This window comes from Octopus sinensis, linkage group LG1 (genome assembly GCF_006345805.1).
Source record: "Octopus sinensis linkage group LG1, ASM634580v1, whole genome shotgun sequence".
In the NCBI taxonomy this organism is placed as follows: Eukaryota; Metazoa; Mollusca; class Cephalopoda; order Octopoda; family Octopodidae; genus Octopus; species Octopus sinensis.
In genome coordinates this window covers 102,488,046-102,560,134 of record NC_042997.1, presented here as the reverse complement: position 1 = coordinate 102,560,134, position 72,089 = coordinate 102,488,046, and the positions used below count along the sequence as shown (strand labels likewise).

At 35.5% G+C, this 72,089-nt stretch overlaps 2 protein-coding genes across 4 annotated transcripts in view; both read right to left on the bottom strand.

Annotated features, from left to right (window-relative positions):
• LOC115216368 (dnaJ homolog subfamily C member 10) overlaps positions 1-16,863 on the bottom strand; it is a 48,557-nt gene extending 31,694 nt beyond the window's left edge. Inside the window, exon 1 of the mRNA XM_029785638.2 lies at positions 16,555-16,863. The gene's annotated coding sequence lies outside the window, so the exon portion shown is untranslated. The remainder of the gene's footprint in view (positions 1-16,554) is intronic.
• A 5,351-nt stretch (positions 16,864-22,214) lies between these two features.
• Positions 22,215-63,282, bottom strand: LOC115219283 (centrosomal protein of 89 kDa-like). Of its 3 annotated transcripts, none has more exons than XM_036503423.1 (18): positions 62,884-63,282; positions 54,821-55,038; positions 47,229-47,382; positions 46,757-46,828; positions 45,839-45,938; positions 44,610-44,737; positions 41,850-41,900; positions 41,123-41,206; positions 37,072-37,181; positions 36,305-36,420; positions 34,105-34,285; positions 32,095-32,158; positions 30,549-30,652; positions 29,691-29,778; positions 27,344-27,433; positions 25,778-25,803; positions 24,890-25,012; positions 22,215-22,525 (listed from the first exon to the last, which is right to left on the bottom strand). In XM_036503423.1, exons 1-18 carry the CDS (start codon positions 63,118-63,120, stop codon positions 22,366-22,368), a joined length of 2,106 nt encoding a protein of 701 aa, XP_036359316.1. In that variant the 5' UTR covers positions 63,121-63,282; the 3' UTR covers positions 22,215-22,365. The 3 variants fall into 3 exon arrangements, with proteins under 3 accessions (XP_036359316.1, XP_036359318.1, XP_029645308.1); XM_036503425.1 differs by lacking the exon at positions 62,884-63,282 and adding an exon at positions 59,760-59,966; XM_029789448.2 differs by lacking the exons at positions 54,821-55,038; positions 62,884-63,282 and adding an exon at positions 47,876-48,012.
• Between the last annotated feature and the right edge of the window lie 8,807 nt (positions 63,283-72,089).

Here is a 72,089-nt window from a genome sequence, read left to right as displayed (position 1 = left end):
GCTTTGTGAGTGGATTTGGTAGACGGAAACTGAAAGAAGCCCGTCGTATATAATGTATATGTATATATGTGTGTGTGTGTGTTTATGCGTCTGTGTTTGTCCCCCCAACATCGTTTGACAACCGATGCTGGGGTGTTTACGTCCCTGTAACTTAGCGGTTCAGCAAATGAGACCGATAGAATAAGTACTAGGCTTACGAAGAATAAGTTCTGGGGTCGATTTGCTCGACTAAAGGCGGTGCTCCAGCATGGCCGCAGTCAAATAACTGAAACAAGAAAAAGAGTAAAAGAGAAATTGCCAAACAAACACTTTTATTATTGTGCTACTTTAACCTAATGATTGCCAAGAAATCTCTTTAGATAAGAAACTCTTTTGTTTCTTTACTGACAGTAACTGATGAAATTTACTTGCAAAAAAAAAAATGTTCCTGTCTACTAAGTATGTGAAAACAAACTGAAAGAAAGAAAAAAAAAGATTGCATCTAACACCTATTTAACCTTTTTTCTTTTATATCTCCATTGAAATACACTGCCTTTGTTTTAATTAATTTTGAAATTAATTAAGAATTTTATAAAGTAAGCTTGTCATTATTAAAGTGGTATTTAGAATATTAACATGAAATTTTGACAGGCTTCGACTTAGATCACTTTAAAATTTATATCACAGAACCAGAGATAGTTTCAGGTGCGTTGGAATAAAAAGAAAAGTTGAACTTCAGAGCATTAGATAAACCAATGACAGAGCCTCTACTGTCACTTGGCCTAATGGAAAAAAAAAACTTCCATCAAATCATCCCCTACTCTCTTAAAAAAGAGAGTCACGTCTGATAACAGTTGTCACATCACTAATGCTTTTGATCATAGGTGTCGACAATCAGGACTGATTTATGACTAAACAACAACAAACAGGAAATTAAAGAAATATTTCACCATTCAAAAAGTGTTAGTGCTTGTACAGGAAATGTTAGGAACACCCCCAACCCCTGCTGTCAAAATTGAAAAGTAAAGGACAGCAACAAGTATGTCAGTTGTAATGAATTAATTGGTGAACTAAAATTATACAATATTGATTGTGTTTATATATATATATATATATATATAGGTGCAGGAGTAGCTGTGAGGTAAGTAGCTTGCTTACCAACCACATGGTTCCGGGTTCATTCCCACTGCGTGGCACCTTGGGCAAGTGTCTTCTACTATAGCCTTGGGCCAACCAAAGCGATTTTAGTGGATTTGGTAGATGGAAACTGAAAGAAGCCCGTCATATATATATATATGTATGTGTATATATATATATATATATATATATATATATATATATATATATAGTATGTGTGTGTGTGTATATGTTTGTTTGTCTGTATTTGTCCCCCCAACATCGATTGACAACCGATGGTGGTGTGTTTACGGCCCCGTAACTTTGCGGTTCAACAAAAGAGACCGATAAAATAAGTACTAGGCTTCCAAAGAACAAGTCCTGGGGTCGATTTGCTCGACTAAAAGGCGGTGCTCCAGCATGGCCACAGTCAAATGACTGAAACAAATAAAAGAGAGTATATATATATATATTTGTAAAAAATGAAGTTCGAAAATGCTGCTATATTAGACAAATTTTTTATTTTTATATATACATTATTTATTTAACATGTTTCGGTTCTTGAAATGATGAACCTTATCAAAAAAAATTATATATAAAAAAGATAGTTCATGCTATCAAATATAAAAAATTCATATATAATATACAATAGAGTCAGACATCAAAAGTTCATATATAGTGAAGTGAGTTCATGCTATATGTTTAAAGAGTATGATGCAATGGTTCATAGTGGTGATGTGCAGTCAATATAAAAAATTGATGTTCTTGAAAGAGCGAGGGATTCATTTTAGATTTTACCTTGAGCAACTGTGATGACTTTTGGTCGGTGTCCGCTGGACAGTTCTGGCGAACCTTGTGAATTGTTTGGGTTTTATATCACCTGTTAGGTGGCCAGTACAGCGGAACGTGACGTCATCAACGTTTTGTTAGGTGGCTAGTCAAGCAGAACGGGACGTCATCAATATTCTGACCAATCCCGACCTATAGCTGTATTAGATCTGCCCCTTGTCTGTATCCTGTTAGGTGGCCAGTCCAGCGTAACAGGACGTCATCACTGTTTTGACCAATCCGAATCGGGTCTGAGCCTTAGCTGTATCGTATGTGGCCAGTCCATCAGGATTAGATCTGTTCGAAGAGATCTATTTATAAATTTTTTTCCCTTTTCCCTAAGACATATTTCCGTCAGTGTGAGTGACTGTTTATGGTAGCGGCCGTGGTGGAATTTTGCTTCTCCTTTTCGGAGGACCAATCTTTTGTTTTAATATTCCTGGCCCAGGGTGTTTAAACTTGGTCTAAATTTTTTGATGAAATACAGTTCTTTATTTTGGCGTTGCGTGAAGGTTGCGTTGTCACTGAATTTATAAAGCGGGTAAGTTGTAAATTTCGGATTTACATTTCCAGCACATCTATCTATGTGTCCGCTGACCGGTATTTTCCAGTATTCAGGGTTTCTAATTTGTGATTTATGCACCGCCATCCTGTTACGTAAGCTATTTTTGTATGGCCTATATACTGCCTATTGCAGCCTGCGCATGTTATGACGTAAATTAAGTTTTTGATGCGCAGGTGAAGTTTGCTCTAATGGTGAACTGGTGGCCTTGTTCTAGTATAAATTCTGAACCTTCTATCAAGATGACACAGATTCCGCAGTTGGGCCTTCCACATTTTCTAACTGCTGGTTTTGTGGTTGATGTTGAGTGCAGTTTAGCTTGGGTTAAAATCCTTTTCAAGGATTTTGGTTGCCGTTTACTTTTAACGATGGTGTGTGTTTCGAGGATCCGGTTCATCTTTGGGTCTCCCTTTAGTAGGGCTGTGCTTTGTAGTATGGTGCTGAAGGCCTCATTGTTGAGTGGGTTGTTTGTAGAGATGTAGGGAAGGGTTTTTAATTGTTCTTTCTTTTTTGGTTTTGTTTGTCTCAGGTCTTCTATACTTAATTTGAGTGCCCTTTGGATTGCACTGTCTATTAGGGGCTGTGGATAGTTTCTGTTTGTGAGTGTGGTTCTAAGTTCCTGGAGACGTGTGTGTCGGGTGTTTGTGTCTGATATTATGGTGCAGATCCTTCTAGCTAAACAAAAAGGGACATTTATTTTAGTGTGTCATGGGTGGCATGAATCAAAGGGTAGGTATTGTTTGGAGTCTGTCGGTTTATAGTAGATATCTGTCTCTATTTTTTTGCCGGTTTTCTTAATGAGGATGTCTAAAAATGGTAATTCGTTTTCGTTGTGATCCATCATAAATTGTATATTATCATTTATTCCATTTAATAGTATTTTACATTCCTCAAGTTTCTCTATACCTTTGTCCCAGATGATGAAACAGTCATCGAGGTATCTTTTCCAGTTGTTATGGATATAGGTGGCGAAGGTGTTTCCAAATTTCTCGAGTGTTATCTGGTAGAGTATTTTCTCGAGGTATCCCATCACTAGGTTGGCAAAAGATGGTGCAGTACGCGTGCCCATCACTGTTCCCGATCTTTGTCTGTAGAAATTATTGTCAAAAATAAAGTAATTGTTCTCTAAAATAAATCTAAGTCCTTCTATTATAAGGTCTTTGTTTATGTAGTTGGGAGTTCAAAGGGGTAGTTATTCAGCCAGAAGGTGATCGCTTCTATTCCTAGGTTGTGAGGGATGTTAGAATAAAGATTAACTACGTCGAATGATACTAGAAGGGTTTTCTCATTGACTGTTTTAGGGAGGTGGTTGAGCATATCTATATCGTCTCTTACGTAGCTTTTGATGTGTTTTAGGAAAGGTTTAAGAAGTGTGTCTAAGAAATTGCTGAGGCGGTGAGTCTCACATGCTGGCCCTGCTATTATCGGTCTAAGTTTAAGATCATTTGGTGAAGGGATTTTGATGAGTATATCAGTGGATGTTTTGCACATTTCTCTAATTATTTGGCTTTTGTGTACTTTAGGGATACCATAGAACAAACTCGATTTGCATTTGAAGTTAGTGATGTATTCATACTCCTTGTCCGTGAGTCCTTCTCGGTATGTGTTGATTAATGTCCTAAGGTTATGCATTATTTTTTGCTGATTATACTGTTGGGCCCTTTCATAATACGTTTCATCTCTTAATAGGGATAGCACTAAATTTTTATAATCGTTTGTATTCATTATTACTATCGCGTTGCCCTTATCTGCCTCCTTAATTGTTATTGCTTTGTCTTCTCTTAGTTTGATGAGGTCGTTCCATTCTCTTTTGTTGAAGTTAGGGCTGTATATTATATATATATATAGATAGATAGATAGATAGATAAGTATGCTAACCACTAGTTGAAATTGATACTCTTATTATTTAATTTCATATATCTGTGTTCTCTAGCCAGTTGATTCACTGCTGAATATCATTCATTTGAAGTTATTTTCTGGTTTAATGCGCTAGTACAAGGGCATGAGAATCGAAGTTTAAATACATGATATTGGAACTCTATTCATTCGTAAAATTATTGAATTGTTCATGTTAGGAATTGAATTAAGTGCTATGTTTATTTCTTTTCTAAGTTTATTTTTTTTCTAAGTAGAGAACACAGATTTAGTGGTAAGATGGGCTTGACGTCTATTTTTAGCATACAAGGGCTCCATATAGTTATCTCTCATATTGTTTATATATATAGTTCTATATATACAATATATTTACATTGGATGGATAGATGTCCTCACCTTGTTTGTTGTTATCACATTTCGGCTGATGTACTCTCCAGAATTTCGAAGCCAACCATTTACTGGGGTATTCTGTTCTCATTCCTAAGGTATTTTTTGCTAATGTTATTATTATTATTTATTGGGGTTAGTAGCCCGCGCTCTTAATCACTACACTATATACCCGTGGGCAATTATAGAGTGAATTTTAGGGTTTATAAACCTATTATTGTTGTATCTTTCCTTAATACCAGTTCCCATATTCTACTCATATCTGCACTAGGTCTGCTTAGGAGATTATTGTGTCCTAGCATATGTGCTGCCTCTTTTAGCTTCTGTATTTTCCACTGGTGTTCTCTGTCTATTATTTTAACTTCATCTCACAGGGGGAGGAGGTCTCTATTTTTCCATACATGATCAGCTATACCCAATTTATCAATATCTTCTCGTGTCATAGCTTTGCGATGTTCATCTACCCTTATTTTGAGGGGGCAGCATGTTTCGCCATTGTATAACCTACCACAACTGCATGGGATGGAGTACACACAGTCCTTGGTCATATTCTCTTCTATTGGTGGTTTTACTCAAAGGAGATATTTGCAAAGTGTTGTATCACTCTTGAATACCGTCCTGATGTCATATGGACTGCATATCTTTTGTATCTTTTCAGAGAAGCCTTTCACATAGGGTAGGCAGACTGTGGTCAGTTTATGGGTTTCATCCTCTCTCCTCTTTCTAATTGGAGTGGACATCATATTTTGGGGGTACTTATTGCTCAACAGATTTTTAACTGGCTTCTGTGCCGGTGGCACGTGAAAAAAACATTCGAGTGAGGTCATTGTCAGTGCTGCTGGACTGGCTCCTGTGCAGGTGGCACATAAAAAATACCATTTGAGCGTGGCTGTTACCAGTACCACCTGACTAGCCCTTGTACCGGTGGCACGTAAAAGCACCCATTAGACTCTTGGAGTGGTTGGCATTAGGAAAGGCATCCAGCTGTAGAAACTCTGCCAGATCAGATTAGAGCCTGGTGCAGCCATCTGGTTCACCAGGCCTCAGTCAAATCGTCCAACCCATGCTAGCATGCAAAGTAGACATTAAACGATGATGATGATGATGTAGCAATGTAGCATTGAAAGAGTGTTAATAAAAGAAAAAAGGGGGTGCTAGTTGAAAAAAGTTTGAGAAGCACTGAGCTCTTCCTTTTAGCATTGTTTAAAAATATATATCTCTAAAGGAAAATATTCTCAATAATTCCTTCACAAACACTTCTTTCTACACATAACAAACATTTACATCAAAGAGTCTTCTTCAGTGCTGCCCTGAGAATCTGGTTTGTCTCATACATTATTAACAGGTAATACTGCTTCAAAACATGTTATAAGCATTGTAATGATTCCCTAAGCGTGTGCTTTTTCAGTTTGTTTTTCTAAGTAAAGCAGTGATAAAACAAGTCATACATTTAACATGTGACATTTGTAGTTTGTTTTAGAAAAGGAAAATACAAAATCTTGACTGGAAGTTTGTTTTATAACTGACTATAAAGTAGAAAATATTAGAAATGACTATTTTAATTACTGGGCCATATTCCTTCTCTGAGACACAAATTACGTTTTTTATTTTCCAACTTATGATCATCTGCCTACTTGGGTCAGGCACAATGACAGACATGTCACATATGTTAATTATAGGATTTGTGCAGCAATGATCTATTATTTTGTTCTACACTGAAGCTAATAATAGCTGGAGTTGCTGCTCTTTGTAGAAAAAATATGGCCTTTAGGATTTACACCTTCACCCTTTGGCATTTAAACAGGCCATATCCAACCTAAATGCTCTATATGTTTTATGTTCAAATTGCCCAGATCTGGCCTTTCACACTTATCCTACAATGCCATTCCAAATATAAACAATCACATCATTCAAATCTCAAAGCTACAAGATAATATACAATTGATTCAAAACAATGTGAATAAATAAGCATTACATTTGACAGAAAAATCTAAATGTCAAGGGGTTAAAGAGCAAGTAGCAGAAAGATTTCTTGAGGGTTCTCAAACCCATACTTCCATACATTGAGGACACCTCAGATTTTCCACAATATCATTCAATCAAATCAACCTCAACACATGACTGGTACTTCATTTTATCTTGTGATAGCAAATCTCAATTCAGACAAGATATTTACTTATTTAATTCCTAGCATTATGAACCAATAAGAAATAATAAGGAGAAAAAAATGAAAATGAAAAAAGTATGAGACAGACTTCACCTCACAGGAATGGATTGAAAAGGGGCAGATGAATTACTAATAAAATTAAGATAATTTTGTGAGGTATACTTGCCATCTCAATATGGCTAACCACTAAGGGTGGGTGTTACTGTAGCTTGTAGCCCCAGGAGAACATCGTCTCCAGCTGGCTTTAGGCACACTTTCTGTGCCCTTATGGTATTTGCAAAGGGAGGTCATCCCTCCCTCGTCAACCTAAGTGATACGCACGGACTGCATTTTCTAGGAATTGACCTGTCCGCATACGACAATCACCAGTTTTCGATGAAGGGATGTCCCAATGCAAATACTTTTATCGTTTTTCCAGTAACTTTTCGTCACTGATCACCTTGTTCAGAGATTTATTATTAAGATAATTTTAAATTTGTCTTACACCAAAATGAAGAAAGAGGGGTGACATGATGCAAATTCTATTTTATTTTCTCATTTTTAAAGGTGAGAGGAGGGGAGTGCAAAATAAATATCATTAATGTTGTAGCAGAGGAACTGGTATTTGTCAGTCTGAGAACCACTGATCTAAATTATATCTAAAGTAGTATTCCAACTTTTGTTTTGTTTTTTTCTCCCTTCGTAAGTGAACCAACTATTTCTCTAATGGTCTAAAATATCTTCTTTATCAGTTGTAAATTGTCAATCTACTTTTTTGTTCTACTGCAAAGAAAAATATATTGTCAAGGTCAAGAAAATCATTAAGTACCTGACCTATTTAATACATCCATGGGAATACAATTGATTTCCTGTATATCAAAAAAAGTTAAAACACAAAATGAAGATATACAGCAATAACAAATGAATATAAGGAATCACTTCCTTATATGCTTAAATTCTATGGTGGCTTTTGGGATCATTCAGTATCTTGTTCTGATGAAACATTAAGTAACAATGAAAACCAGTTAGTGTGATGTAATGAGGCAGCAATGCTGCCTGCATAAATCCCTTCATGGGATCTATTTTCAAAGTGAAACTAAAAACATATGAATACCATCACCATTTATTTAATGTCCATGTTCCATGCAGGCATAAGTTGGGCAGTTTCACAAGGATCCGATGAGTTAAGGATCACATTGTATTCCAGTGTCTACTTTGGCATGGTTTCTATGGCTGGATGCCCTTCCTAATGCCAATCACTTTACAATATGTACAGGATACTGTTTTTTCATGCCACTAGTACTGTTAAGGTCACAATGTAGCTCACAAGTCAATTCCAGGAAAGAAGACTATTGCCTCTGTATATTAGATGAGGGTTAAGGTTTGAGGAAAGAGGTTGGAATAGAGCAGGTTCTTGTTGAAGAGGAGCCCTATATATTTATATATTGAATGAATATATTCTGTACATTTATTTATCAGTATTGATAAATGACTTGTGCCTAGGTATATGTTTGTTCACATTTTAACATAAGGTATATGTTTGTTTACATTTAATTCTGCTACTATAGTTCAGCATTTTATGAGAAAGAATTAAATTTATCTCAAATATTAAATAACAATGAAACTGATTGGGTCCATCCACATTTGAAGCTGTCAAAAAAGGCCTTCATGCACCCTAATACTACTACAAGACAAATTCAAACAGATATGACTTCACATAGTTATTTATCTATAACCCATGATACATTGATACTCCGCTAATTATAAAAACTTAAAATAGTTATGGTGGAAATTGAATGCAAATCCACAAACAGATGTTAGGAGGTTAATGCAACCTTCATGGCAGAGCTTTACAATGTTTGCACATGAGAAAAATACTTTATAAAGAAAATTTCTCATCGCATATTAATTAAGTCTTGCAAGCAATTAAATAGCCTATCAAGTCTCACCTGTAATGCTTCTAATTTTATGCAAAATTGTTACATCTTAAATACACTTTACAGCCAAATATTCATAGAAATTTATAAGATTTGATTTAATTTTTGCAATGCGCTAAGAGAATACTGGAAACATAGGAAATGTCTTAAAAATGACATTTACAGAACAGATATTGCAAATAATTTCATTAAATGTATAATCGCTGAAATGAAGTAGTTTAAATAAATAAATTTTCAAGAGATATGGTATTAATTCACCATAGAAATATAAGATTTGTTTCAGGTACATAAAATGAAAACCCAATTAGAAATTGAAACCAAATAAGACATCTCTTCAGGCAGGGGATACTCAAACTTGCCGGGAGTACAACAAAGAGGAAAAGTATACACATTAATAAAACTGTTTTTCAGATAAGAATTATTCACTAATTCTTCAAACTAACTTTATTCTACGAAGTAGACCAAGAACTTTATTACCTTACATATGAAGATTTAACCCTTAATAAATTAAAACCAAGAACTGCTGCTTCATTTCAATAGCAATGGGAATATTTATGTGAATCTAGATTCAGCTATCTTTTGTCAATCAAGACAAAATCTAGAAATTACCCCAATTCTATAGGCAGACCTGCAGATTGCAATCAGTAAAAAAGTTCCAGGATTTAATAAAGAAGTCATTGTGATTGATTAGTGTTTACAGTTTTTTTTTGTTTTGTTTAATTTTTTTTAATTGCTCAGTTAACATTTGCATTTTATGCACTCAATCAAAAGTATATCTTTTGAGTTTTTGTTCACCTACAGTACTGTATGTGGTTCAATTTTTTTTAAATAATTCGTTAAGTATTAGAAAATTTAGTTTATCATATCTAAATGTGGTATTGCTTTTGTACAAGGTGCAAAATTAATTCAAATATTTCCTAAAGGTGTTAGGTGTAGAAAAGGTTGGGAACCATGATCTTAGGGATATACATTTATAGAAATAGAATAACCTGTCTCATCAAGCTACTAGCTTGACATACAGTGAATTAAGAAACTTGAACTAGTTCTGAAAATGCAGTTTTAGTTACAGAAGTTAATTGTTTTAGTTATCAAGAAACCAACTTTAAATCCATCAGGTGTCAACTTTGAATTACTTCTCCCATAGGTCAATAAATTAAGTCCTAGCCAATATCCTGAGTCAACACAATCAATTATAATTCTCTCTTGGAATAATTTCTTAATTGGTTTTGTGTCAAATAGGAAATTACAGAAACCTTATTTTGTGATAAAAATAATCAAAATACATGCCTGGAGAGAACATTTCTTCTTCTGGCAGTACTTTACAACGATATAAGAACCCCAGTTTTTCAAATCAGCCTTTCAAAAAACTGCTAGTAAGGACACATAAAAAATACACACATGCAAAGAAAAAAAGAAACAAAACAATATATCTGGGACAGAATTTTTTTGTCTTGCTTGCTGGTAAATCATAAACAAAATGACCCTGTAAGCAGTACTTCTCTTGAAAAACCTTTTACAATCACTTCCAACTCCATTAGTCTCACTTCCACATTTAAATGATCACTAAGTGCAAAAATCACCCCAAGCCTTCCATTTTGTCATGTTTACTACATGACAAGATGGAAGGCCACCCAATTTTTGCTTGTTTGGTTTCTGGGTTTTTTTTTTTATTTTGTACACTAAAAATACATGTTGTCATTTCTAACAATCCACACTTTTATGTAGATGTTACCACCCTTCACTACTCTTTAATTTTCAATACACTGGCAACATTCATCTTATGCCAGATATACACTGAATCTACAGTGACCATGAAAACATACTTCAATGGGGCATCATTACAAATAGTTTCTTTCAAAATTGTGATTACATAGTCACAAGTACTATGCTTCAAAACCTCTGATAATCTCACATACACAAACATACATATGTGGTGGGTGGTCCATATCATTCGTCCTGGATCTGTCAGTAACCAGCTAAAGTCAAATAGTGACTGCTACAACACCCAGACAGAAACAGACTCATTTTGCAGATTGAATTATAGACATTAAAGCCTAAGGAACCAGCCCCAGTAGGAAAGGGTTTCTGAAAATGTTGTGCTTTCAGTTGACTGTCAGTATAATTACTGACAATCAACTAAAAGCACAACACTTTTAAAATATGGCTTCATGACTGATTGACATGTTGAATGAAAAGAACAATAATCCTTGAAAAAGGCATATACATCCATTCCCTATTTTTCTATTTTTAATTATATTGTTTACATAAACATACTTATTTATGAAATGTCATAACTTAGTACTGGCTCTGAATTCTACAGAAAATCTAGAGGTAAACTTAAAATATGTATATGCCATTTTGTAATCTGACAAGGATGACAACTAGCAACATTTTGAAGTCACTGTCACAATATTTTCCTTGTGTAAAAATTAACCCATGCTCTATCTTTAGGTATTGAATGGTTTTTCAGTTTATTTGTCTTTTGTGTATTTAAAAACATATATCAGTGCTGTATGCCATGAAAAAAGCAGCCAATACACACTGTAAAGTGGTTGGCATTAGGAAGGGCAATCAACCATAGAAACCATATCAAAGCAGACATTAGAGCATGATACAGTCACTGGACTCATAGGATCCTGTCAAACCATCCAACCCATGCCAGCATGTAACACAGGTATTAAATGGTATGTGCTTATATATATATATTATATATATATATATATATATGATAGATCGGTAGCCACTACACATTTTTTTTTCTCTCCTTGTTTCTTTCTGTGGAAGAGCGCAGGTTCGAAACATTAAAGACTTTTTCAATTCCCGAGCGTTATACTAATACATTTGTTTGTTGTCTACACCACCTGTCTTCGTCTTTTGTTTTTTTCCGTGAATTCTCCCCCTACATATATATATATATATATATATATATATATATATATATATATCATTATTTAATGTTTCTTTTTCATGTTGGCATGGGTTTGATGGTTTGACAGGAGTTGGAAAGCTAGAAGACTGCACCAGGCTTCACTGCTGTTTTGGCATGGTTTTTATGGCTGGATGCCCTTCCTAATGCCAACCACCTTACAGAGTGGACTGAGTGCTTTTTACATGGTATCAGCACTGGTGAGGTCTGTTGTGGCATGGTTTTTACAGCTGGATGCCTTTCCCAATGACAACCTCTTTACAGTGTGGACTGGATGCTTTTTTAGAGAAATTAAGAGAGAACCAAAACATCATCCCAAAGATTACATTTCTTCAGTAAAGCAGATATTCCAGCCCAAATCAATTTCTGGTCCTCTATTGGAAAGGCAAAAGCAAGATCCACAACAGAGTGCTCCTTTCATATATAAGATGGGGCTGCTACACACATAACATGCAAAATCCCATCCAAAAACAGATTATTTAACTACATAGCAATTATTCACCCACTAATACGTTTCAACTACTCACTCAAACTGTTTCTTCTCTCTCTCTCTCTCTTTCCCCTATCATTGTCACAACAGGCTCAGCTCCTCTAAACTCGCTATCTGAAAATCCTCACTACTTCTAATCCTCCCTGGAGTAGCTCAAATTAAGATTCTACTCTAGACATTTTATATCACAATTTGTAAACAATAACATCAATGGATTACAGATCTCCAAAAGTCCAATCTCTCATTCATTGGCTTTCTGACAGCAAGAGTTAACAAGGGTGTGTTTGTAACTTGACAAACTCTACATGAAGAATGGTTTACATCTTTCACTAATAAAAAAAAAAAGATATAAATGTATATATATGATAGGTTTCTGTATAGTTTCCATCTCCAAAATTCCAGCTGAAAAGCAAGATTGTGTGGCACTTTAGGTTAACCAATCCTTTTCTGAGCTGAAATCAGATGGTCAAAGTAAACTACAACTGCATCAGTCTCATCAGATTATAGAAAGTCTGCATAGGTTATAAGCAGTGCCTGTGCCATCTTCTGATAACACATTTAAAAATTGTTATCTATTAACTATTAGTGCAGATTTCTAACTGTGAAAGGTATCTGTGCAAGAGGTAAACCCAGCAAGACATGGGGCAAGGTGGTGAAGTATGATCTACGAATGTTGCGCCTTACAGAGGCAATGACTAGTGACCGAGACCTTTGGCAATATGTTGTGCTTGAGAAGACCCATCAAGCCAAGTGAAATCATAGTTGTGGCTGATGCCAGTCCAAAGTAACTAGCACCCATGCCGGTGGTACATAAAAAGCACTTTCAAGTATTGGGCCTCCCAGAGGCAACTAGCAACTATGCTGGTGGCATGTGGAAAGCACCTGCAAGTGTTGGGCCTCGCGGAGGCAATGTGGCCGATGCCGGTGTTGTGTAACTGGTACCCATGCCAGTGACACATAAAAAGAACCTTTTGAGTGTTGGACCTAACAGAGTCAGTGACAAATGACCAAGACCTCTGGCAATATGCCATGCTTGAGAAGACCCATCAAGCCAAGTGAAATTGTAATTGTGGTAGATACTGGTGTCACGCAACTGGCACCCATGCCGGTGACATGTAAAAGCACCTATTACACTCTTGAAGTGGTTGGCATTAGGAAGGGCACCCAGCCTTAGAAACCATACAAAACTAGACTGGAGTCTGGTGCAGCCCCTCAGCTTACCAGCCCTGATTATACCGTCCAACCCATGCCAGCATGGACAACAGACATTAAATCATGATGATATATATACATATCACTATCATTTATCATACTTTTCCATGCTTGTGTGGGTCAGATGGAGTTTACTGAGGTAGATTTTCTACAGCTGGATGCCATTCCTGTCACCAACACTTGAGTTTCCTATAAATGTGTGTGTGTGTCTGTGAACAACATATTTGTTGTGGATATTATGCATTGAATAAAGAATACTGTAAACTGGGTAACAAAAGATCTATGAAAAAACATAATCCAATTGATAAATGTGTACAGTATGATTATAACTAATTGAAATTAAAGCACAGCACTTCTGAGATATGTTTTATTGCTTATCTGCAATCTAGAGGCCAGCTTGATTATGATTCCATTCACATCTAGGATACTTTATCTCAGAACTTGAAAAGTATGTAATGTTACTGACACCCACCCACGATGAAATAAAGACGGTTAACATTGAGAGGATTAGAACTTAAGATCTAAAAAGCCATGACTAAATACTGCTCCAATGATTGTGCCAATCCACTATTACTTAGCAATATCCATTCACAATAAACCTGTATAAGAAACATATGTTATTATAATGATGTTACCAATATATGTAGTGGCACGTTTTTTTAGGTGCCAGATTTTATCTATAAAGCTACTGATTAAGTATTCATCTAACATTTCCCAAGAATACTGCTTTCTCTTTCTTAGCAATGCCATGTTTTTTTGTTTTTTTGGTTTTTTTTATCAATGCATTATAATGCATTATTGAATTACATACAGGTTATCTCCAACTTAGAATTTTAAAAAATCAAACAAGTCTTGGTGACAGATGTGGCTGACTGAAGGCCAATCTATTTGTCTTCAACATACAATCTTTAGGTTAATTACCTACACATACAAAAAAAAAAAGAAATTCTAAAATAAATTTTTTAAAATCTGTTTGTATATAAAATAATTTAGTGAAGTGATTAATTAAAACCAGAAAATACTTCCGATTCCAACAGTTGCTTTAAGGCTTTAGTGAGACCCACAATACAATACTGCTCTGCCCCTACGTCTTGAATGATGCAGGTGTTACCACATACACAGCCAACCAGTAAGCAGCCCCCCCCCCCCTAGCACAGTCACCTCATATCTTTGGAGTTAGCTGATTTCTTATACTGATCTCCTTCAGGAACTGGTGTTGTGCTTGCCTCCACACTAACCATTATTCCCAACCAATATTCCTAGAAAGTCATCCCCTCTGAAATTCCCTCCTTACCCCCACTGTTCTTCCCCACCACCACACATGCACAACTGTCCATTTGCAGTGGTTCAAGAATATCAATCAAACTGACCTATCTCACAGTCTACGAAGGTCATGGACATAGCCCCTTCCAATCCATTAAAACAAATTTAATAAGGAAATTTGTGCCACATCTAACTATATATAAATCAATTGACAATGCATATATGGATTCGTCTTTCTCTTTGCTTAGTCGTTTTTACCGAATTTTATTTGGCCTGATAAAGTTTATAAGTATTTTCTCCATTTCAGATAAGCATCCGACGGGTATTTTAGAGATTTATTAGCGTAGCAAGATTGTACTCAGTTATTTATTCAGTCAGTCACAATAGGTTATACTATACTGTATGATTGTATTAAGTTCCAGTAAAGATAATAAAATTAAAATAAAAAGTAAGCAAATCAATTTTTTTAAAGAATAATATAAATGTACGTTGATAATGTACCCTTTTAAAATTCTCAGGTATCTATCTATCAAACAAATGTCAAGTGTTTTAAAATTTGTTCACTGGACAAAACAGGTAGTGAGATAAATTTGATCGTTCCTCCCTAAGTCTAGAATAACAAAGTAATATTAATCATAATTTTCCAAAAAGCCTAACAATTTGCAAATGTTTAGCTCTAAGTTCAGAATATTTCCATTTCAATTACCAGCAGGTCATCTATTAGTTGATAGCAAGAAAAAGATTAACTGCGATATATGCATATTCACTCGGAAGGATTATAAATAAACCAATCAAAGAATGTTTCGCTTCACCTAAGTGTGTTTATGTAACTGTATTTCTTGAAAAGATCTTGTAGAAAAACATGGTACTAAGTGAAATTAAGTTATCTCATAAGGAATGTTTTCTTTAACTTGTACTAAGATATATAAATGTAATATCAATATCACTAAATTGCTTTTTATTACCCCCATCATTCATTAAATCATGCCCAAGAAATATTTATAGTAATAATACATGGAATGGAATCCTGTATCAATTTAAATTTCACCCCATCAATTGAACTGAAAGTGACAAACGGGATTTTAACAAAGACCCAAAAAGCGTAGCGAGAAGTTAACAATAGGACTGCTTAAAGATCTTTCTTAACGTTCAACTTTAAGAAAATTAAAGAATTTGGTTAAGAACTAGTTTCCTGGATTTAACACATAAGATGATGGGTGACGGTGCGGTTCCCTTTCGAGGAAAAAACTTTCTAAATTGTTTTGTTGTTATATCAACGAGTAGCGTTTAAAATTAACTGTTATATCGATTTCATCAGAATAAAGACGAATAAAAAAAAAGGAACGATGCATAAATGTATGCTTAAAGAAGTAAAGATATATGCCGACTTCTGTAAAAAGAATTTTTTTTAACTTTTAAGAACATTCCAAAACTTCGGTGAGTTTATATCGCGACAGATTCAATTACACTATTCACTAAATTTCGAGAAAAAGATAGTAAAATACCAAACCAAGAGAGGCGACAATCTTCGACTATAATTCTGAAATATTATTTTGTTTTTCTTCTAACTTTGAATTTACTTCAAACAAGACATATAACATCAATGAAAAAATTGAAAAGTGTGAAAACTAATTAGATGAAAGAACAAATCTGACGTGATCGTAACATCCTATCATCTAGTCTCTGATTAAAATAATTAAAAGAAAGAAAATTAGAGAATTAACTGAAAAGATTTATTACAGGTGTCAGTTTTTTAACAAGGTACTGCCGAAAAGACTAGTGATAACGACAAATCTGGAAATCTCATTTATTAAAATACAAAATATTGCATACCTTAGTAATAAGAGCTGCGTCTCGAAGTTAATTATAGTATTTAAATGTTCTCCGATCTGATAAACTGTCAAGAATTAATTCACAAGTAAGTGGCTGCTGATTATAATCTACCGGCAACTAGGAAAGCGTGATCAAACTCTTCTGATGACAATAAGCAAAGCCAAATGACAGTGTATACACAATATTGATGACGTCACTGGTTTTGCTGTTATTCATTGTCAATCACACGTGTTGAGTTTTTCCTTCCTGTCTTTATCTTCAACGATTTAGCGTTAAAGTACAAGCGAAAATATCATCGATCTAGCTGCGGAGATTGTTTTAAAGGAATTTAAAAGAAATCAAAACCAATTTAAATAACCGATTGGATTTTTTTATTTTTTTGCAATGTACTAAGAAACCTAAATTTAAAAGAAAACAACTAAATATTTATTTTGAATTCTAAAATGATATAAATTATGTTAACGAAAATGTACTTTCTTCTTCACAAAGAAAAAGCCCCAAATGTTTACATTTGTGTTGGCGATTTCACATTCTTAAACGTGGTCATTTCTGATTGGTTGACCCACACTGTAAAAATGTAAATTTAAATCGCATCCAAACATGATAAAGTAAGCATGCATTTAATTTTATCAGAAGGAATTAAAAACAATTTCATTTTCGTGTGAAATACGTGGAATGTTGACATTTCTAATTGTTTCTAAGGTTGTTGCTGTATGGCCCTAGGTCAGCCCTGGTCGAGCAAACCTGGCTACTATTTCTAGCAGGTTGAACGAAATCTCTCCCTCGCCAGGGAAGGAAAAATCTGGATGCCATCCAATCCATCTGCAACACGCCGATATTTGTATTTATCAAGGCGGCGAGCTGGCAGAAACGTTAGCACGCCGGGCGAAATGCGTAGCCGTATTTCGTCTACCGACACGTTCTGAGTTCAAATCCTGCCGAGGTCGACTTTGCCTTTCATCCTTTCGGGGTCGATTAAATAAGTACCAGTTACGCACTGGAGTCGATATAATCTACTTAATCCGTTTGTCTGTCCTTGTTTGTCCCCTCTGTGTTTAGCCCACGTAGTGGTAGTCTGTATTGATAAATATCCTTTAAGTTAGAACATTTGGGTTAAGTTGAAATGAGGGCCTTCATCAGAAAAAGTTGTAGAAATGTAGTTATTCAAATGAGAACTATTTTAACTTCGACATTCTTATTTAATAGGTCGTGCAAGCCTGAGTTTATCTGTTAAGTTATAACTGCATGCAACCCTTTACGTCCAACACTTTTATTCAACAGAATATCCAAGTCATTGATTTACTGACCACCTTAAATATATTTCTTTATTGCCCACAAGAGGCTAAACATAGATGGGACAAACAAGGACAAACGGATTAAGTTGATTACATCGACCCCAGTGCGTAACTGGTACTTTATTTATCGACCCCGAAAGGATGAAAGGCAAAGTCGACCTCGGCGGAATTTGAACTCAAAACGTAACGGTAGACGAAATAGCGCTAAGCATTTCACCCGATGCGCTAACGTTTCTGCCAGCTCACCACCTTAAATAGTTTTAGTGTATAACCAGTGACTTAGCAAGGGTTCTCGGCATTAAATGGTAAAAACATTTTTAGTATCTCAACCCTAATTTACAGACATGACAAGCTAATAGGAAATTTGCATCCCAACAAACCTGCACCAGATGGGAGACCAGCCCTCCTACTTCTCATCTTGCTGTAACCTCTAGGATAAGCATGCAAAGGTATTCAGTGCTGAAATATTATTAGCATAATAAGGCTCACACAATAACAGGAAATTCTTTCCAAATGTAAAGCTGTAGAGATGGTACAAATTATGCTAGGCTTCATTGAGAAAATGGCAAGGGTTCAGGAGTTGTGGCAATTTGCTATACTTGAGAAGACGCATCAAGCTAAGTAAAATCACTGTCATCCATTCATACACACAGGTTTGGGAAAGACTTCCGCCCATGCCCCCCACCCCACCACATTTTCTCCCAAATTTGTTTACTTTTGGATATGGAGGTTCCAGAAAATTGCCAAAAATCGGCATTGTGAAATCCCCCCCACACACACACACACACTTTCCCCCAACTTCTTCAATTTTGACTTTTTCTCCACAACACTAACCCTAAAATCGTAACAGTAAGTTCAGAAATGTTTTGAAATATTTGTCCAAATTTTTCCGCATATTTAGAAGAAAAAAATTTCTTTAAAAAAATTTTACAATGATTTTTGGAAATTTTTTTCAGAATCATAATCTCCATATTTTTCTGCATATTTTGAAGAAAAAAAATTGTGAAAAAAGTTTTAAATGAAGGAAATGCGGGTGGAGGGGTGGTAATTTAGTCGATTTTTGCCAATTTTTTTGCAGATTCATATTCCCCATAGCTGAAAAGGGGTGTTTGTGTCGAAAAAAAAAATTTTTTTTAAGGGTGGTTAGGGGTGGGGAGGAAGTCTTGCCTAGGTTTGTCCTTTACAGGTACTAGTGCCACATAAAATGCACTTGTGCCGGTGCTACATAACCACACCTGTGCCATTGGCATGTAAAAAGCACCCTGCATACTCTGTAAAGTTGGCATTAGGAATGGCATCCAGCCATAGCAATCATACCACAACAGACTATTGGAGTCTGGACAGTTCCTCGGCTGGCCAGCTCCTGTCAAACTGTCCAACACATATCAGTATGGAAAACAGACATTAAAGGATGATGATCATCATCATCATGACAAGCACAATTTTTACAACCTTCCTCTATCCATACAAATAGATCCTAACTTCCATATTTCAGAAGATTACATTTGGTGGGTCTGTTGCTTGCCTTACACTTTTCATTGCATAATTAATTGTTGATCTGCTAGAAAAAGCAACCAAATCTCCTTCAGATCAAAACCTAACATCCTATTGTAACAGGTAAGATTGATTAGGTATACAATTATATGAAATGTCGGAGTCAGCAGTTGTGAGGATAAAAATTTGTTGTTATAACATGTTGCAGGATGTGAAAGATGAACAATGCATGTTTTAAGGAAATATTTATTTACCGTTATGTTACAATACCTTGCCTCAGCGGGCAGGTTATGATAAATCCAAAAGCATGCTTAGTAGTAATTACTGAGAGAGATAGAATGATGTTGTAAGAGAACAGAATTAGAGCTAGTGAGAATTGTAGGGTTGTCTCACAGTTGTTGACAGTAAACTTCATTGCTCCCTCTGACCAAGGTTCTAACTGGTCAGCCAGACTTCCTTCTCACTGATTCGTCACCGAAGTGACTAACAGGTTGAGTCATCACCAAGTGACTGAACTATCTTTTTGCTTGGGGTTTATGCTTTTAAAATTATCCAGGATAGACATGGTCTTGATATCTCTATTCTGGGTTTTGGTGAAGTAGAAGAGGTTAAAAGGGTCAAGTGGTGAAAGCATTATTTCGGGCCTAGCTAAGGCAATCTGGCAAATGTAAAACTGCTGTCAGAGAAAAACTTGTTTTACTGTGAGAAAAGTTCTGTTGAACTGTTAATTTAAATTTGATTATGGTGGATCAAATCCACTTCATGCATGCAAGATCCACTACAAATTCATTTCTCAGGGGCCTCACTGGTCTTGGGGCCCCTTTCTAATCTATAAATGCTGTGGCTTACAGGGCCCAGTACACTGGATAGTTTTCATGATGCAGAACTAATGAAAAAAATTGACGGACAGGCCTGAAATAATTTGACTGGAAATGAGCTTGATTGTAGCTAAACAACAACAACATATAAATAAGGGCAACTCTACACGGTCACGCTGCCTGCTAGAATTTTCAAATTATATGCTTTACTGTTTTAAAATAAAGAACACATTGGATAATGTAGACTAGATACATTTCATTGAAAAAAATAACAGAGAGATATGGTCACTACTGAAGCACTTTATCATATGTCTGCTTCATCAACAGTCTCTTGGGAAAGGCTTACAACAAGGATATATAAATTAAATTATAGCGTTACTATAACTCTCTCTGCCCCACTATAACTTTTCTAATGCCCCCTCCCATCTCAAATTTTTTTTTTATTTTGTTTTGCACATACTTGGTGACCCTGTCAATGCAGGTGCCATTTAAAAGCACCCAGTTCACGCTGTAAAGTGGTTGACATTTGGAAAGGCATCCAGCTGTAAAAATTTTGCCAAAACTGACCTCGCCTGTGTTTGTGTCACATAAAAAGTACCAAGTCCACTCTGTTGAGTGGTTGGTGCTAGGAAGGGCATCCAGCTGTAAAAATCCTGCTGAAACAGTTACAGAAGTCTGGGGCAGGCTCCTGCCTGTCCGGCTCTTGTCAAACCATCCCACCCATGTCAGCATGGAAGGCAGACATTAAACGATGATGATCATGAACAATAATTAATACGTAAGAGAAGAGTCCAAGATATGACAAGTCCAAGATGTGATTCCTTACTTTTGTTGGTTTTAGATATTTGAAATCCTCTTGCAAGACAGTGACTTGACTGAAACAGCATGTTGGGCAAAATGCTTAGCGGCATTTTGTCCATCTTTACATTCTGAGCTAGCCCTAACAATAAACCTAACCCTATCCCTAAACCTAACACTAAACCTAATCCTAATGCAAACCCTAGCCATAACCCTAACCCTTACTCTAGCACTAACCATAAACCTAACCCTAATCTTCCAGGATTTATTGATGTTCAACAAGTCCAACATATGATTCATTACTTCCATTGGTTAGCATGTCGGGCGAAATTTTAAGCAGGATCTCATCCATCTTTACATTCTGCGTTCAAGTCTGCTGAGGTTGACTTTGCCTTTCAACCTTTCAAGATTGATGAAATAAAGTACCAGTTGAACACTGGTGGTTGATGCAATTGACTTAACAAACTCCCCCATAATTCCTGAGCCTAACCCTAACCCAAACCCTAACCCTAACCCTAATATTAAACCTATCCCTAATGCTAACACTAACCCTAACCCTATCCTAGACAAATGCTGCTAAGAACTTTGTTTGTCTTTACATTCTAAGTTCAAATTCTGCCAAGGCTGACTTTGCCTTTCATCCTTTCATAGTCAATAAAATAAGTACCAGTCAAGTACTGGGGTCGATAAAATGACTTTCTCCTCACCTCAAAAAACTGCTGGCCCTGTGCCAAAATTTGAAACTATTATTATACGTTAATGGGGGGTGGAGGACTGGCATAAATGTTAGATTGTCACATAAAATAACTTGCAGTAGTTGCAGGGGCATAGCTAGAGTGTGTGCTATATTGGGCAGCTTTTGAGTGTGCGTTTCTCACCACCCCCATTCCAGGCCCCCTATATTTGTCCACCACCACCACCACTGGTTGACAACCGGTACTGGTTTGTTTATGACCCTGTAACTTAGCTGTTCAGCAAAAGAATCTGATAGTGCTGGACTTAAAAAGGAAAAGTACTGGGGTTGATTTATTTGACTAAAACCCTTGAAACAGTGCCCCCAGCATGGCCACAGTCCAATGACTGAAACAAGTAAAAGAAAATAAAAGAAGAAACTTTATGATTTCATCAGTAAATAAATATTTTTGGCCATTTACTTTATCTATGACTTCTTCTCAATCCTTCTAAATTTAAGTCTAAGACAAAGAAAAACAAGAAAAAAAATACCAACAAATGATTAACAAAACAAAGTGAGCAATGCTTGATGATAATTTATTCACAATACTTATACAAAATAAATTAATAACATTCTGAGGTAAATGTTGAAATTAGACTATACACTACATAAATATTCATATAAATACACAATAAATACAAACTGCTATACTTTATATACTAGGTAAAATTATTTACTTATCACTATCACAGTTAGAAACATTGTTTTCTTCATCACTATCACAACAAGTAACAATGTTTTTATTACATGATATCCCATGCAAAAGCTGGTACATCATTGAATTTTCATTCTGTGCTGCCATATACAATGTCTCCATATCTTCTTCCATTTGTCTATAAAAACAAAGAGAAAAGTTTCAAAATGGAACTTTTAAAATACATGGATATTTGAAATTACAAAAATTATCAGATTGTTAGTGGCCAGAATGGTTATAACTCTAAGCTCTACCTTCATGGCCAAGACATTTAATTGAAGTTGACTCACAGAACCTAATCATAGAGATTGTCACAAGTTGCAATTTACCATTATAAGCAGTAGGAACCTTAGATAATTCATAAGTGGTTTGTAATTTATAGTGTGGTTGTGTGGTTGGGAGTTTATTTCCCTACCACTGTGTTCAATCCGGGTTTAGTTGTATTGTGTTGCACCTTAGTTAAATGTCTTTTACTATAACGCCAGGCTGACCAAAGCATTGTGAGTAGATTTGCAGGCAGAAAATGAAAGAAGCTTGTTGTGTGTGTGTAAAATATGCATGTGTTTATGTCTCTTTATTTTGACATCATATATGTGGGGATGAGGTGGACCAGAAGGAAAGGGTCAGTGATGTCAATGGCTGAAGAGCCCTACCACAAGAGAAAGAGTGAGTGAGAACATGGGTGGAAGTAGGACCAGTTTGGGCCTCTTTGACCTCGGGTAGTGGGAGTAGATGTGCAAGCTAGAAAGGGAATTAGTCGTAAGTTCTAGCAATAGATCAGATAGGTGGGGCATATCTCAGCTTTAACCTAGCTGGACAGTCAACACTGAGAAGTAGGTGAATTGCATTTTGTTCCTCATATTACAGTTCCCCATATTACAATGTGATCAGCTATAAATAAGTGTCACTGTCATAGAATCAGTGTCATTCATTTTCAATCTTCTGCATAAACATGTCTGGCCAAAATATTACCTTGCTTTGAAACAGGTGAGGGTTGGTGACAAGGTAAGGCATTCAGCTGTAGAAAATTTGCCTCGAATAAACTCCATCCAACCCATGCAAGCATGGAAAATTGGACATTAAACAACAATTATGGTATATGTAAAACTCAAATCTTACCAGATCTTCATAAGTAAGTGGGGGCTAACACACTGACTATAGTAATTAAAAAGTGTTTGAGTATTTTAAATTATTCTGTAGCATGTCAGGAAAGCTATTTTTGTTGTTATGTAATAGCCAATCAGGGATGGGTGCATAAGAATACTAGAGACAGTTCTCTGCCCATGAAGTGAAGTGGGAGTTTTTTTAATCAGTTACCAGATAGACATTGCTTCTTCATCATGGAATGGCTCTTGACTTGTCACATCATGAACAGCCTATTTCATTTATGCTAACTTTACTCTGTGAAATTCTGGATGACATCAGCCTCATAATGAACAGTATATTTTTGTTTAAGCTGGTTCCATTCCTATTAGCTTATAATGCACTAAGCACCATTGTCTGCTTTGGCATGGTCTCTATGGCTGGATGCCCTTTCTAATGCCAACCACTTTACAGAGTGTACTAGATGCTTTTTATGAGGCTCTGACACTAACAAACACAACAGGGTTCCTGTAGTTTCTGACTACCAAATTCATTCACATACCATTTATTAGTCTGGGATTATAGTTGAAGACATTTACTGAAAGTACCAGGCAACAGGACTGTTGTTAACTACACAGCCATGCCTGTAGCTGTTATATATAAGAACATAATTTTTTCTAAATAGCCAAAACGCCATGCAAATAACATCAGTAGAATCTCATCCAACACAATATTTATATAGTAATTAATAGCAATGCAACACTTCAGTGGTCAGAATAATCTCAAGTCTTTGTTCTTGTGCCTTATTAAACATAGTAGAATTACATTAATACAAATGTACTAAGCTTAAGTAACCACAGAAAGATATAAACTTTACATGGGAAGTAATGATGGAATATATGAAAAGTGCAGTTTATTGTCTCAGAAGATACAGCCTGTTCAGTCCTTGTTAAATTATCCTCAACACCTACATGCATCTACAACATCATCTTAAAAATACAATCTCTCCTACACTATAGTTCAATAACTATAAAGGGCATACTGTGATGTATACCATCTAGAATAAGCTCTGAAGGGAAATGACTGATATACTCTTGATTGAACACATCTAGTTCATCTCCACTGTGAGCACATGCCAGGGCAGCAGACATTGATATGAATAGTGGAGGTAATATGATATCCCTGGTCTATCATGCAGCACAATAAACCATAGCATGTCAGATTGCACAGTGGAATTGTTAAACAAATGAAGATATAGAAGCTGGTTCTGTGGGCCAGATTACCATCTAACTACAAGCCAGAAATGAATTTGTCAACAACAACAAAAAGGTATATTCATTAAGAGAATATAAATTTACTAAAAATCATGCAACAAATTTTATGACAAATATACAAAAATACATTTATTGCTATCACTTACTGTTTATCAGCCTCAGACATCTGTAATAAATTATTTTTATGCCTCAAGTCAGAATACAACTTCATAATTTGCTTTTGAAACTCTTCCTGCAAATTGTTTACAATTTTATGTTTTGTCTCCCGCCTTTAAAACAGAAATCAAATATTTAATAACAAACATATTCAAACAATTTTAAATAAATTTCTTGCAAAAATAATGCATATATGAACTATTATTTTACATTTGATAAATCATTTCCCCTACAACTTATCTTCCTAACATTCATCCCTCACAAAACTCATCTTTTTAACATCCTTCACTCCTCCCATGCCCCCCACTCACTGCATTCCCCTCTAACCACATCTCTATCCATCTACCACTCTCCTTTCAAACTCTCACAAACTTACTTTCCTATCCTCACTTTGTCCAATCCCCTGTGCCTATTTCTTTACTACCCACAAGGGGCTAAACACAGAGAGGACAAACAAGGACAGACAAACGGATTAAGTCGATTATATCGACCCCAGTGCATAACTGGTTCTTATTTAATCGACCCCGAAAGGATGAAAGGCAAAGTCGACCTCGGCGGAATTTGAACTCAGAACATAGCAACAGACGAAATACGGCTAAGCATTTCGCCCGGCGTGCTAACATTTCTGCCAGCTCGCCCTGTACCACTTCTCTTATATTCACCTTCCAGTAACTCAAGAGTATACCCAGGTACAGCTTCATCACTATCTTCTCTCTTTTCCAGCTGGAGTAGCCATGTATTATCTCCTCTACAGCAAAACACCAGTTTTTGTCCCTCTGTCTTACTTTAATCTCTCATCATACGGTATAAAGCCACCTCCCACAATAATCACACATCTAACTCTAATAAGAATACAATAAATTCCAATACATACTTACTCTTCAGAAAGTTTTTTCTTGTAAACCTGAAAGACATGAATAAAGATTTCAGTTTGTGACTGGAGAAAACAAACCAATATTGGATTGTAAGTTTTTTTTTCCCTAAACTTACTTATACAAAGCTGAAAGAGACAGATTATAAATAACTGAGAGAGGTATCTAGCCAGGTACCTCCATGTTCTAAATGTTCTAAATTTAAATCCTATCAGAGTACAATTTGACTTTTGTTTTAAAGAGATCAATGAAATAAATACTAAAAGCAAAGAAGGAATGTGTTGTATTGTTATATTTCTCTTAGAACTATGCTTTCTAACATCTAAATTTATTTAGATGTAAATACTAATATTATACCCTTTTGCTGCCATAAATATACAGTATACAGTAAATATACTGTAAAACACAATACATCGTGTAACAAATTAAAATTATTTTTTTTTGTGTCCTTGGTCAGTAAGTGTTATTTTTCATTTACTTCTATCTAGAAATCAAAGGAAATTACTATTCTCTTCAACTTTGCTTTTGTGACCTGCACATCAATGTTTTGAAACTGACCTATTTACCATTACATTTCCGACAGATTCGGCACTGTGTTGCTGAAGCAGAAATATTCTTTTCTACTCTAGGTACAAGGCCTGAAATTTGGGAGGAGGGGGGGCCAGTTGATTAGATCGATCCCAGTACACAACTAGTACTTAATTCATCGACCCTAAAAGGATAAAAGGTAAAGTCAACCTTGGCAAAATTTGAACTCAGAATGTAAAGACAGACAAAATACTGCTAAGCATTTTATCTGGAATGCTAACGTTTCTGCTAGCTCACCGCAGAAATATTGCTATAGCAAATATTCTGCTCGACACCACAAATTTACCTGTCAGTTGCTTGACCTTAACCACTTGAGCATGACAATATGTGCATCACTGATGATGAGCAGGGGTAGTGGGGGAGCATCATAGCCATATCACCATTATTTTTCCTCATTTCCTGGCTCCACTTGATGATCACTTCCACCTTCTCTTTAAAATGTGTGTAGTCATGTAGCTCTTCTACAGCAAGAAACCTGTCCTGTTCTGGCCCCATCTCTCTTACCATAACCTCTCTCTCTCATCTCCTAATGTAAAGCCACCCACTTTCTATCGTAGCCCCACTTAGTCAAAGGAAATCTTAGTCTTGCAAGCTTCATGGTCATTAGTGATAATGCCACAGAAAAACCACCCAAAACACTCTACTAAGTGGTTGGCATTGGAGTCATCCAACTGTGGAAACCATGCCCAAGTAGACCAGTTGGATCTTGGTAAACTACCCAACCCATAACACTATGGAAGATGGACATTAAATGATGATGGTGATCATGATCATGATCATGAGGAGGAGGAAGAGGGAGGGGAAGATGATGATGATGATAGCAGTGATGATAATGGTAGTGTGACAACGATGATATTGATGATGACAACAATGACGATGATGATGGTGGTTGTAGTGGTGACAATGATGACAGTGACGATGGCAATGATAATGATGATAATGATGATGATGATGATGAAGCACCCTTGGATATTAATAACAAACCTTCATGGTGGCCTTCAGATTTTTCTGTTTCTCTTCTCTCAGACTGGTTTTATCAATCAGTTTTAAAACAATATCTTCATTGGCTTTCAACTGAAAGTGTTAATATATTTCAACAGTAGCTATTAATAATCCAAACTCATAAAAAGAATTTAGGTAATTAAAATTACAACATTAACACACACACACACACACAATTTTTGGACATATACAATAACTAAGAGCAAAAGTGTGATCTACTACACATGTGAATTATCTTTAGATATTGTATCCTTGTATATTATTTTACTTTCAAATGCAGAGGAATTGTTGGAACTTTTCGAGGATCATTTCAGTTTGAATGGCAGTTTTTTCTAGCAGTGTCATATGAAATTGTCACCCATAATTATGACCCTAGTATCGATCTATTGCATTTCAATCTGTTTTAGGGTTAGGGTTAGTTAGGGTCAGGCTTATGGGTTGGGGGAAGGGTATCTTTTTTTCTTCACAAATGTAAATAAACCCAATCTGTTTCTTAAACGAGGGACATATTCATACAGCACAAAATGTTTTTTAACTCAATAGACGTCATTGATTGGTTGAAATTGCAGAAATTGAAGAAAAAAAACAACAAATATCTTACAAACTATAGAATTTTCTCAATAAAGCCAAGAGAAAAAGATGTTTTATAAACACATTCTACCAGTATACAAAGTTTAAAATTTTTTAGTTACCTAGAAATTATGTTAAAAACTGCCGTTCAAACCGAAAAGATCCCTTCTTGAATAAACTAGGCTGTCAAGTTTATGAAAACAAGTGAAAAATCATAATTATTGGAGTGAAATACTTTTGGACAAATCCATTAATGTTTTTTTTTTTTGTCTGTAAAATTTGCTTCAATAAACCTACAACTATCTCCATGATCATGTAAAAACAACAGAAATAACACAATTTCCCTGATGAGTTGAAACACAATGTTTATCTATTTGGTATTAATCAGGAGTCCAGCAAACAGCATGTGGCACTGTCAACTGAACTAAAGGCCAGATAAAATCCATTAAAATCAATCATGTGTAACATACATATAATGTTGGTGTATACATATCCATTTTATCCAATATTCAAAAATAAAAATGGAGAAAGAAGAACAAAGAAAACAAAACAGAATAGCTACTGTAATTAAGAACTGAAATATTTGAATGTCTTTCCAAATTTATCGAAATATCTTATAAAGTTCCCATTAAAATTCAATAAAATTAATTAAGAAGTAATTATATAATACATTTCTTCAAGGCAAAGATCACATTTAGAATTATCAATATTGTATGATGGTGAATAACTAATAATGGACCACTTTAAATCATACTTAATGTTACTATCTTTTAAATTCCAAATGCATTCACTAGGATTTGTAGAATTACTTTTTCTTCTACACTTGAATGAATGAGAATGATTATAAAATCTAGATTTCCAAATTGTAGCAGATGAACTACTGTAATAATACTTATATCCCCTGGTATTACCTCACACCAATAGACTATATTCCTCTTTAAACACATATACATATACTCATACCAGTATGGAGAGCAGATGTTAAATTATGATATATATATATATATATATATATATATAAAACATATATGATGCATGTGTGTGAGGAGCTTTCCTGTCATGTAGACAACAAATGAAGACTTTGCAATTTCTTGCACCCCAAATTCAGGGAGAAAAGTTTTTAGCACAATAAAGCATGTAAAATAGGCCTAACTTCACATATAGGATCCAGGGTGAATTTTTGGAGACATATTTGGAGGCAAAATTGCTTCTTTATCCCAACAGATACAGTACTTATTGCCGTGTTGTCTTGCCTACCATAAAGCTTTTTGAAAGCACATATTGTAGAATGTGAAGATAATCTAGCAAAGGAATTTCACGTAAAGTAAAAAATATAATAGCCAATCACAAATGTCTCTATGCTTTGAGATATAAAAAGTGAAAAGCATCAATGGATTAATTTTTGTGATACTATATTGTTTTGTTTTTTAACCCTTTAGTGTTCAGATTATTCTATCAAACATATTGCTAATTGATTCCCATTGATTTGAATTAATCATGCATTATCTCATATCTTCAAGATCTTGATGGTGTAATTACTTAATGTAGAATAACATTGTAGGGTAGGTGTGAGAGCCTGGATCTGGTCAGTTTGAACATAAAACAGATTAACTATTTTGGCCGGATATGGCCAGTTTAAATACTAAAGGGTTAAGTTGACTTTTACTGTTATAACATATATTCCAGATACAATGAATATGACAGACAGACATACAGACAGATATTGAAATGGAGAAAACTTAAATAGTGTGGTAATTACTTTCTTCAGTTGGTCTTGAGACAGTTGTTCTCGGTTATGAGAAATTTGTACAATGTGTAAAAGTTTCTGATTTTGAGCAGCATATTTCCTAATAAAACATATTTGATATTTGTTAAAAAGATTTTAAAAACATCAATACAAGGAACATTCATTTTAATTTGACTCAAAAATTTCAGCTTGTGTTTCAAAATAAAGATAGTTTAAGAATGAAAAGCAAGGAAAACGAATGCAAAAAAAAAAAAAATTAAAAGGCAATGAAAAAATTTAAAAAGTAAGAAAATGACAGAAAAAAAATTGAAGAAAGGATATTAATCTCCAGAAGAGATGGGAAAACTGCAGCCTTATGATTGTGTGCTGCCCTTTGAAGGGCTAAATACGGTATTTAAAAGAAATAATATTTGAGAGGGAAAATTTTTCTTGTTATATAATTTTATTTAAAGCTTTTCTCAATAAAATTTGAATGTTAGAAATACCTATTTATATTTCTTTATTTATACTTGCAATTGCTTGCTTAAAGTAGCTACAACTCTGTTTAAAATATAGAAATCCAGAACTGCTTTGGAAAAGAAAAATAAATAAAATGTTACATTAAAAATGCTTATTCCAAAACTGCTGTTTTCATTTTTTAGATTTTGTTCAGAGTTTTATGAATAACTATATTTTATAAAATAAAAGGTTTAATAGTATATATATATATATATATATATATATATATATATTTACCTAAATGCAGCCTTGTCAGGATAGTTACTTTCAATGCTGGACTTTCAACATAAAAAAGCTCTCCACTTCTAGTACAGAGTATTTGGAGATTGGATTAACACAATTAAAAATGAAATCAGGCTCTAAACTTCTTACCTGTTTGAAGCTTTCAGATCTTTTATTTTACTGTGCATGCGCTCAATTTTATCTTTACAATGAACTTGTAATTCTTGAAACCTATCTATTTTCTGATGTGCTTCCTATAGAACAAAAACAATAAATATATATGTAAAAGTAAAAAAAAAAGAGCAAAAAATGAAAGCAGTTAAAATGCAATATTTAAGATGAATTACTTTAAATATATTTAAGGAATACTTCAGCATTTGTTAAATATATTTAAGTATATTTAATGAATACTACAGTGAATTGAATCAAACATTCTTAATTCCTTTGCTACCATTATAAGTCAATTTCAGAGACATACGAAGTCAGTCCAGTATTGGCAGGGATATTTGTACAGAAACCACAGTACAATACTGATTTGACTTTCAGTTTGTGTTAATATGTACAGTAACTTTCTTTTCTGAATCTTCATGCTGCTTTCAATAAGTGAAACTTCAACAAGTAACAGTGTAACATGATTTTTGTCCTTGGGTAACAACTGTTATTTTCTGTTTGCTTATCCCTAGAAAGTGTGGAAAATGGCTAAAATTTTCTTCAAGCTTTGCTTTTGTTACATTTACTCAAACCCCAAAGAATCCTTCTCAACACATGGCTAATAATGTTCCCCCACTACTCCTGATCATCATCAGAGATGCACATATTGTCAGCCACTAAGGGACATGCTCAAGTGGTTAAGGTCAAGTGACCGATAAGCAAATTTGTAGTATTGAGCAGAATATTTCTTGTCTGAAATGTAATGGAAAATAGGTCAGTTTCAAAACATTGATGTGCAGGTCACAGAAGCAAAGCTTGAAGAGAATAGTAATTTCCTTTGATTTCTAGACAGAAGCAAATAGGAAATAATACTGCCCAAGACACAAAAAAAATTTTAATTTTGTTACATAATGTAATGGTGCATATCTTTTCACATACCAACACAAGTTCTGTCATTCCTGATTTCAATAATTTACATTGATTAAAACTTTTTAATGATCTGTCTGATTTTTAGCTGCTATACCATTACTTTTTAGTAAGAACTCCTGCCATTGCATGAACTATTGTAAAAGCAATTCTTTAACTTAGTCATTTGTGTAGGCTTTTATATTGGTAGTAAAACATGAAGAATGTAGTGTCATTCCATATCTCTCTTCACATATTTAATTTTCTGCACATTATTTGAAACCTTTGAGCAAAACTTTTGTCACCTTAAGCAATTTGCCATTTAACTTAGATGGAAGCATGGCTATGTGGTTAAAAATTTTGTCTTCAGCCCATGGGGTTTTAGGTTCAATCCCACTACATAGTATTTTCAGCAAGTGTATCCTACTACAGCCTTGAGCTAACTAAAGCCTTGTCAGTGAATTTGGTAAGTGGAAACTAAAACTCTGTTGTGTGTATATGTGTGTGTATGTGAAAATGCTTGTGTCTTTTAGCCAATGGTGTAATCCAGAAATTCAAATTTGTTAAGAAATATTTATTAATTATCTTTTTTAATCTATCTTGAGATACATTACAATAAGGTACCAAGCTCAATACTCACCTCCAATTTAGCAGTTAATTCTGCTTTTTCTTTTATATGCTTTTCAATAGATCCATCGATATCTCTAATAAAGTGAAAAAATGAAAATAACATGTCTTCAATTATTACTCAATTAAATTAGTACTATATGGTAAAGTGTAATGATTTAATGGAATTTTAGAAACCATTTTCTTCTAACTATACACTTCCAAATAGACATTATTTCATAGATATTTAATCTCTCACATGTAATAAAGGCATGAAGAAATTAAGTACATAATGAAATGAAAAATTTTACCAATAGAAGGAGTTTGGGTTTTTGACAACACTATCATCAATACTATCATGTGATTGAACATGCTCAGAATTAACCTTCTTTTGTATAAAGGTTGTAGCTAGATAATCATTCTCAGTTACCCATTCTGCAGACACAGTAGGAAACTTAATTTTCTATGTTTCCCAGAAGAATGTTTTGTGAGAATGATGTTCAAACCATTTTGGTGAACAGCATCTTTCAATTTCAAAAACTTAATAGAACTTAACAATGGAATAATATCAATTCTTGCTAAGTCCCAAGTCAGACGTGAGTAAATGTATGGTCAACTATCTGTTCCAGACTTAACCATTTTTACCCTTTTATCTAACTAGGACTTCATTATCAAATGTCTCTTTTCTGTTTTAATACAAAATGGTATGGTTTTAAGGGAATTTTGTTACTAGTTCTTGCAAGTTAAGTGGCAGCACAGACTTTCTCATATTAATTCATTTTGATTAGTTGTTCTTTCAAGATTGTAGATGATAATGAAAATTGGCAATCAATTGATTCAGTGAAAAAGAGTGCTGATTAGAAGTATATATTTTAGTTTGTGGAGATTACCTTCTTCTAATTGAGTTACTTGCCATCTAATCAGGCAACAACTTGGTTTTAATTGTACCAACAAAAAGTTTAATCAGAAAGATGATGGTATTTCAGAGACACAAACGTGTTTCAAGCTATCTTTTATACTTACATATATTTTACCACAAATATAACGCTACTTTTTGACTAGATCAGTGCACTAGGTAAACAACCCTTATAGATATTGTGTTGAAAAATAATGAAAGAAGAAGAAAACAAAAGCAATTTTGGTAGGCTAATAATTACAGTGAAGCTGCATGGTCTAGTGGTTAGGGTGTTGCATTCATAATCATAAGATAGTGGTTTTGATTCCCAAATTGGGAGATGTGTTGTGTTCTTGAGCAAAACACTTTAAGTTACATTGCTCCAGTCCACTCAGCTGTAAAATGAGTTCCAGCAATAGCTGGGAATTAACCCTGTGATAGACCAGCATCCCATTCAGCAGGGAATGCTGTAATCTCAGCCACTTGGTATTCCATGGACACCAGGTTTAACATTGACCTTATGAGTCCTAAGGTTCATGAAGAAAGAAAAAAAATTATAATTATGAGGGGAAATGTAGAATAGCATCATAATTCAATATATGATAGTGTATACATCAAGTACTACTAGAAGAGAGTATTACAACAAAGCTCACCACAAGTAAAAGGTATCAAGGTAATCAAGTTATAAGAGAAATTGGGTGAATGTTAGAATTAGTAAAGGTTGGCCAGGAATTGCAGTAAAGGTGGTGGTTGAAGAGGTAAAGTAAAGTTACATTTTCAAGTCATGCCAATTCATTAAGGCTGGTCCCAGTTCCCAAAGCATATAAATTCCACAGCTGGACAGGATACCAGTCCATCACAGGATTACTCCTTTTTGCCAGCCGAGTGGACTGGAGCAACATGAAGTGAAGTGCTTTGCTCTAGAACACAATGCGTTGCCCAGTCCAGGAACCAAATCCATAATTTTATGATCATGGGTCTAACATCCTAACCCCTAAGCCATGCAGCTCCACTCCCCACCCTGCTTTTACAAGTTTCTTCAGAAAACTACTAAAATTTCTCCAGTTTTAGGATTAAGCCATTTATATTTCCTCTCATTTTACTTTTTTATAAAAGAAGTAGCAATAATTTTTATGGCTTTTTACTTACTTTTGTAATTTTTCTAAACTATGCTGGTGTTCCACAAATTGAATCTTGGTATTATCTTTCGATTTCATTTGATCTAAATTATATTTCAAGTCACATGTTTTGGCCTTTTCTTCTTTGAGTCCCAGCTCTAACTTGGTTACAAACTCATTTTTCAGTTTTAGCTGTTCATTCAACTCATGTACTACATTTTTATTAAGAATTTAGGAAGAAAATTAAAACATCTTAGAACATCATCACAATAAATAAGGTATAATAGTGAAGCAATTTGAATAGCAAAACAAAGAGAAACAGTTATTCGTTCTCAAGTTTTATTTTTTTATGTCACAGCTTTGACAACAACCTTCATCCTATCCCTTCTTAACTCTCTTAATAGCTGTATTTATTCTGTATTTACATGACAAACTGAACTATGAGTAAAAATTGTTCACAGGAGATCTATGTCAGTGATTAAGTCACAACTAAGCAATGAAAATTTTGACACCTCAAGAAAAAAAAGAAAAGTTAATCTAATAATTTTTGTATGTTTTTAGATAATTAAAAAGGCTCTTCTGTGATGTAGATTATTCAATTTCAACACTTTGTCTCATATCAAGTCACTTTCTAAACAAGGACAACTCTGAAGTATGAAAAATATGTTGCTGATAGACACATTATACAGTAATTTGAACATATAAAATTATTTAATTATAAGTCTCCTCTTGATATACACTTTAATCATAAATATAATGACAGTATATACTATCACTGAATCACATAGATGACATAACATGAATGATTATTCACATACGTGTGTGTGTGTGTGTGTGTGTGTAAGTGTGTGTGCATGTGTGTATATATATATATATATATATATATATATATATATATGAAACAATCAGTACTTAACATATCAAGATGATTCAAGTCAGGAACTGAGACTTGTGTCACTGACTTAGTAACTACAAGATTTATTCATAAATTTACTATTTATAGTAAATTGATAGTAATTCTAAAAATTTAAATACCTACTGTATTTCATTAAAAAAATTCTTTACATTTTTGTTTTATTTTCCATTTACCATATAATTATTTGACATGCTTTATAGGCACAGGCATGGCTGTGGTGTTCAGAAGCTTGCTTTACAGCCATATGGTTTCACGTTCAGTTCCAATGCACAGAACCTTGGAGAATATCTTCTGTTATAACCCTGGGGCAACTAATGTCTTGTGTGTGAATTTACGACTACTAGTCATCTAATTTCAATTGGTAACACTATGAGGTTCCAGGACTCCATAGTGTTTTCAAGTAGCTTAAGTGAGTTGATGAATCGCCAGTTCTATCACCTAGCAGTAATTCACTGACTGGATTAGTTGATCCTAAATTGACTGTTGACTGAAGAGGCTCTTCCAAGCAGACTGTGTCATGTAGATTCACCAAAAGAAGATGATTCATTGAATGAAGACCAATACACCAAACTTCACATCTGCTATGCAGCTCTCAGGCTCGGGTATTTTTCGTCATTAAGATTAACTTCTCTATCAATGTGAATTTAGTAGACCAAAACATGATGGAAGTCTATTGTATATTTGTGTGAGTGAGTGTGTGTGTGTGTGTGTTCTTTGTGTTTGTCCCCTGCCCACTACTTGACAACTGGTGTTGGCTTGTTCACATCTCCAAAACTTAGCAGTTTGGCAAAAGAGACCAATAGAATAAATACTAGACATAAGAAAAGTAAATAGTGGGATCAGTCTGATCAGTTAAACCCTTTAAGGTGGTGCCCCTACATGGTTGCAATCCAGTGACTGAAACAAAGAAAAGAATAAGAGCATGCATTTTTAATGTTTAAACTTTTATCTCTCTCTCACTTAATATTCATCTCAGATTTTGGCACAAGGTGAGCAAGTTCAAGGGTGGGGTTAAGTCAGTTACATCAACCCCAATGTTCAACTGGTCATTATTTATTAACCCCAAAAGGGATGAAAGGCAAAGTCAATCTTGGCAGAATTTGAAGAAAGAATGTAAAGATGAACAAAATGCCACTGGGCATTTTGTCTGGAAGGCTAACAACTCTGTCAGCTCAATGCCTTTCCTCTATCTTATATTGATACAAATAAATATATATTTTGCAGACTAACAGCAAATGCCTCGCTCCCTCAATATTTATTATAAAAAACCACTAATGTGAACAAATTTGAACATGTAAAAGTGAATCATAATTACATTCATGAGAAAATTTGGTGGAAGTATTGTTCGTATTCAGTCTTTCATTCTTTAATTGTTCGAGTAAAATGTGATTTTCTTCTTTGATCAAATCAAGCTGCTGTTCAGCTAATGATCTGTAAAGATATTTTACATAGTTATAAAATGTTAACATCTTGAAATCTTCAGAGAGAACCAATTCAAAAAATTATGCATTTTATTAAACTACTAAGAACAAAATGAATGAATGAATGAACAAATGAATGAATGTGTCTTTAATATTTCAATGCTTAGTAGCCCCCTAGTACATAATCCTCGACAATATATTTCCAGCTGTTTACCATTTAAAGTGAAAAATATTTTGCTGTAAACTAGTTTAAGATTTTTTAAACTCCCCTATACATTAGTTATACTATAATAACAATGAATGAAGTAACACATTAATTGTATAATTACAAAGTGATCTTTAAAAAAATATTATATGAGGGGGTGCTGAAAAGTTCCTGGCTTTGGGCAAAAGAAAATACAGGAGGATCAGTTAATTATGAATTTACTCAACATATTCTCCTCTCAGATTCACACACTTATTGCAGCAATCCTTCAGTTTTTCTAAGCCTTGTAAGAGAAATCAGAAGGTTGGGCCTCCAACCACACCTTTTGCAAGACCCTTAAAGCCAGGAACTTTTCAGCATCCGAACCCATATAATTCTTTAAAGAAAATAACATCTCTTTTCACATCAAATTAAATTTTCAGTTTTAGTTTTGGATGACTAAATGATTAAAGAAACCTTTCAAAAACTTTGCTGCTTCCAGATGTCAATTTATCTAGCTTCTCATGTAATAAATCGCTCTCACCAACTAATTCTTTGCATCTCTTTGATAAATGTTCAATTTCTTCCTAAAAGACATAATAATAATAAGAAGAAGATTAAGAATAAGAATGATGATGATGATGATGTATGGTTAATATTGTCAATGATAGATAAAGAATACACTATAACAGTGTTATAACAATACAAAATGGAAACAGCAGCAGTAAAAAACATATAATGAACCAACAATCAATATTTCCAACACACTAACTCAAATTGTAAACTGTAAATGGACTTCAAAGACCAAACTACAAGCTGCCGACTACATCAGACTGTTACTGTTTATATGTAGTGGTCCCGTCTATTCTCATCAGAGAGTGTCGTACTCTTGCACAAGAGCTCCCCTTTTGAGATTTCGAGTTCTAAAGGAATAAAGAAATTTTATTTATTATTATTATTTTTTAGTATCTTTTTCACTTGGGCCTTATCTCAAGGTATTCAGTCTGCTTCCGTTTTCTTGTGCTGGTTCTATGGGACTCTGTTGCTTTCAGTGCTGGGACATTGAATACATAAAAAAATATTTCCATAGGAATTTCTGTCCATTCTTCGATATGTCTCTTCTTTAGCTGATTTATGTGTCTCATGTTCCCAGCATGGTCCTTTAATTAGATACATCATACTTCCTATTTTGTTGGTTACAAGGCCATCCTCCCAGCCTTGTTTACCATTTCTGTAGGTTTTAAAATCCACTTTGAAATATTTTGTTGCATTTTTTGTATTTACTTTACATCCCTTTTTCTCTGGCAATAACTTATCAAAAATCGATTTTATTCTTCTCATGGACATCAACTCTGTAGGTGACTTTCCTAAATTTGTACTTGGATTGGGGGTTACACTATATATATATCCTTAGGAATTTTGTTAGTGCTTCATCTTAACTTAATTCATTCCTAGCTTTTCTTAACACTCTTTTGAACATGTCCATGAATTTTTCTACCTGCCCATTTGACTTCAGGTGGTAGAGTGGAGTGAAAATATGCTTTATTACATGCATCTTACAGAAGTTCTTGAATTCATACCCAGAGAATTGCATTCCATTATCAGAAACTAATGTGTCTGGAACACCGTTTCATGCAAACAATTCATATAGGAACTTTATAATTGTCTTAGAAGTTGGTCAATTGGCCACTTTGTACAGCTATCTACCATGATTAGATAGTAATCACTGTTCACCGGTCTGGCATAGTCGATATGTAACCTAGACCATGGGTTCTCAGTCTTTGACCACAATTGATTTTTTACAGACAGGGTTTTGGCTGCAAGCACGCAACCGTGACAAGTTCTCACCAAATTTTCCATACACCAGTCCATAGTTGGCCAATAGACATAGCTCCTCATCAGAGCTTTCATTCAGGATATTCCCAGGTTTCTGCTGTGGAATCGCTGCAATATACGTTTTTGTAATGTAGTCAATACTACAACTCTTTGCGCATACATCAGAATATTGTCACATATTGAGAGACTACTTGAATTTGTATTTTTATTCTGCTTATTTTTTAAAGCTTCTTTCATTTTTGTAATATACTCATCACCTACAAATTTCAATTTTATATCCTATGCAGTCATTGGCAGTTCTTGGATAACATTAGTCATAATAATTTTTATTTCATTTTCTGCTAGCATTGCAGCCATCATGGTGTCTTCTGGTGGTTCTGTATTTTTGGGAATTAATCTCGATAGACAGTCTGCACAACCAGTTTTTTTCAATGGAATATACTACATTTTGAAATTGTAATTTAGTAATATTATACCCCAACATTGTAGTTGGTTTGCTGTATGGGTAGGTAACCCTTTCTTTGATCCATAAATTGATACCAATGGTCGATGATCTGTGTGTAACAGAAAACTTCTACCATGTAGAAAATTGTGAAATTTTTTCATCACAAAGATAATTGATAGGGTTTCTTTTTCTATCTGACTATAGTTTTTCTCTTTAATTCCACAGACGATTTATTTTTAATAGGACAACCATTTATGTTTTTGCAGTAGAGACTTATGGGGAGGTGCCATAAGTCAAATAGCTCCAACCAGTCTGTACCAAACATATTTATTATGTTCTCCACAATGAATATTTTTGCTTCATGTGTTTCTCCTCGAAATGTGATGTCTGTATACAATTCACTCATGAAATGTAATTTATCACCTGTCAAGCCACACGCAATTTTCGCTGTTTTATGTAACATCCGTTTCTTTGTTTTTTCTCCATGTGTCCGCATTTATGATTGAAATATTACTACCTGTTTTCAACCGTAGTTTAATATTTACACTATTTATTTTTATGCATACAAATTTTCTTGTTTTTGTGTTGCATTCACTTTCCGCTGAAAGTACCTTAGAGCTTTTTGTGTTTGACCCTTGTAAACTTCATCCACTGTGCAAGCTCTTGTGACCAAGTTATGATAATTATAGCATTTTTAGTTTTTAAATGGACATTTTTTTCTGAAGTGTAGGCCTCCACATCTGTAACATGGATTGGGGCCTGGCACTCTTTTTTGGTTATACTTTCCAGGACGACATATCTGTATTTTTGTGGAATCTTTCTCTTGAATTTTTTCACATCATGCTTCAGGTTTACTATTGTTTGACATTCATCTGCAATGGTCTGTAGAATTAAGTCTTGGTTCGCTTGCTCTATTTTTGAGAGAATCTTTGCCTGAATTTCTCTATCTTCGGTTGCCATAAGGCCTTGTATGAAGATAAGGGATTTAAAGATATCCTGAGTAAGTTCCTGAAGTTTCAAGTTTTCACACATACAGTTGACTACTCCAGCATATATAACAAAGTCATCATCATCATGTTTGCTTAAGTTCCAACACTCCATTCAAGTGTTAAATGATGAACTTTTGTCACAAAAGATCTTTGATAGTAATTCAATAGTTTCTTGGAAACTAATCTCACTTGACTTTTTGAGCAATATAAAGTTACAGTAGCAGTCATGCTTGGCCAGAGCTACCTTGTGTAGTAATAGCCTCACTTTCTCCTCATCCAACCATGACTAGCAATCTTTGTTAAAATTTTCCTCCTACCTTCGATAGTACACAGGAAATGTAATACCCTCCTCTGAATTATAAGTGAATTCAGAAATTGAGTTTACCGAAGTTTTGAACTTCCTTGACTGTATCTCAATTAACTGTTGTTATTGTTGCAATATTTGCTTCTGCAACTTCTGTAGTTGTTCCTGTTGCTTCTCTTGAAGCTTCATTACTACAGCTAATAGGTTCTCCATAATATAACAAATTGTGTGTCATACTAATTTGTATGACACACAAATTGTCAAACAAATTTGGATGATGCACAAATTGTCAAATAACCTACATGAACTTCAAAAAATCCTTGTCGCCAGATGTTATATCTTTACACCTCCAATATTATAGTATGGTTGATGTTGTCAACGATAGTTAAAGAATACACTGTAAGAGTGTTATAAAAATAAAAAATGGGAACAGTGGCAGTAACAAACACGTAATGAACCAACAATCTTTTATGAACCAATAAGCAATATTTCCAACACACTAACTTGAACCATAAACTGTACCCGGACATCGAAAACCAAACTACAAACAGTCAACTACATCAGACTGCTACTATTTATATGTAGTGGGCCGGTCTATTCTCATCAGAGGGTGTCATACTCTCATACAACACGCTCTGAAGGAGTGGACATAATGACAGGAGAATTTCATCAGATTTATTCAAAACTTTTTGCCATTAACATAATTTATTTCTTTATTTTATTGCATATACATGTTGAGCTAAACCCTTGTAGTCTGCCTGGAATTTAATAATTAAATTCCCTTAACTATGAAGATAGACTGGTGCTTAGCTTGTAACTTAGTTGCTTGAGGCTGCTACATATTTTCTAAAATATAAATTTTCTAAAAATATAAAGTAATGTTTGCTATAGAATAAATCATATAATATCACAGGCAATATCATCTTCAAAATTGATACTTATCTAAAAATTTACTTTGTATGTTGCAATATTCTTTTCTTGTTGATTTGTTTGTTTTTCATATTCAAATATTAAAGGTGACAAGTATTTGGTACTAATCTGAAAAGGAAGAAAATAATTACCAATCAATATTTGAAATAAGATGATAAACATCTAATACTGGCCAGTCTATGCAATGCTTTTATCACTATTTCATTCTAGACAGTTCTATATATAGAAAATAACTTGATTTTAATTAGAAAAGTATGCTAGCTTTCATGGCATTTAGTCTTCAAATACAGTTTTTATTTCTACCTTAACTGCAACTGTTTGATTTTAACAGCATAGAGAAATCAAACAAGCTCAAAATTGAAACAATTTCAGAAACTCTAATCATATCTTTTAATTCAGGTATAGAATAACAGTAAAAAAGAATCATTATTATTCTACTATAAACTTAAGATGTCTTGAGACAGTCATTATGCAAATAGTAATCACATGCACTGGTTCAATTTCACTTCTTTATTGTTGTAAGTCAATTGGTTAATCATATACCAATTAACCATTCGATGTAGTTGATCAATTGTTTGGTCAATCAATCCATCAGTTACATTTGTCAAAGTCCTTTCATTACCAATCACAACCTCATCAATGACATGCCCACTCTACTCCATCTCTGACTGAGGTCTGCCTGTCCTTAAGATTTTATTTTCCAAAAATTTAACAACAAAGAAAGGAAAATTTAATGCAGTTTCTTACTCACAAGCCACGATGGAATTGGACCTTCATTTGGTAAGCCAACAATGTTGTGACCCTAGATAAAAACAACAACAACAACAACACATAATCAACTTCAAAAATAAATAAATGAAAATATTTTTTTATTAAGTTTTACCTGGTTTTAATGTTTGAAGATGTGCATATGTGTTTGCACAAGTGTTTGGGGGGGGGGGGTGCATGAGTGCTAGTGTTTTGCCTCTTAATTATGACCTATTATTATTATTTTTTGAGACAGAAAGCCATAAACTTAATATAATAGAGCAAGAGTATGCAAGTATGTCCAGAAAAGGATCGTACCACTTACTACATATGCTGCTAATTATCAAATATGCTACTGGCACATAAAAAGCACCAACCGAACGCGGCCAATGCCAGGCCCACCTGACTGACTCCTGTGCTGGTGGCACATAAAAAGCACCCACTACACTCTCTGAGTGATTGGCATTGGGAAGGGCATCCAGCTGTAGAAACATTGCCAGATCAGATTGGAGCCTGGTGCAGCCACTGGCTCTCCAGACCTCAGTCAAACTGTCCAACCCATACCAGCATTTAAAACGGATGTTAAAAGATGATGATGATGATGATGATAATAATGATGATGACTTCCCAATCATTTTTCATGAGCTTAGCTTTTCTTTTGATGAATCATTTTAGTTAAAGCCAATTCATTTACCTAACAAGCTGTTTTTAAAAGGCAAAATAAATCCTAAATTCTTTATTTCTCTTCCCTGAAAAATCTGATTTCCTACTAAAAGTCAATATTGCAATTTTTCATAAGATTGTGTTAAGCTACAATTGTGGCTTTAAATAACCTCAATTTTCAATCATTCATAACTTCTGATCAGTCAGACCTAGCTGCTTCAATTTTTTTCATCTGAAAGAGTAGTAACTAAGGATAAATAAGACAAACATAAGTTTCATTTTTAACAATTAATTCTGTAAAAAAATTTAGCTTTGCTTTTCTCATATTATTCCAAAATTCATATATTAATAATATATACCATAGGAAAACTAGTAAATATTTCCAATTGATAAGGTATCAGTTACTACTTTGTACAGAATCTCGATGATGATGATGATGATGATGATGATGATGATGATGGTGGTGGTGGTGGTGGTGGTGATGATGATGATGATGATAATAATAATAATAATAATAATAATAATAATAATAATAATAATAATAATAATCCTTTCTGCTATAGGCAGAAGACCTGAAATTTGGGGGAAGGGAGCCAGTCGATTAGGTTGACCACAGAACACAACTGGTACTTAATTTATCAACTGAAAGGATGAAGGCAAAGTCAACCTCAGCGGAATTTGAACTCAGAATATAAAGACAGACGAAATACTTCTAAGCATTTCGCCCAGTGTGCTAACAATTCTGCCAGCTCACTGCCATAATAATAATAATGGTTTCAAATTTTGGCACATGGCCAACAAGTTTGGGGGAGGGGGTAAGTTGATTACATTGACTCCAGTGCTCAACTTGTACTCATTTTATTTACCCCAAAAGGACGAAAGGCAAAGTCAACCTCAGTGGAATTTGAACTCAGAACGTAGAGACAAATGAAATGCCACTAAGCATTTTGCCCGGTGCGCTAATGATTTTGCCAAATATATAACAAAACAATTATAACTAAGCCTAATTATTCCAAAGGACATCTTGTGTTTATGCTGACACAGTTTGTAGAGATGAACAATAAAGAAGCTTGTTGTTGTTGCTGTTGGTAGAGGTGGTGGTTAGCCAAGTCAGCCCTGATTGAACATAACTATAATCAAAAGCATACCAACCATGACCACATCATTGGAGTTTGGGGTATTTTTTTTTTTTTCAGACACAATGATAAGGACCACATTATTCAATTTATCCTATTTTTTGTATAATAGAAGACTGAGGTTTGAGGGAGATTTTGCTCTATTTCTAGGTGGTGCAACTCTATGCAGTAGGCATGGGCAACCTTTCTTGAGAAGTGGCACTATTGTAGCTAGAGGGGGGCTGAGGGGGCAGCACTTCCAAGGAGCATCACCACTTTTGAGTAGGCAATATGTATTTTTTTGTGAGGGTCCGGAGGCAGAAAACTAAAGAGCAGCCCTGGGTGGCACACACTCTAACTACACTAGTGAGATGTGGACCACATGAGACAAGGATCTTCATCACACAGGTCACACTACTAAAAGAATTCATGGTAAGTTTTCATGAGGCATGCCATTCAGAAAGTCCTACAAACTGTTCCGTTTGCCATCATATGTACATCTATATGTATGATGGTACCTGGTCTCGTGGATAAAGGTGCTGCACTTGCAAGATCGTGGTTTTGTGTCCGAGACTGTGTTGCGAGTTGAGTTCTGGAGCAAAACGCTTCATTTTACTTTGTTCCAGTTCACTCTGATGACCCCGTTCAGGCTGGGGTGGGGTGATGTTGTCTCGGTCACTGAATTGGTATGGAAACCGACAATTCAGGATCCTCCATTATTATCAAGAGATGTAAGATCAATTAAATAGTTTAGTCATAATTAAATAACATAATAAGTAATTATTTAAATAAACATATCTACTAATATGACTATTATAGTTTTTTTTTATTGTTTTCAATTATTTTCATACATGGGATTTTTTAATGATAAATACAGGTGGCGTTCCAGTCAATCACATGACTGAAACAAGTAAAAGAATAAAAGAATATATGTTACAGAAAATTTAAGCTTGGGATGTAATATGCAAATATGAATATAAATTTACTTCTTTTAGGACTTCAGCACAACCAAATTTCGCTTGATATTTACTCAGTTCTCTGTTTAATTTGTAAACTAAATCTCGTAAATCCTTTAACTCTGCTTTCATTTGTTGTATTCGAGATTTATCAGAATCTGTAATTTCCAAAAAAAAAAATAAAATAAATAAATAAATCAGTAAAAAAGAACAAAATGAAATGAAAAAGAGTAAAAGGAAAACAAGCAATTTGTCCGTTACTAATTTATATTTTGAATCTAGATTAAATTGACTTGACTTCTATTAATCCTTTGCTATTTTCATAAGATGCATGTCCTCACATATCCTTCTATTCTACTCTTGGCTTGAATGGCTACCTCAGGCACCAGCACTCTATGCACCCATCAGATTGAAGAGGCTCAACCACTCACTGCAGATCAACTACTCAGATATAAATTAATGCCACCAATGACAATGTTCTCACACACACACACACACTATCTCTTTCTATCCTCTATCATTTACTTGTTTCATTCATTGGACTGCAGCCAAGCTGGGCCACCTCCTTGAAGGGGTTTAGTCAAATCAAATCTAATAGTTATTTTGAAGTCTGGTACTTATTCTATCAGCCTCTTTTGCTGAACCACTAAGTTATGGGGACATAAACAAACAAACACCACTTATCAAGTGGTAGTGGGAGACAATCACAAACACATAGACATGCATTCATACACAAACACACAAACATACACACATATATAACAGACTTCTACAGTTTCTTATTTCTTTATTGCCCACAAGGGACTAAACATAGCAGGGACAAACAAAGACAGACAAAGGGATTAAGACGATTATATCGACCTCAGAGCGTAACTGGTACTTATTTAATCGACCCTGAAAGGATGAAAGGCAAAGTCGGCCTCGGCGGAATTTAACTCAGAATGTAGCGGCAGACGAAATACCGCTAAGCATTTCACCCGGCGTGCTAACATTTCTGCCAGCTCACTTCTACAGTTTCTGCTTACCAAATTCCTTCACAGGCATTTATTGTCTCAGAGCTATAATAGAAAACACTTACCGAAGGTATCATGCAGTGGCACCGAACCCAAAACAACAGAATTGCAAAGCAAACTTCTAAATCACACACCCAAGTTTAGTAATAAGATTTGATTCACGAAAATATTCCATTGAGTAACAACAGGCAGAGCCAAATATATGTTTTCAAAGTATTACTATTATCACTGAGAACCATATCTTACCATGACTGTTCTGTAAAGCTTGTATTTGCTTTTGTACTTCCTCATTATGAGAATCTGTCACATCTGTTGTTTTGATAAATCTACCATTGTTCCTTAATTCCTAGAGAAAAAAGAAGAGTTTGAAAGAAATGTCAATAATAATAGAGAAGAAAATAGAAACCAAACAGGAAAAGATTTGAAAGAATCACAAAAGAAAGAAAATAAAGGTGCAGCCGGTAACAGGAAATGTGATGTATTCAAAATAAGCAATGTTCTCCATTTTGCCAAAGATAACTCATTCAGTTTTGCCTTAGAAAACATTTTCAGTTATTTACAAAGGGAAACTTTTTGGATCTTTTCACTTTGACCAGCAGATTTAAAAAATAATTTTTTGTAACCAAACACTTTTAAACTTCGTATACTGGTAGAATGTGTCACATAAAACATCATTTTCTCTTGGCGTTCTTGAGAAAATTCTGCAGTTTGTAAACTATTTGTTGTTAAATTTCTTATATTTCGGCAATTTCAACCAATCAATGACGTCTAACTTTTTCACTTTATAATTACTTTTAAGGATTACATACAAATGCTATGTGAATCAGGATAATATAGATAAGGTGTGAAGGTGTGTGGCTTAGTAGTTAGGGTGTACAGCTCACAGTCATGAATTCAATTCTTGGCGGCATGTATGTTGCTCCAATCCAGTCAGTTGGCAAAAATGAGTAGTACCTGTAATTCAAAGGACCAGCCTTATTACATTCAGTGTCACACTGAATCTCCCCGAGAACTACATTAAGTGTGTGCATGTCTGTGGAGTGTTCAGCCACTTGCACATTAATTTCAAAAGCAAGCTGTTCCGTTAATCGGATCAACTGGAACTCTCATTGTCATAACCGACAGAATGCTAGTTGTTAGATAGATGATGTTTCAGTAACTCACATTTTGCATAAATGATGAATCAGCTATATGATCTCTTACTGGTAAGGTTTCTTCATTTGCTTTCTGATATTCCTTAAAGAAGAAAAAATATATACATTACTCACAACAGAACATTTGATCCAGAAGAAAAATTTAGATTATAACTCATATTGTTATGTTATATTATTTCCACACACATATACACATGATGATGATGACAGTGGTGAATCAGTTATAGCAATATAGGACACCTTCCATAATTCAGGATGACAAATAACTACATATAAAGGAAAACACAGACAAAACATCCTGGAACACTTTTCTAGCAAGGAATCCAAATAAACCATGATCAACATCATCATCACTACACTGACAATGATGCTGCTGCCACCACTAGCACAGCTGCCACCAAGGAAGAGGAGGAGGAGGAGGAGGAAAGAGATTATGAAAATGTGAAATTTGAATAAGCAAAATGGAAATAATTTATATTTACCTGAAATATCTGTTCTTTAGAGGCTTGTTGATCAGAGATCTGAATAAATTTCCAATTTTCGGAATCCTGTTTTGATTCCAACATATCTATACTCCCGGATGATTCTCCATCTCTAAGATCAGCACTGATTTTTTCAAACGGTATGTTTAAATAACTATGGGTAAAATGACAAAATCTAAATAAACTGCAGTATTCACATCAGAGAAAGGGAAAGATTTGAAGGTAGGAACAAAAGAGAGATACAGAAGGACAGGAGCTTATATATAGAACAAGTTTAATTCTTTAAAAAATTAGTTTTAGTTTTAAGATGAAATTAATATCAGCAAAAGAAAAATTTCAAAAGCCAGTTAAATAGCAAAATAATTTAGACAGAGTTTTCTTTTATCAATTTCCAATACATTCAACACACAAAAAGCACAACTGCTACAATTTTCAAAGAAACAGTCTTAAACCACCCCAATTCTACAAAAATATTATAAACAAATACTAGAGTTCACAATATCTGATGATCTCTCACAGTGATATCAAATATACTATATTGTTAAACTGCATATCAGTATCAGGTTTCTTCAGGAAATACTTCAGCCTTAATCAGTTGTTGATTCTCTAAAAGGTTCTTGTGGGACCTAGATTAGAGTGCCACTTACTTTACATGTCTATGTTGGAGCTGCTGTTACACACATGAACATCGAAGACTGTATCCAAAAAGCTGTTTAATTGACTGGTAGCTGTTCACCAACACACTCTATTCATAAGGTTCATTCATGCACTGTTTCTTTTCTCTACCTCCTCTTGCCACTTCAGTGGAATCTGCTGCTCCTATGAACTAACTGCATACCACCTCTACCCAAGCCCACTCATCATACCCTTCTCTCATCTTCACTACTTGTGTTCTCATTCCCCAGATTCCACACTAAACAATCTTTACATTTTCTGCAGACATCCAGCTACAGATGTTCGGTTTGTACATAAACTACATCACTTTTACTCGTAATGAAAAGGCACATAAATTATTGCCAATTTCTTTCATCGTCCTTTAAGTTCTTAATTAGAAAAAAAAAAAAAACAGTTTAAGTGTGTGTTTTCATGTTATTTAACTCTTGCTTGTTGATTTAAAACTAAGTAGAACAAAGTAGAAAAAAATATTCAATGTTTTGTCTTAATATACTCTTTACTCTTTTACTCTTTTACTTGTTTCGGTCATTTGACTGCGGCCATGCTGGAGCACTGCCTTTAATCGAGCAACTCGACCCCGGGACATATTCTTTGTAAGCCCAGTACTTATTCTATCGGTCTCTTTTGCTGAACCGCTAAGTGACGGGGACATAAACACACCAGCATCGGTTGTCAATCAATGCTAGGGGGACAAACACAGATGCACAAACACACACGCACATATATATATATATATATATATATATATATATATATATATATATATATACATATATACGACGGGCTTCTTTCAGTTTCCGTCTACCAAATCCACTCACATGGCTTTGGTCAGCCCGAGGCTATAGTAGAAGACACTTGCCCAAGGTGCCACGCAGTGGGACTGAACCCAGAACCATGTGGTTGGTAAACAAGCTTCTTACCACACAGCCACTCCTGCGCCTGTTACCAAACAAAATATGAATTAGCCATGAATCAAGAAGCACAAACTACAACCACTAAACTAGAAGCAGGGACTGCATTTAATTTTAATGTAATCTAATGATGATGCATTAAAGAATATTTTATCAAATATAAGCATAAAATGTAATTATGAATATTAAAGTAAGAAATGTAAATGTAAATTTTTTATGTATGTATGTATGTATATGCAAGCAGCTGTATCTGACCATATCTAAATACAGTCACTAGTTTTATTACCTAAAATATATATAATCATACAAATTCACTATATTTTGGATAAATTGTTTTATAAACATGCTGGAAGTTCTCACTTGGCCTAGGAATGTTAATTCATTCAAATTGCTGTATCCAAGCATTTCAGAAGAGTGTTCAAGTTGAGCTTCATAAAAATAAACAAGCAATAAGAATAACAAACAGATAAAGAACCTAAACTATAACAAGATTTCTTTAAAGTTCTATATTAATTAAAATAATTATACTAAATTGATTATTTTTCTAATCAGTAATTTTTTACCAATATCTGTTACAGTGTTTAGGGCTATGCCTGTTGTTGTTGTTGTAAGGTGTACATTTCAGAAAACTTACAAAGCCTAAGACCTTCTTTGTGGAATGATGTATCCTTATGCAGAATTTCAATTACTTGGGTGTAAAATTGTGGCCTATCACTTGGGACATTCATACATTTGCTTTTATATATCAAGACATTTTTACAAAAACTGAATAACATTAGAATAATTAATATCTTGTGTAATTATCAAAAACATACTTTTATGCAAAATCCAAATATATTCCAGAGGGCTGCACTTTCGGGCCTCAAAAGAATTCATGTTCTACTACTTATATTACATGGATAAATAGGGCCAATGAGTGTTTTTGAGAAGAGATAAGAGTCAAAAAATAATCATTTAATTCAAGTACATGGCCAAGTGAATACCACTGCATATAAACAACATTGAAGTTTGTGCCTACTTGCAGGAAGAAATCAATAAAAGACTCAATTCCCAAAGGTTATGTTTGTCAAATTAAAGAACCCATATAAAACGACAGTAATGAAAGAAAGCAAAACAGAAAAATGTAAGGCAAATAGAGCAAGACGCAGAATGGAAAAGAAAGACTTATTGATAAAAAAAAATAGTTATTTATAAAAAAAGGAAGTTGCTGATTGTGATAGGTTAGAGAAAGAAATATATTATTGGATAAAATTCAAAATTGTCTTCATTCCACTGTCTTCTTGAGTGACACATTTAAAAACAGTCACTGTCCTTTATTGTCTCCAAATAATAATTAAAAAATATTAATTAAACAAGTCCTGGTCTTCATCTATAGTTCTGATTGTTATTTTTGGAGTAGCTAAAATTGATTTGACGGCAAAATTTGTCTTTTTGGCATAATTTTTTATAAATTTTATGTCATGGCATATTTGTGCATATAAATAATTATTCCCTTAAAATCACACTCATTGATATTTATAAGAGTTCATAAGGTTTCATTGTTCCTGTCTTAGAAAGTAATTTCAAAGCACTTAGGAAAATCTTCACTTCACAAGAGAACACAGATTGCTATGTTCAGTCAAAAACAGCCTGACCAAAATCAAGCATCATTCTGAAACAAAGTGTGCTGGAAATCAAAAATAGTTTTATAAAACAAATGACATTATATGCCAAACAGCCATTTATTACAAGAGTCAATGCTTATGTCCAGTTATCTTTTACCAGAAGTGAAATTGAACAAATGCTGACAGTGGTCTATTATATCCCACCTGCAGCAAATATTTATGGTCAAGTAAGCTAAGTAAGCTAATGAGGGATTCCCTATATGGTTGCTAGAAATAGAAACTAAATCTCCCTCAAATTATACCTGAGATGACCACAGCTGAAATGCTTTTGATGATAGGCCTGCTCAGTCATGGCTAACTTGATGCTAAACGACATCAATAACTTAGAACTAACTATACAATTGCATTCCAAGTCATATATAATAGAAACTACTTCCAAAGTCATGAAGAAAAAATTAAATAACAAATACTCTAGAATCACCTGTATTATCTCTTTAGCATTCGGATTACTTTGTCAGATGCAATGCTTATTTATCCACATTCTTTAAAGTTAATTCTGAACTATCTTCTAGCTTTGAGATTTTGAAGTTATGAATATTTACTTTTAGAATGACATTGCAGGGTTGGCGTGAGAGACTGGATCTGATCAGTTTGAAGATAAACAGGTAGAACATTTAGGCCAGACATAGCCGGTTTAAATAATAATAATAATAATAATAATAATTGTGTACAGTGCTCAGGTGCACTACAACTCATCTAAAGTGTATATATAATCAGGTGTAGTTTCGACGGATTTCAGGAAGCATGAGGGCCTTAAAGGATGCAGTGTCATGGCAGTCAACAACTGATGCAGGCAGTTTATTCCACGCTTCAGCAGTCCTGAGCGTGAAAAAATGTTTCCGAAAGTCATGGGAGCTGTGCTGTTTTCTGACTTTGTAGGCATGTCCACGTGTGTTAGACACATGGAGATCAAAAAGGTGTTCAGTGTTGTTGTTGGTGAGGTGGTTGATAACCTTGTGGGTGTTTACCAAGTCCGTCGCCAGACGCCGGAGCTTCAGTGAATCCATGCCCAGGGAAACAAGGCGCTCAGAATATGGTAGGTGTCTGATGGAGGGTATGCGTTTGGTTGCACGTCTCTGGACAGATTCCAGGAGGTCAATGTTCTGAGCAAGATAGGGATTCCAAACTGATGATGCGAATTCCAAGTGTGGTCGTACCATAGCTGTATACAGTTTTAAATAGATGGCTGGAGAGCGGCTAACAAAAGTCTTGCTGAGTGATGCCAAGACACCCTCGGCCTTCTTGACAATTTTAGAGATATGCTTTGTCCAACGCAAATCACTGCTGACAGTGATGCCTAGGTCACGCTCGCAAGAGGATTTCTTGATATCAGTGTTGTGGAGGGAGTATGTGGACGCAGAGTTTTTTCTCCCAAAATGCATGGTGGTACACTTGTCCACAGCCAGTTTCAGTTGCCAGTCTGTGATCCTTGCTGCATTGTGTCTAGGTCTGATTGCAGGAAAGAGTTGTAGACATCAGGATCAGTCCTCTTGATTTCAAGGTACAGCTTGATGTCGTCTGCATATTTCAATACTGTGGCATTCTTTAAATTGGCATCTATGTCATTAATGTATGCCCAAACAGGAGGGGACCAAGGACAGATCCCTGTGGTACACCCGATGACATCTCATATGGTGTAGAGTGCTGTCCTAGAACTGTGACTACCTCCTTTCGGCTGAGGATGAAGGATTTCAACCAGTTAAAAAGGTCATCCCCCACACCCATTGCAGAGAGTTTCACCATAAGCCTTTTGTGTGGCACAGAGTTGAAAGCCTTAGCAAAGCCAAGGTAGACAACATCCACCCATGAGCCACTGTCAGTGATCTGAGTAATGTCCTCAAGGAACTCGACAAGCTGGTCACTGCAGCTGGAGTTAGGGACAAATCCATATTGTGAGGGTCGGATGAGACTGTGAGAGCTCCAGAAGTTCCAGAGTGTTTCTCTGACACACGATTCCATCAGTTTTGCAATACAGCTAGTGAGACTGACTGGGCGATAGTTGACAGGTGATGTGCGGTCACCCTTTTTGAACAGAGGAATGACACTGGCAGTTTTCCACTGCTCCGGAGTAGCACCATTGTTGAGACAGTACTGGAAGAAAATAGAAAGCTGGTGTAAAAGGAAGTGCCTGCCACGTTTGAGAAGCAGTATGTAACTCCATCGAGACCAGGGGAGGCATAGTTGCGCTTATTTTGAAGGTGACGTCGCAGCATTGCAGGTGTAAATTCCATAGTTGTTATGGAGTTTGCTGTTAGTGATGGTGAAGATGGTACATTTTGACTTTCGACAGTGAATATGTTTGCATAGCACTCGGCAATGAGTTCTGCGCATTCCTTGGGGTCGTCAGTGATCTGGTTCGTGTGAGGGTTGCGAAGAGGGCCCACTGGAGAGTGAGGTCTCTGCTTTGAATGCACATATTTCCAGAAAACCTTGCTGTCAGGATTGGCTGCTATGCACTGTTCAAATTCAAGGACTGCATTTTTTGTCACTTGCTTGAGATGGTTGGAGGATTTATTCCGCTTCTTCCTGTTGGTGTCTGATTTATGCAACTTGTATTACTGTTCAGCAGTCCGACGTTCCTTCCTGGCAAGTCAGACCGCTGAAGTTTCCCAAATTGCCCTTTTGGGGCGGTTCTTCTTTTTTGTTTACGTGGCACTGATGCTGCACATGCTGCCCATATTGAGTCCAGGATACTCTGGAGTATAGTATTCACATCTCCAGAGTTGTAGAATTCACGCCAGTTTGGGTGCTGTAGTTCAGTGTGGTACAGGTTCCAATCTGCTCTCTTCAATCGAAGGAAGCAGATTGGAGATGGTTCAGGTGTTTGTTGCCTGCAAGAGCCAGATTGGCGATGATCATAGCATGATCAGAGTCACCTAGAGGTTCCTCCGTAGTGCAATTGATAACCGCTTCAGGAGTTGTGGTGAAGAGCAGGTCCAAGGTGTTGTCGCCTCTTGTTGGAGAGGTGACTACTTGTGACCAGTTTGAGTCCAGCACAAGCTCAACAAAATCGTTTGCACTCTGTGGCCAACGGAAGGTTTCCCAATCGATCTCAGGATGATTGAAATCGCCTGCAATAAACACATAAGTGGCTGTTTTCCTGGCTGCAGCTCGGAGGATGTTGCAAAGCTGTGTGTCCTGATGGTAATTTGGGGGACGATAAACAACGCCAAGCAGGAGTGTTGACATGGTCATACGTATGTCACAGAAAAAAACTTCTTCTTGTGATTCGTTCAAATCGGCACAAGGAATTACCAAAAAATTTGAACGAACGTAGACCATCACACCACCACCACGGCGGTTAGTGCGGTCCTTACGGAAGAGGTTGTACCCATTGATGTTGAAAACCCCATCACAGAGTAAGGAATGCGCCCATGTTTCCGTGACAGTGATGAAGTCAGGGTCAACACTTCTGACGTAGGCGTTGAACAAATGTATTTTGTTGCATAAACTGCGAGCATTAAATGCTGAAGAACTAAACAAGCAAATTTCAGCTTAGATTTTTTTGAGAGGCAGTTGATGAATATCAAATTTAATCCTTTTATTGCTGTTTGTGAATTGTATAAACAACAAGAGCAAAGAAGACTAAATTTTTAAACTATTAACCTGTGTCTAACATTTACAACTACAGCTGCTGGATAAGTTTCATCTCCAGTTGTCAACATGCATTTTATTTCAGGATGTACAGTAAAAACCAGACTGAGTTTGAAGTGGGAACTTTTATTTTCAATCCATCAGCATTTAGATTACCCTATCAAAATTAATTCTTAGTTTTTCACATTGTTTTAAATTATCCTTGCATTGTCTCATAGTTTCAAGATTTCGATGATGTGATTATTTTATTTTTAGAATGACATTGTAGGGTAGGTATTAAAGGCCAGGGCTGGATGGTTTGAACATAAAATACAGGTAGAATATTTGGGCCATATCTGGCCCAAATATTCTACCTGTATTCTAAAGGGTTAAACTAAATCATCTCAGACATTAACCCTTTAGTATTTAAACCGGCCATATCCGGCCAAAATAGTTAATCTGTTTTATGTTCAAACTGACCAGATCCAGGCTCTCACACCTACCCTACAATGTTATTCTACATTAGGTAATTACACCATCAAGATCTTGAAGATATGAGATAATGCATGATTAATTCAAATCAATGGGAATCAATAGGCATTATGTTTGATTGAATAATCTGAACACTAAAGGGTTAAGGCATTGAAAGAACAAAGAACACAAGCCCAAATTAAATGAAAATTAACAGGGTCATTTTTTTTTTTTTTCACTACAACTATAGAAATTATAAAGGTAAAGAAACATTTAACAAGATCAATATTCCTCTTACCCAGCATCTGTCATTAATGTATAATCCATAATGCTGTCGTGCTCATTGTCAAGGTTATGGGATGGAACTGGCGATCCAAACATTCTTCCAATATTAGAAGTATTCATCAGTGCACCCATGAGAGGGGCTCCTTTATCATCCTGAGCACATGTGGGACTCAAAGCATTTGGTACAGCAACAAGGGCCACTTTTGGAATAACAGCAGTTGATACATGAGACTTGCAAAAAAGATTAGAAAGAATATATCACAATTAGCATATCTTTTTTATTATTATTAATTTTTTAAGCTTTGAGCATTCAGATTATCCTATCAAATTTAATGCTTATTTATTCATATTCTGTTGTGTCTGGGGAGAGTCATTTTCTTTTTGTGCCTTATAATGTAACACACTCACTGGTAAAATTTCCATTTATTTCTTTGCAAGACGCAACGAAAATTTTAGGAAAATAAAAATAAGTGGAAATTTTACCGGTGAGTGTGTTACATTATAAGGCACAAAAAGAAAATGACTCTCACACAACAAAATATGCTTCAACACACGAACTCATATAAAGAATCTGGCAAACCAAATCCAAAAACGAAATATTTATTCATATTGTTTTGAATTAATTATGCATTATCTTGTAGCTTTGTGATTTTGATGATGCAATTGTTTATTTTTAGAAAATGACATTGAAAGGTAAGTGTGAGAGGTTGGATCTGGCCAGTCTGAACATAAAGCATGTAGAACATTTGGGACAGATATGGCCAGTTTAAATGCTAAAGGGTTAAATGTACTTTCAAATTTTACATTTGTCTGCCTAATATTATGTGTGTGTGTGTGTGTGTGTGTGTGTATGAGTGCGTGCATGTGTGTTTCATATTGCAAGACAGTGTGTGTGAGAGAATCATGATGTCATAGGAGAGAAATGTGTCTGCATAAATGATGACTCACTTGCATTTAATGATTCTGCAAAGAGAGAGACTTGGAGAGGCCACTATGAAAGGTTGCTAAATGAAGAGAATGAATGGGAGAAAGAGACTTTACCAAATGCCAACACAACAGAGGGTCCAGTTATTCAAATTGACAGTACCTTGGTAGACAAAGCAATTAAAGGTATGAAGATAGGGAAAGCCCCTGGCCCATCAGGAATCACTGCTGAGATGTTTAAAATATCTGGTGGTGTAGGCTATAGTCTAGTCGCCCATATAGGCAACCAGGTGATACATGGAGTCATATCCAATGACTAGTGTAGCAGCACCATAGTCAACTGCTACAAAAGTAAAGGTGATGCATTAGACAGGAATAATTACAAATTGTTGGATCAGGTAATGAAAGTCACGGAGAGGTTCATAGCCCAACTAATTAGGAAGAGAGTCAGTTTAGATGAGACGCAGTTTGGGTTTGTGCCAGGGAGAAGCACCACTGATACTGTATTTCTGGTAAGACAGCTGCAGGAGAAATTCCTAGCCAAAGATAAACCTCTGTACTTGGCTTTTGTTGACTTGGAGAAAGCCTTTGACAGGGTCCTCCGATCCCTTATCTGGTGGTCAATGTGAAAACTAAGCATAGATGAGTGTTTAGTGAGAGTTGTACAAACCATGTACAGGAATGCTGTAAGTAAGGTGAGAGTTAGCAATGAGTATAGTGAAGAATTCCAAGTAGAAGTAGAGGTTCACCAAGGATCTGTCCTTAGTTTCCTCATATTCATCATAGTCCTCCAAGCAATAACAGAAGAATTCAAGACAGGATACCCCTGGGAGCTTCTCTATGCTAATGATCTTGCTCTAATAGCTGAGTCACTACCAGAACTAGAAAAGAAGTTTCAGGTGTGGAGGCAAGGTCTAGAATTGAAGGGCCTTAGAGTCAATCTAGCAAAAACCAAAGTCTTAGTAAGTAAGTAGGCAAACAAATCACAAATCCCTTCAGGTAGATGGCCCTAATCGATCTGTAGAAAAGGTGTAGGTAGAAACTCCATAAGATGTACCTATAAGATGTGTAAGCTATGAACACATAAAAGATGCGGCAATCTCGAAGAAAGGTTAACTAGGAAGATAGTTTTTGTATGTGGTGGATGCACAGGGGAAATAAACACTGTAGATGTACAGAAAACAGATTCCATCACATTCCAGGGAGAAAAACTAGAAGTAGTTGATAGCTTCCATTACCTAGGTGACCAAGTTAGTAGATGGGGTGGATGCTCTAAGAGCATAGCTGCTAGAATAAGAATAACTTGGGCAAAGTTCAGAGTGTTCCTACGTCTGCTGGCAACAAAGGGTCTCTCGCTCAGAGTGAAAATGACACTGTATGATGCATGTATGCAAACAGCCATGCTACACGGCATTGAAACATGGACCGTGACTGCTGAGGACATGCATAGGCTTGAAAGAAGTGAAGCTAGTATGATCTGCTGGATGTGTAATGTCAGTGTGCATACATGACAGAGTGTAAACACCCTGAGAGAAAAGTTAGACATAAGAAGCATCAGTAGTGGTGTGCAAGAGAAATTACTACGCTGGTATGGTCATGTGTTGCATATGGATGAGGACAGCTGTGTTAAGAAGTGTTACACCCTAACAGTGGAGGGAACCTGTGGAAGAGGTAGACCCAGGAAGATATGGGATGAGGTGGTGAAGCGCGACCTTCAAATATTGGGTCTCACAGAGGCAATGATAAGCGACCAAGACCTTTGGAGATATGTTGTGCTTGAAAAGATCCAGCAATCCAAGTGAGATCATAGTCATGGTCAATGCCAGTGTCACATATCCGGCCCATTTAAAAGTACCCTTCAATTGTCGGGCAATATGCTGTGCTTGAGAAGACCTGTTGAGTGAAGTGAAATTGTAGTTGTGGCCGATGTCAGTGTCACCTGACTGGCACTGTGCCGGTGACATGTAAAAAGCACCATTCGAGCCTTATTGATGCCAGTGCTGCCTCACTGGCCCCCATGCTGGTGGCATATAAAAAGCACCCACTACACTCTTGAAGTGGTTGGCATTAGGAAGGGCATCAAGCTGTAGAAACCTTACCAGTTCAGATTGGAGCCTGATGCAACCTCCTCAGTCAAACCATCCAACCCATGCCAGCATGGAATGCAGATGTTTAAACAATGACGACGATGATGTTGTTATATTTAGAGTGGCAAGCTGGCAAAATCGTTACCACAACAGACAAAAAGCTTAATGACATTTCTTCCAGTTTTGCATTGTGCGTTCAGATTCTGCTGAGGACCACTTACCCTTTCTTCCCTTTGGGGTCAATAAAGTTCATACAAGTTTAGAACTAGTGTTGATGTAATCAACTATCCCTTTTCCAAAAAGTTTAGGCCTATGCCTACAGGAGAAAGGATTATTATTATGACTATTAACAACAGAAGAAAAGTGAAGCTGACTTTTGCCTCTAATTTGTTACCAATTGTTCCCATCATATATATTATAGGCTTTTTGTTTGAACTAAAAGTGCTATCAGAAAAATCTAAGGTCAATTAAGAAAGTTTCTCTATACTTATTGTTGTACTGCAATATTAAAGCATAATTATTTGAAAAGGGTTTACTTTTTGAAATCTATCTACAGATTGAGGGTTGATGTTTCTTTATAACAGCAATCTGTCATTAAATGAAAAAAATTCTTTGTTTTATTTAAAACATACAAGCCAACTAGGTCACTGACTTCTGTTGAATCTTTTTATCTATTACAAACATCAACAGAATCATTGCTGAGTTATAGAAAATAATAAACATTTACAGGCTAATCGTATAGTTGTGATTTAGATACGTGTCATGCTAGCAGAAATATCTGTTTGAAGCAAAATAGTCACACTATTAAACTTAACCGTTTAGCATTCAGATTTCTCTGTCAAATGTGATGTGTAGTTATCCACATTTTAAAAAATTAGAGTGGCTGTGTGGTAAGTAGCTTGCTAACCAACCACATGGTTCCGGGTTCAGTCTCAGTGCGTGGCATCTTGGGCAAGTGTCTTCTGCTATAGCCCCGGGCCGACCAATGCCTTGTGAGTGGATTTGGTAGACGGAAACTGAAAGAAGCCCGTCGTATATATGTATATATATATATGTATGTGTGTTTGTGCGTCTGTGTTTGTCCCCCTAGGATTGCTTGACAACCGATGCTGGTGTGTTTACGTCCCCGTCACTTAGCGGTTCGGCAAAAGAGACCAATAGGATAAGTACTGGGCTTACAAAGAATAAGTCCCGGCGTCGATTTGCTCGACTAAAGGCGGTGCTCCAGCATGGCCGCAGTCAAATGACTGAAACAAGTAAAAGAGTAAAGTATTATCATGTAGCTTTAAGATTTTGAAGAATTGATTGCTTACTCTTAGAATGACAATGTAGGGTAGGTGTGGGAGGGTAGAATATTTGGGCTGAATATGGCTTGGTTCAAATGCTAAACACTTGTTTTTTTCAATTATAGATATAAACCAAGTTATATGACAGCTTTAATGCTACTTCATAGTAGAATCCTTGGCATCTTTAATATTTAGTAGTATAAAATCTAATGTATTTTTGTTCATTAGATTTAGATTTAGAGGGTAGCTCAATCTATAAAATTAGTAATGCTGAGAAAAGTTACACTTATAATCTTATGATAAGGCAAAATAAGTTTTATTATCTGAAGACTATCTGTCTCTGATCTAGTCTGGTATTACTTTTTTTCAAAGCAGAGTAATATGATATTTTCACAATGGTGACAGATTGAATCTGAGAGTAATCTATGACATGTATTCTTATGTACCTTGTATAAGTTTTTGGTTTTGTCAGAATTTACATATAATTACTTTATACATGTGTGCGTGTGTGTGTGTGTGTGTGTGTGTTAGTGTGTGTGTGCATGTATAACAAATGTTGGTTGAAGAAATCTGTATTGTATTATAATAAAAAACGAGAAAAATTAAGCACAAAGAATACGTCAGATATGACATAGAAAATCACAGAGTTAAATACTTCTTCATTAGCTTTTTACTGAAGTTTTGTGGTTTCAATGCATTAGCAACAGGACCACTATCTTCAACAGTTGATGAAAAAATATGTATCTTTATTTATATTTTTTCCATGTCCTATTCATTTGACTTATTCTCTGTGCTCAGTGTTTCTCTAGTGAAGGTGCACGGCTTAGTGGTTAGGGTAAATGGCTCATGATCATAAGGTCATGAGTTCGATTCCTGGTGGCACATTGTATCCTTAAGAAAGACACTTTATTTCACATTGTTCCAGTCCACTCAGCTGGCAAAAATGAGTTGTACCTGTAATTCAAAAGGCTGGCCTTGTCACATTCTGTGTCCTACTGAATTTCCCTGAGAACTACATTAAGGGTACACATGTCTGTGGAGTGCTCATCCACATGCATGTTAATTTTGTGAGCAGGCTGTTCCATTGATTGGATCAACTAGAACCCTTATCATCATAGCAGATGGAGTGCCAGTCGATGTTTCGCTATTTAAACTATAATGCAATGTAGATTTCTTGGACTAATATTGCTACTTATAGTTTTGTGACCATCTCCTCATCTGCTGTTTTCTTATTTCTTTTCTCTCACTCTCCCTCTCCCCATCCCCTTTCTTGTTTTCTCCTTTTACTCTTTCCCTCTCTTTTTCCCTCCTCTGTCTGATTTTTTTTCCATTTGGAAAGCCTTTCTCTTTTCCCATGATCCTTATGTATTCTGCTCCTTTTTGAACAAATATAGCAATAAGTTTAGAGAGAGTGGGGGTAGAGAATGAGAAAAGCAAGGAAGAGAGAGAGAACAAGTTATGAGAAACAGGATAAGTTTATTACAAATAACAAGTTGTAATAAATACATAATAAATATGATACTTGTTAATTATGACTGATATTGTTGTTAGTATTATGATCATCATATTTATTTAAGCTGTGTCCTCTCTCCTGTTTCTCCTTCCATGCAGAGACTTACTGTTGTATTTGGTACAAGAATATAATCATTGATGATTTGGAAGATGTCATGGTTTCCCATTATCTCTCTAACACGAGAATGGAATAAGGGAATTACTGTTGCTGTTGTTCCTCTCATCTCTCCTTCCTACCTGCCCAACCATCCTCAATTTTCTGCCCCCTTCCACCTTCCTATTGTCTCTCTACACACCTTCTGGCCTGCAACCTCATTTCCTTTTTATCTTTCCTGCTGGGGTACCCATGTATCTCCTCTACAGCAAAACAGCTGTTCCTGTCCCTCTTTCCTGCTTTGGCCTCTACAACTGGAACAATGCCACCTCTCTCAATATTGTATCCCCACTTTGTGAAGGAGTCTTCTCTTGCATGTTACTTGGTGACCCTACTAGTGCTGGTGCCTTGAAAACGTGTCCAGCACACCCCGTAATCTGATTGGTATTAAGAAGAGCTTGCAGTTGCAGAAACAGATAATGGAGGCTAACACAGCCCTCAGGCTAGGTGGATCATGTCTAACTGTACCCATGCCAGCTTGAAAGCAATGATGATGACGATTAGTTGTATTTATATGTTATTGCTAACAAAAACTTGTCTCGCCTTTCCTCTCTTCCACTCTCTGAGGTATGAAAGCAGAACAGTTTGGCAAACATGTTTACTCAGTAGCAGAGTGGAGTACCCATCTCCTACCATGACAAGCATAACCAGCTGTGATTACTCTAATTACAATTACCTGCTTCCTTTTTCCCCACCTTGACTTCAAACAAGACCTCCAACTTACCTTAAGCTGCCCCTCCCACCTACTATCACATTCTGAGAAGTCCTGGAAATATTACACAGGGAAGTGACTACTAAGCCTAAACTACTAACTGCACAGTGGAGAGGAGGACTCCATACCAACTAGGAGAGTAGTAAACCTGATAAAAATTCTGTACGGGGAAGATATGAACTTTGCAAGCCACAACAAAGGTAACAGAGCAGTAACTATGAATAAAAATTGTTGCCCTAGGTTGCACACAAGTTATTCCCCTCGGTGCTATGTGTTATCACACACACACACACACACATGTATACAAGTGATACTTTAATAATTTGGAATCTGCAAAAGATAATATGCTCACAAACATAAGTGTTTCGTTCGGCATGTGTCTGACCTCAAGATACAGCGTAATTATATTAGTGACAATGTCACAAAAGTGCGTCGAAAAATTAAGACACTTCAAAAACTAAAAATCAACGAAGTTTAATATAACAGTTCTTGTGTAGTCTTAAATGGTTAAGAGAACTTATCCTTGGTGTAATCACTTGAAATTAAAGCAGATCATTCATTTTTCTTTGCTCTATATAAACTAGTGTTTCATATAAACTACAGTCCAGAGTATAAAATAAAAAGTCTCTTCTGGTGTAGTCTCAGTGCGAAGAAATAGAATACTTAATCTTGAGAGAAGTATCGAAGTAATTTGAAGTATATAAATTATATATTACATCAATAATTGTATTAGCTATATCGAATATGCCCAATCTGAAATTGGGAAAACCATAATTCAACTGAGGAGTCAAAATACATATTTAGAGAGTTTATGTTAATTTAGAAGCAAAAGGTCCAAAAGAGCTCATCCTTTTCACAGATCCCTGTTAATAGTTTATTTAGATAGAAATTTTTTAAGTAATCTTGCTTTATGTTTTTTTTTTGTTTTTTTTTTTTATTTCGAATTATATTCTTAAAATCCTCTTCATATTATTGTTTGAGTTAGGAATCCTAAAAAAACAACATTTACTCCAATAGAATACGATCTCGAATATAATATAAACCCCACCCCCTATACACCACATATATATGTATATATATACATACACTTTTGTACCTAAAAACTAGTGATATATTTTATACTCTTATCTTCTTTCCATCATACTCGAGTATAATGTTAAACCTACAATATTTTCCTTTCTGGTTTTGTATCACATTTCTCGCATTAAATCCGACAAACTATTGTTAGAAGAAGTAAACGCTGGCGTTGCCATGGATACCAAGTACATAGTCAGAAAACGGAGTGAAATTCATTGAAAATTTACTCGTAAAAAATAATAATTTTGACATTTCTCTGAATTACAGAAACTTCTGATTTTTACAGTAAATAAAATCTTAATTGAAATAAATAATAATACCAACCATGGGGTATTTGCGATTTGTTTTAGAATGCTTGGGATGAAACATTCTCACTAAATATAAATTAAAAGCTTGCAGGACGAGAGTTGGCTGAGAATTAAATTTAGTTTTGTTTTGTCTGGGGAGAGTCAAGGGAAATAACCCCCGAGCCACGCTTATTTTGAAAACAACAGGTGAGACAGGAGCCTTGATGCAGTCTCTCAAAATGCTAGAAATAACAGGCAAACCTATCTCAGACATAAGAGATTGGATAATTTAGTCTTAGATACACTATATCTGAAATAAATCCAAAGTAATTACTGCTTGGAACACCTGTTCGATCAGGACTCATTTGAGATCGAAGGCGGAGTTTCGGATCAAGGTGCCCACATAAGTTGGATTTTCTTCGTATTGACAGGGATTTTTCCAATTTTCTTCTCACGACCTTTCAAGTGTTGGTGGGGATGCTTTTTATTTAAAAAATGTTTGAAAATCTTTGTTGTTTTCTTCACTCCCCTCCCTTCTGCACTGCCATCCAAAACTCCGCCAGATCAAAAAACAAAAATAAACGTGAGAGCGCCTGTTTTAGTCGTTCGTTCTGCGATGGATCCCCGACATATGTAGTACTTTCTGTTATTATAGGTACAAGGAATGAAAATTTAGGGGGCCCAGTCAAACATTTTAGTCCGCCTTATCTAAAAGAAGGTACTGCAAGATGACAGAATTCTCTGCCAATGACACTTATGTTATTGTTTCATCCCAGATCGATGCTGATTGAACAAGACCTAAGAACAAAGGCGTTCCAGTTGTGATCGTCTTATTGGTTTTACTTCAGAAGAGTGATCCCGGTGCGCGCACTCGCGTAGTCGCGCATCCGCACTAGCTTGTTATAACTAGTCGATCCTTCAACGACTACCTAGCAAAGTAAATAAAACACAAAATGTTTTTTTACACAAAGTAAATAATTTTTTTAAAACAAAGTAAACATAACACAAAAACAAAGTAAATAATTTTTCTAAACAAAGTAAATAAAATATAAAAACACAAAGTAAGGATTGACTAGTCATGACTAGCTAGCGCGGATGTAGTACCCGTCTTATTTATGTAAGATTACATTAGCCATTTTTTTATTAACGTTAATGTGTGCGTTGAGAGAAATTTGGCTGATATAATTAGTAAATCAAAAGACAACATCGAAGCTTCCTCGTTGACTCGCATCATTCCCTAAATTACAACAGAGGTAGAACTAATGTTGAAGAATGATGATTCGATAGTCTGCAATGTGAAGTTCAGTTTAGCTGCTTAAAAAAGTTATCACCGAAAGGCTAAAGGCCTATGCGGGAAATGTATCCCTCTGGTCATTTAGTGTCATACTAACATAAAAAATCATACAATAAACAAAACTGATGGGGGGGGGTGAGGAAAAGGAAGATGAGTGAATTAACTACAATATCCAGTACTTTCTGGGGAGAAAGGACTGGATATTGTAGTTAGTGAGGAAGGAGAAAGTGGATGCAAAAAGTGTGATGAAAGGCAGGAGAGAGGAATACATATGGAGTGCCTTAGTCAGAGACCAGCCAGCTCTATTGAACAGAGGCCATTCATTAGGCGAACGCATAGAGAGAATACTTCAAACTTCTGGGCCAGAAGCTGAAGAATGTCTGTTAGTGAGTTAATGCCAGTGGCCCTTTGAAAGCAGTCCAGGATGTTATGGTTGTGTGTGTGTGTTTTCTTTTTCTCTCTCACACACACATTCCTTACTGAATGACACTTTAATCATACCAAAGCATTTTTGTAGCTTCCCAACTGATTTAATTTTATCCACCAATACCCCTTTAATGAACTTTCTATCCATATTTAGGTACAGACTGCATATATCAAGTCCTAAATTCAAGAAGAGCGTGCTTACTATAAAAATTCGATGCCCAAGGCTAAATGCAAATTAAATGCTTTATTTTGTTAATAATTCCAGCTAGTCTTCTTAAAATAGAAAGCTCTGTGAGTCTAATAAACAGCAATAGTTATAGCAATTTCATCATATAACCACTTGTTTAATGTGTTTAGGTTCTGTGTTCTTTTGTAAATAAAATGTCTCAGCTGTTCACCTAAAGCAGCTATTTTATAACTGTAACTATATTTGAAGTCTGAAAAAGTATCATTATAAGAAAAAAAAGATTGAGAGTCTTAGTTATTGAGCAATGTAAGACACAGTTTGAGATTATTTATTTAGAATTACTGTTATTTTTTTCAGGTTTGTTTAGTTAGGGTGTCACAAAGTAGGCAAGCAATCTAGATCTATGAAAATAGAACATTATATGCATATAATTATTCAAACTTAAGTGGTCAAGCAACTTTCTTTGACACGTAGTCAATGCCAGTTGATTTTTTTTTTTTTGTCACCCTTTTAAAGCCGCCTTTGGTTGTATGATACAAACTTATTGTTTTAAAATGATCTAAATTTAAATCTTTCATAAAAATTTCATGTTATATTCCAAACACTTGATTAATAATGGTTTCAAATTTTGGCACAATTTGGTGGGGAGGAGATAAATCGATTTCATTGATCCCAGTACTCATTGACCCCAAAAGGATGAAAGGCAAAGTTGAACTTAGTGAAATTCGAACTCAGAATGTAAAAATGGACAAAATGCCAATGTGCTAATAATTCTGCCAGCTCACCACCTGAAACACCTGATTAATAATGACAGTTATTTTACTACATACTACATTATTTTTGAAATTAATTGGTAAAAGGCAGTTATATTTCAACAGAAATATAACAAGTGTTAAGGAAAATATTTAAAAGTTTAGATCATGAGTATCATTATAAGCAATGAATTAACCCCTTTGAATAAGAACAACTGTTTAAAGAAGTGCCAATCTCTAATTGTGAAGGGAACCTGTGAAAGAGGTAGACCCAGGAAGATGTAGGATGAAGTTGTGAGAAAGGATCTTCAGATTCTGGGCCTCACTGAGGAAATGACAAGGTATTGGGAGTTTTGGTGATTTGCTGTACTTGAGAAGACACATCAAGCTAAGTAAGATCATGGCCATCCATACATACAGGCATGTCCTTTGCAGGTGCCTGTGTCACATAAAAGGCACTCATGCTGGTGCCATGCAAAATGCACTTGTGCTATTGCTACATAAATACGTTCATGCCAGTGGCATGCAAAAAGCACCCAGCACACTCTATAAAGTAGTTGACATTAAGAAGGGCATCCAGCTGTAGAAACCATGCTATAACAGTCAACTGAAGTCTGGACAGCTCTCTTTTTGACCAGTTCCTGTCAAACTGTCCAACCCATGCCAGCATGGAAAGCGGATGATAAATTATGACAACAATGACCCACCTGAGACTGTCCTTGGTCTTTTGATACAAACTTGTTGTTTTAAAATGATCCAAACTAAAGCCTTCCATCAAAACTTCCTGCTAATTTTAATTTTAAACACCAGTTTAATAATGACAAAATTATTTTACCAAATTCTTCATTATTTTCAAACTTAATTGAAACAAAGGTAGCATATTTCAATAGAAATATGGTAACAAAAGGGATATCGAAATTCTTTTTAACAAAGTACAAAACTAATGTTCTCAGCATAAAATATGCAATCAATTGAAAAAAATTGTATTATATTTATTCATCAATTTACGTAAGATATATATTTATTTCTGATATAGAGGGGAAATTCTACGTATTTTAACATTGTAGTAGGTTACCAGCAAGCCAATGCTTGGATGTATGTCTGATTCCTAGCCAAGCCATTTCATATCACCTTTTCACTATACTGCCAGTTTCCAGTTGAAAGCAATAGCCTGTAGGAGATTGGGTCGTTTTAGACTCCTATGTACCTGACAAACTACCTTTTATACCTGTCATCAAAATTACAATATCAAATAGAAATGATACAGTGTTGTTTAATTCTTAGCAGTTGACACTAGAAATCTTCTCTCTCCCCACTCTTCTTCTTTCTGCTATGACCCTATTAACTTAGGAAAGTCAACAAAAACCCTCATTAAATATCTCCCAACCAAAAAGCATTGAAGCAAAAACTTATAGCATGACAAGGCCTATTATATCACATCAAAGAGAAGTATTCTAATTTTCAGAAATAGCCAGTAGTCAGATACAATCAAGAAACAAATGCTTAGTAAAAATTAGCTAGTAAAGATTCCCATGTTTACAAATGATAACAATGACTGAATATATTTAGTTTTGGAAAAACTTTGAGAAAATTATTGAAACTTGTTGCTTATGGTCATTATCATTAAAATTGCCCAGAACAGAAAGCACAGAAAATTTCAGGTTGCATTGTTAAAAATAAGTCAGACCACGAATTAGTAAAGAAACTGAAGATTAAGAAAAGAATTAAGCATTCTGTGTCATAATATAGTATTGGTTATTCTTATATAACTCTGTATGTGTGTGTCCTTGATAAACACTAGAAAGAAGTAGCAAATAAAGAAAAAAATTGAAGTGAAGTAGAGTCAGTCAATGAGAAAAAAAGAACTAAACACACAAACAGCCTAGACCACATCTGAAAGAGCCATCAGACTGATGGACAAAAATTCAATCATCAACACATTTCAGACACAAATTCACAGATGTGAACTTTCTTCTCTCTGCCTCTTCCAGTGATTTCTATGATGATAGACTGCTTTGAACAAACCAAAATATATGCTCTCCTTTTATTCAGAGTTACATGTTACCAACTAGAGGAAGCCCTAGATGAGAGCTGAGACTCAGGTGAGTATCTTAGATAGATGATATCTCTTGATACAGTGGTAGTAAACCTTAACCAGAGACAATATTCCTCCCTGGAATCTATAAATTCGATATATTGGGTCATCCCTTAAATAATGCGGCTTTTTATACTTCTTTTATTTTTCAAAATTAAGATAAGCAAAGTTTTTTTAAAATCTAAAATATACTCTCCATTTTCTACAATGCTCTCCCATCTATCTAGTAGACTTGCAAGGCCTCTCTTCCAAAATTCACTTGTCTGTGATGAAAAATACTCCTCCAGTACTGTTCTGACTTCATCTACAGAATTCATATTTTTTCCGTCCAAATGATTTTGAAGATTGCAGAGTAAATGATAATCAGATGGGATGATGTCCAGTGAATATGGTGGGTGGGGCATCGTTTCCGATTCAAACTGCTCCAGCCTTTGAAATGTCATCCTCGCAGTATGTAGCCAAGTATTATCTTGATGGAAGAACACCTTTTGTCTTGAAACCAAAGATGGTCGTTTTCCTGCTGAAGCTGCTTGCAGTAGATCTACATTATCATTTGGTTTGGGTTTCAAAGTTCAAAGTGGACTAAATCTTTCTTATTCCACCAAACAGATAACAACACCTTACGTAAGTGAAGACCTTTAACCTGGAGTGCTGGTGTTTCTCTTTTCCCTGCCCACTGTCTTCAGTGCTTGACATTTTTATAGAGAACTCATTTCTCATCACCAGTCACTATTTGGTCCAGAAAATGTTCATTTGTGAAACGTAACTGCAAACAAGAGCACACATTCACTCTCTGCATGTGATTAGACTCAGAAAGTTTGTGAGGAACCCATTGACCCAATTTACTGATGGCATACAGGTGTCGGTGAATGGTTGAATGACCAAATTCAAGTGTCTCTGCTAGTTCCTCAACAGTTACAATGGGATTTTGTTCCCCCAGAGTTTGCAGGACATCCTCATAAAGCTCTACAGATCTTCCAGGACAAGGCTCGTCTTCTAGGCCATAGTTTCCAGCTCAGAATTTCTGGAAACTCCACACTTATTGTCTGATCCCCATATACTGCATTAATATTCCTCGCACTTTCCATTGAGTTGTTACCTTTATTGAACTCATAAATTTAAATAACAATAGACAATACCTAAGGTTGTGTCTCAGTTGAATTTCCATATTTGGTTATGCTACATTCACGCCTGTTTCAGAGTGAGCTGCATTGCCATACATGGCTATTGAGCATGTTTGCTGTCTCTGATAGGTTGTATGACATCTGTATGCGACGTGGGTTTTTAAAAAAGTGTAAATGTCTGCACTTTGCTCGCAATTTGGATCTGTTCAGATCTCGCAATTTTAAATACAATATAGAACTCTTGGGTTAATACAAAAATACGGATCTAACAGCCTCAGTGAGCACGGGTAAGTACTGTTCGGCAGACGATTGGTTCGGCATGGCCGCTTTATGCCGTTGCTTGAACGGATAGCAACTCATCCAATAGGACGTTGTAACCCTTTGGGTGTTGGCTCGAGGTATGTGCTGTTGTAAGTCATGGAGATTTGAGATTCGAAGAATTAAATAATTTATTAAAATCTATAATATTACCCCTATATAAGGAACTCCCGTATTTTTAACCTAATTTTTGATTAAAAAAAAAAAAGAAAAGTGGTAAAATACGGTAAACGAAAATATAACATCTATAAGTAAATTTGAAATGCCATGTGCCAAGGGACACTAATAAGAAAAAGGGTTCGTACTCAATCAGCATGATTACTTCCCTTACGTTAAAGTTTAAAGTAACTTCAATTGTTCGCTAATGACACGATAATCTTATTAATTTCAATATTAAAATTTAAAAAATAATAATTCGTGTCATACTGCAAGTATTCTATTTACTGATTTTAAATTGTTTCAATGAAAAAATTGTGTCTATGTGTAAAAAAGAAAAAAAAAACCAGAGTGAGTCAGAAAGTAATACAATCTTTATTTGCATTACTTTTTTATTTACTTTCCTGTATATGAGAGTAAGTAAAAAAGTAATGCAAATAAGAATTGCATTACTTTCTGATTCACCCTTATGTAATGAACATGCTATATAACAAGCGTGCGTGGGCGTGCTGTTGAAAAAGATCTCATGATAATATATACAAACATTACATCAGACTTCTCTATTCTAAGAGAGAAACTAGAGATTGTACAGTTGTTTAAATATCTGGCAGTAGTCATTAATGATAAAAGGGTAAGACTAGAAATCTTTGCAAGAACTGCAGAGGCAATAACTTCCCAAATCAAACCGAAGCTATTGTGGAGAGATAAAAACATCACTAACAAGAGAAACATTATACTCCAGTATTCACTGGTTCTCTTCACTTTCTTGTATACATGGATGTTTGTAGAGTTCAGAGAAAGGTAGAGGTACAAGTAAGGAGATGCTTCCACAACAACTTAGATATTTCATATTTAGAACACATCCCAAATGAGCAAGTTCATATAACAGTACAGCATCACAGTGACACACACAGAGATGAAGAAAAGAAAGCTGAAATGGTGGGGCTATTTGAAATGGAACTAAATTCAAGGACTTTCAAAAACCATTCTTCAAGGAAATGTGGTTGGAGAAAGAAGGAAGCAGAAGAAAATCTTACTGGACATGGAATGAATGGAATGGCAAATAATTAGCAGAGACCCACAAGTTTGGCACATAGCTATAACAGATAGAGAAAACTAGTGTACAGTGTATGTCACAATGGACTCCCTACAACTCTATCAGAAATGTTGAACCCTACACTGTATGTGAGTATTGTCACTCACATACACTGACATTATGTATCCAACAAGTTGTGCTCACTTCATTTCAAACATAGTAATCAAGAGAGAACCCATGCAGATTCCTGTGAATCCAGAGGATATTCCAAAGACTGCCTCCTTTTGGTGCCTTCTATGCTATTCTTCCTAACTATGCTATTTGGTATACAGAATTCAGCCAGCACATTTCAAAGATTCATAGACCAAGTCGTTTGAGACTTAGACTTCGTCTATGCATACATCGATGACATCTTGATAGCTAGTGCCTCACCCAAGGAACATCTCCATCATGTACATCAGCTGTTTGAGCAATTCAAGACTTACCAAGTATGGATCAACCCTACCAAATGTGTTTCCAGCACATCTTCTTTGGCCTTCCTAGGTCACATCATCAGCCCTGAAGGCATATCACCACTGCCTGACAAGGTGAAGGCATTGCAGAAGTTACCTCCACCCACCTCGTTACATCACTTCCAACATTTCTTGGCAGTATTCAACTTTTATCGCTGCTTTGTTCCTTATTCAGTTGAAATTCTATATCTGATAAACTCGCTCCTTCAGAATAGGAGAAAGAGGAATAGCATTGGACTCCACCCAACTTGACTCCTTCAACATAGCAGAGCAACAACTCACTCAGGTATCGCTTCTTGCCCACCCTGTCATGGATGCTCAGCTATCCTTTATAGTGGATGCATCTGTAACAGGATCTGGTATCGGTATCACTGAAAGGGTGTCGATCCGATCCCGTTACATACAATTTAGTTAGATATAACAGATGAAGTCAGGTTATCGGTGAAAGACAGCAGTTTGTTTATTAATCGTGATGGTGTACGTATATCTGATGGGAAAACGACAGCCAAATCTGTTGTACAGCTTCTTGTTCGTTGGTTGAAGTGGTTCGATGTCGTCCGCGGCTAAGTCGGTGTGGTTATCAGAGACTACCAATGCACGTCTGTTCACGATGGCTGAAATGCCCAGAGAGAACGAATGAATCTGTGTGCCTTAGGGGGTCAGTTTCCCGCACATGCACATGGGGAAGACTTCCGGTGGCCACCCGGAAGTAGTCCCATTCTGCGCATGCGCGCTGAACCTTACACAGTAGCATCACTACATGGCTCCCCCTTGAGTGCGGAAGTATGAAAACAAGAAAATTTGTAGTGGTGCTGCAGAAAAACAGATGGCTTGCCGATCCCCCAGAAGATTTGGTACATAATATCATACAAAAACACAAGAAATTTGAAAGAAAGTTAAATATAGATTGTCTTTGAAAGTTTCTTGGGCCAATGCACTGTTCTGCCCGATCTTGTAACATATGGTGTGCTCGGGGCACCCGTTGACGGCGAGGGTGGTGTTGTAGGAGCCGGTGAAGGCAAAGGTGTCTGTGCAGGTGAAGGTGTTGTTAAAGGTGCATAGGTGGGTGTGGCAAGGTTGTCATCAAAAGATGAAGACGTCTCAAAGTATGCTTTCTTTAATCGGTCCACGGAAACGGTCTCCGAATGACCATTATTTCAATAGTGAAAACCTTAGGTGTGCGAGAAAGCACACGGAAAGGTCCTTTATAGGGAGAAACAAGTGGCTCCTTGACAGAGTCGTCCCGAACAAAAACATGCGACCAAGTGTCCATATCCGGTGGGAGATGGGATGGTGGAGATTGCTTCCTGGGAACCATCGGAGGAAGATTCGAGAAATATGCA

What these genes read in the sequence shown, in the direction of transcription:
- LOC115219283 (XM_036503423.1), bottom strand. Translation starts at nt 63,120, where the DNA reads ATGTCTGAGATAGGTTTGCCTGTTATTTCTAGCATTTTGAGAGACTGC. An exon ending in ATTCATCATTTATGCAAAAT is followed by an intron (nt 45,939 to 46,756) that starts GTGAGTTACTGA and finishes TTTTTTCTCTAG; the next exon opens with GAATTAAGGAACAATGGTAG. An exon ending in CACCAAATTTTCTCATGAAT is followed by an intron (nt 34,286 to 36,304) that starts GTAATTATGATT and finishes ATAAAAATGTAG; the next exon opens with TACATGAGTTGAATGAACAG.